The sequence below is a fragment of the Scomber japonicus genome, chromosome 7 (genome assembly GCF_027409825.1).
Source record: "Scomber japonicus isolate fScoJap1 chromosome 7, fScoJap1.pri, whole genome shotgun sequence".
NCBI classification, from domain to species: Eukaryota; Metazoa; Chordata; class Actinopteri; order Scombriformes; family Scombridae; genus Scomber; species Scomber japonicus.
Genome location: NC_070584.1, coordinates 28,417,526 through 28,489,614, shown reverse-complemented (window position 1 = coordinate 28,489,614; position 72,089 = coordinate 28,417,526). Strand labels below are relative to the sequence as shown.

The 72,089-nt window shown below is 38.2% G+C and overlaps 3 protein-coding genes across 4 annotated transcripts in view; 2 read left to right on the top strand and 1 right to left on the bottom strand.

The window, feature by feature from the left end:
* Positions 1-5,197, top strand: part of ttc14 (tetratricopeptide repeat domain 14) — an 11,451-nt gene extending 6,254 nt beyond the window's left edge. For both annotated transcript variants that reach the window (XM_053322102.1, XM_053322101.1), the window contains exons 10-12: positions 700-817; positions 3,189-3,295; positions 3,420-5,197. In XM_053322102.1, coding sequence (XP_053178077.1) covers positions 700-817; positions 3,189-3,295; positions 3,420-4,416 — 1,222 coding nt within the window. In that variant the 3' untranslated portion in view covers positions 4,417-5,197. The remainder of the gene's footprint in view (positions 1-699; positions 818-3,188; positions 3,296-3,419) is intronic.
* Positions 5,198-26,042: 20,845 nt separating this feature from the next.
* Positions 26,043-42,892, top strand: fxr1 (FMR1 autosomal homolog 1). Its single transcript, XM_053321815.1, has 19 exons — positions 26,043-26,093; positions 29,582-29,634; positions 30,339-30,432; positions 30,565-30,636; positions 30,868-31,016; positions 31,815-31,908; positions 32,151-32,267; positions 32,803-32,973; positions 33,323-33,401; positions 33,577-33,686; positions 33,832-33,927; positions 35,111-35,242; positions 35,445-35,688; positions 35,859-35,952; positions 36,151-36,272; positions 36,395-36,604; positions 36,890-36,967; positions 37,778-37,860; positions 40,868-42,892. Exons 1-19 carry the CDS (start codon positions 26,043-26,045, stop codon positions 41,048-41,050), a joined length of 2,232 nt encoding a protein of 743 aa, XP_053177790.1. The 3' UTR covers positions 41,051-42,892.
* Positions 42,893-42,942: 50 nt separating this feature from the next.
* Positions 42,943-47,062, bottom strand: dnajc19 (DnaJ (Hsp40) homolog, subfamily C, member 19). The gene is made up of 6 exons (XM_053321816.1): positions 46,947-47,062; positions 45,100-45,151; positions 44,900-44,973; positions 44,290-44,369; positions 43,649-43,719; positions 42,943-43,384 (listed from the first exon to the last, which is right to left on the bottom strand). Exons 1-6 carry the CDS (start codon positions 46,947-46,949, stop codon positions 43,314-43,316), a joined length of 351 nt encoding a protein of 116 aa, XP_053177791.1. The 5' UTR covers positions 46,950-47,062; the 3' UTR covers positions 42,943-43,313.
* Positions 47,063-72,089: the final 25,027 nt, after the last annotated feature.

Genomic DNA, 72,089 nt, shown 5'->3' with positions numbered 1-72,089 from the left:
TTTCCAGCAAGTTGCTTCACTTCTCATCACTGAAAATATCTATATATGAGCCTATCATTGCAGCGATGAGTTTTCTATCATTCAACAGCAGAAACCGTTCCCTTTTTCCCCTAAAGTAGATTTTTTAACATGATTAAATTTGTGTACCTTTTTCACAATTTTAGCACAGTTGGTCTTTATTTCAAGTGTGGTAGACCTCATCTGCTATAAAAGCAGCATGATTTTGTCATGGTGAGATTCACCTCACTGCTTTTTATCATATCTTGTTTTTGGTGCCTAAAAATTGTTTCCTTGTTGAAAAAAATGAGTGAGACAGCTTGGCAGACATTAAAAGCATCATATTAAAGAATGAATTAGAAACCAAACCAGTTCAACAGTTCAGCATTTTTAAAAGTCTGAGCTTCAACCTGAGCTCCGTTCCTGTCAGTACGTCTCCTTTTAAACTGCTCATACTCGGGTCTTGTGAATGCTGGGGCTCGGTCAACATAGCCACAGAATTGACTTGAGGGAAGAATGACAGAAATGTTTTGTTGGAACAAATATGTGAACAATAACTGGACTGTTTTTTTTAACATGACAGAAAGGATGTCAGTGTAGATGGGAATGGTATTGTCATTTATCAATTATGTATTTACTCAAAGATCTATTGTATTGTGTGTGTGTGTGTGTGTGTGTGTGTGTGTGTGTGTGTGTGTTTAGGCTTGAGGAGCAGGAGAAACTAGTAACAGCGGAGGGATTGTACAGGAGAGCTCTGTCTCTCGATGACTCAAACCCTGAGGCACAGGAAGCCCTACACAAGATCACAGAAACAATACAGGTGAGTGGGCCACAACACAAACACAATAGGGGTTAGGGAAAGTTGGCAGGTAAGTTCTGTGTGTGCTTTAGGCTTAACAATTAAAATATTAAAACACATGCCAACAATGGGCGTATCAAGGCTTTGTTAAGCCTTAAATGTGATGTTGTTTATTACTGCAGAAAATCAATAAAACAGGTGAAGCAAATTAAGTAACGCCACTGTGGTTTTTTGGCTGATTCTGCCACACAGATTCTCAGACCACAACTTGTACTAAGTGGGAGACTGTTGCCAAAACTGTTGCAATGTCCCCTTATTTGTTTGTGTCTGACACAGAAGTTTAAAATAAGGCTTAATGCATCTGCATTGTGTCTGTTTCTTACTTAAAGACAAGAAGTGTTGCAGAAATCATTAAAACTATAATCAGTATTTTTATATTAACAATGGATCACTACGATGGATGACGACTTGTATCTGAAAGAGGTCGCCCGTAGTGATGAATCCACAGAGAATGATCACCCAGCTCTGCAGTCTTTCAACTCAATATTTTGCCTGCAACGTTACGCAGTGCGTTACAGGTCAAACTCTTGTTTTCAGTTGGAACGCTAAAAAAAAAAAAGGCTGTATACAATCTGCACCAAACAAGAGAGAGACAACTTTAATAACTAACTGGTGAACACAGTGCAGCATTTAGCATATATGAATGTTGGCATTTTTATTCATCAGGTGAGCAGAAGCTTGACTCCAAATGTTAGGGTTGTTCACAGCTTGTCTTTACTGCCCCCAGGTGGGCAAAAAAACTATTACAGCAGGTTGAAATTGTATAAGTGAATGCAAGCCCTCATTAAGGAGACGAGTGTAGTAAGTGATAAGAAGGTATTATATTACAGGTAGTTTTTAACAAGGAAGTATTTAGAGATTTGGATCTCTTTCACAAGGAAGACCCAGCAAAAATGGCAGTTGTGTAATGTCAGTGTCACATAGCTGCACAAAAATACACATCATTCATTTACAGCAATAAAAAACAGTTACAATCCTCATTAGATATTTTAATTTGATGTTTGAATGTCTGATATGAAGGCAAAGACATAGTATAGTATGAGTGAGGATGTAATTTTATCAAGTTCAGAGCAGACTGGAGGAACATCTGAGGATTATACATCTAGATGATCTGTTCTGATAGCTGATAGAAACAGGAGGAAGCATTTCATAAGGGTGATCAGGAAGTTTTAATACATTTATATGATTACTTCTTCAGTGTGAACAAAGTGCACATACAAACTCTGTTCAGGATCAGTATGTTAGTACAAAAGTGCTTAACAGAACAATGCCAATTACAGTCAAATAAGATCACACACTTAATTTATGGGGAATAACATGGGAAATAGAATAAGTAACATTTAGATAAAATCATAAAAACACAGCAGCAAATAAATAATACAGCTTCATGATTACTTTTGAAAGGCTAAAAACTGATGATGTGTGGTTTTGGGACACAGCTAAATAATAAAGGAGTAACTTATTAATCCTTGAGAGTGTGCATGCCCACACACTCATAAGAGGAGGTTGAATCAGACAATTAAATGTAAAATCCTTTATGTAAAAGAGGTATTTAGGGGTTTTGTAGTATCTGAGACATAGGGTCATAAAGTGCTGTCCATGGTGCTGAATTATATCTGAGGGTATTTAGACAGGCAGTATCTGTTAAACACATTGACAATAGATTCTACCTTCTCTGTGTACATGCACCTGACTCTGGTTTGTAATACTGATGAAGTGTTTTGGTGTGTATGTGTGTCCGACCCTGGGACTCTGCCCTTTGACCCTCTGACTGCCACGGCCTTGTCACCTGCCTTGTGGGGGGGCGAAAAAAAAAACACTGCAAAATGACAACTGCTGGCTGTTCTTCTGGACACTTGGTGGGCGCCGTGTTCCTGATCGAAATACGGTAATGTTGCCACCCTCTCTGTGTGTCGATGCGGAACAAATGCTGTTTGTCTCTCTGCCTGCACCTCTGTTCATCCATCTGCCTCTATGCCGACTACCTCGCTCTTGGATGACACTACTTTTTATATGGTAAAAATCATAACTCTACGTGTGTTTTTTCCATCATTGTGTCATGTGTTAATACTTGTGGTTTATGTTTGTGACGTTTTTCTGTTTGTTCCTTTTTTAAATTATTCCTTCTCAAATTTTGGGCTTTCCTATACTTCTCCAATACTCCAAACTTTTCGTACTCTGATATGAATGGACGAATGAATGACTGAATGCTGTTTTTTGGGGATCTCTGCTGCATGTTTTGGGTCATGGTGTATATGTGTTTGAATATATATCTGTGGATTTTGGGCTGCCATTGTCATGCCTTGCGTTGCCTCGTCCGGCGACTGTAAAGAAATCGATTCGCCTGCGAGAAGAAGCGCTGGCTAAGGAACAGGAGAAAGCAAAGAGCGGTCCGACAAGCGCTGAGAAATTGCGTAAGATCTTAAAAGACGAGAAGAGGTGAGTTAACTCTGATCTTAGAAACGTATGGCAGGTAAATATTCTGGCATGTAGGCATCTCATCATTTAAAATATGATCAGCTGTTTGATCAGAATAAGATCCGTGGACATGTCTTTTCTTCAGGATGAAGAAAAAAAGGAAGAGATCAGCTTCTTCCGCTTCATCGTCCTCCTCTGCGTCTGGAAACTCCTCTTTATCATCTTCCTCCTCTCGGAGGAGGTCCAAAAAGAAAAAAAAGAAGCGGAGGAGGTCTGAGCGGGAAAGCAAGCGCCATCGGAGGGTCTCCTCAAGGGACAGCCGGAGGAGTGAGGAGGGTAAGAAGGAGAGAGAGGAGGAGGAGTTGGAGTGGTATCCTGCACCTCCCAACACCTCTGCCACCTTTCTCAACCAGAAAGGAGGCCCTGATTTTGGAGAGAGGGATGAGGAGAAGGTAGAGGAGAAAGATGTAGAGAGAAGGATATCCAAGCTTTACTCGTTGTCAGCAGCATCAGAGGATGAAGAGTCTGACTCTTCACGCAGGGAAAGGAAGAAAGGGGAAAGGGAGGAGAGCAGGGGGAGGAGAAGGAAAAACACATTGAGTAGAAGCCCCGAAAAAGAGGAGAGGAGGAGCGGGAGTAGAGAGAGGAGGGATAAGAGCAAAGAGAGAGGGAAAGAGGATAATAGGAGAAATAGTGACTCCAAGAGGAGAAGCAGCTTCGACGAGAATAGGAAGCGAAAAGTATCCTGCTCGTCGGCCGAGTCAGAGTATTCCCGGAAATCTAATTTCAAATCTGAATATTCGGGGAACTCCGGTTCTGCTTCCAAACACTTGGAGAGCAGGAGAAGAAGTGACTCCTCCCAGAGAGGCTCCTTCAACGGCGGTAGGTATGAGAACAAAGGGCGGGAAGAAGTTTGGGAGGTAGAAGAGGTGAAAACAGAGAAGGAAAGCAGAAAGGGGAGAGCAGAGGAGGAGAGCAGGAGTAGCAGCAGGTCAGAAGGAGGAAACAATAAAAGACTGGAGCGCGGTGTGACGTCAGCATCGGCGGAGAGGCCGAAAAAAGAGCTTCCTGCTAACCTGTTGGATATTTTTAACCAGATTGCCAAGTTTGAGAAGGAGAAAGGAGTCGGGCCAAAAAAATAACTCCAAACCTTTTTGTTCATCACAGTTGCAGAGAGACGGTTATTTTCATTTGCAAAGTCCCAAAAGCGCCCGATACAATAAACTGATGTTTGCAGAAAATAAAGGAGAAGTTTTATGGATGGAAATTGGCAAAATTGATGTCGGTACCATGAATTCACTCCTGATAAAGCTGATTTAATGGTTAAATGTGTTGCTGATTCAATGTCTCAGTTACCTTCAATGTTGGACGGTAAAAAAAAATAGTACTTTTACTTCGATGTCTGTGCTAATTACGTCATAGTAGCTGGTCAAAATGTATTAAAAATGTTCATCTGAATGGGTTGAAATTATAAGTTCAGCTAAGAAAATACAGCTGTGATAACATTAGTATTTTAAATGGTGATTATTAGCATATTGTAAGAGTCTGCTAGTCATATCTTATAGAAGAAATGACTTCAATATTACATTTGAAGATGAAACCCCATAGTTTACATTTTGAGTCAGTATTATTACATCATCTGTGATAATCTCCCCATTTCGTTGGTCATTATTTGTACATTTTGACAAGTTATTACATTCGGCACTTCTGACACCACATGAGTTGCTAAAGTCTTTAAGATAACTGTGTTTTGTCTTTATCTTCAGTTTCTGTGAAGAAGATACTGCCTTATGTCTACTGCCTTGTGCCATTTTGAGCTTTTCTTTCTCTGGATTGTTAAACCTCTTCTCAAACCTGACCGACTGTTAGTACGTCTGTACTTCTTCCAGCTTTACAAAATACAGTTGTTTCAGTTGTATTGCAGCACATTTTGCTCCTTTAGTAAAATGACCTCTGAGTCAATAAAGAATTTACAGTGTCACAACTACATGTCAGTCTTTTAATTCATTGTGGTTTGAATTCAGTGCTTGCAGATATTTGAATCAAATTATGGATATTAAGCTTTTCTCTATATGGATAATGGCACATCAGTATTTCCGAATTAATGTAACAAATGCATCATCCCTTACAGAGGTGTACTGTTTATGCCACAGAAAATATGAATCTGAAATCTTACAAGTAACAAAGATGAGCATTATGTTACAGGCAAGATGACAGTTTGAGCTCAGAAAAATACACATGCTCTTATTCAATTTTCATTATTGAGAACTAATAACAATAAAACATTTTTTAGACATTTACTTATGATATACTCTGAACATTGTTTAATTTGGTTAGATGTCCTCAGTTTATCACAATTTTCTTTCAACATGTAAATATAAAATACATCATACACTTTTTTCTTTTAAATGACCTTAAATTATGAACTCCTTTCAGAGCCTTGTACATCCAAATTGTTTGCTTTTCATGAGCAACAGATGTGTTTTATGTAACACATAAAGGACATATTAAGTATTTTTCTCACCTCATGAAATAATATTAATGAAAATGGTCAGATTTGGAGATTTATTGTTTTCACTGGACAGAAACATAATGTTAACGTTGGTCTTATACACTTTCCTGCAGCAAAGTTGTTCTTATTAGTGATCATAAGTACAGAATTAAAGATTAGATTCCACTAATAGACTTAAGATAGACCTCTAAATTTATCTGTTGCAAAAAAGCTTTACTAACTTAACAATAGAACCTCTTAAACCTGAATTCTTGGTCTAATTATGACTTTTTTTTCCAAGCTTAAAAAACATCCCTAACAAAGCAACCACATCACACCCCACTGCTCCCTCCAGTCCAGCAGAAAGTAGCTTGTTGCCTTTGTTAAGATTTAACAGTTTCAAGGACAAGCAAAGAGTGTAACCAAACAAAAATAGAGCTGAGATGAAGTGGCTTCTTAAATGTGGCAGAGCGTGTTACTGCTGACCTGTTAGTAAGACTCAGAAGAGTTTCTTTTGATAAACGACTGATAATGTCCTCACTAATGAATATTTCCAACAACACCCCCCCCCCCCCCCCAAATGCCCTGTTCAGCATCAAAGGTCATATGAATAATTTTTTGTTGGGAGTCAAATTTTAAGATTATAGTTGCAAGGAGATAACATATGTGAAGACACAGCCTGTGATCTTGTTAATACAACAGAGCAGGAAACTTCAAAACCTGGTGCTGGAAATATTCAGCGATGAGGCTCTTTCAAGTGACTTGCAGAGGATCAGCCACACACTTTCCAGAAAGAAATATCCCCTGTATTTTGTACAGGTATGCTATCCCTTCTGGCTCAGTAATATGTGAGGAAGAGGATTCATTTTCCAGCAGGATATTGATCCTAAACATGCATGGAAGCTACTGTATGTCATCCTGTTTGATGTCCAAGGAAGAGTGAGCACTGTTGGCCCATGTGGATTTCCTCCCACATTCACCAGACCTGTACTTCACTGAAGATCTTTGGAAACAGTTCAGAAGTGAAATGCATAAAAAGCAACATCAGAAGTCACTGATCAGGGATACTATTAAAGGTTCTGTTCACCCAAATCATGAAAGAAACCTTGTTATGTTCTCTGTTACTTCTGGTGGTATCGGGTTTGGAAATAATCGTGATTTGTGTCTCCAATGCTCACAGTATCTGAAAGATGGTTTTTGGAGAGACACATCACTGCTGAACTTCAAACATTTTTTTGATGCTCGGAGCAACACAAATCAAAAATGTGTTCACCTCTGTTGTATTGAAATGGACAGTATAGAGTAGTCCTAGAAAGCAAATATGTTTGTGTGGCCTGACACCACATGAGGTAAGTGAGAAAACTGAACTTGAAATGTAATTGTTGACCTTAGAAACAGTTGGTTAAGCTCTCGGCTATATTACACAGTACTCATGAGCAGATGAAGGTTGCTCAGTTGTCATAAATCTGTAGATAGTGAAACTTTCCGTTTTCATACTCCATTATGCATTTTTAGGATAGTGAACCTTTGGAGTGGGAAGCTGTAATGAACACAAACTGCATTTTTTGTTGTTGCTTAAACCAGCTGTAATCAATATTTACGCATTTAACATTGTACGAGATGGAAATGTGTAATATGAGAACAATTGTGTTTGGTGAAAAAGCTCATTGTAAACTACCTGCTCAGCACCAAACTGCAAATGGACACATTTAGCAAGTATTGCTGGTGTATATAGTGGATTATTTAGCAGTTTAAGAGCCCGATATTTCTCTCAGGAGGTGCAAAAGACCAAAAACAGAAGTAAAAGAGAGTGAATAATGGACTCATATTTGCCAGGGGGCCAGAAACTGAACTCCAAATTAATCAAACTGTTACTAACAAAGTGTGTCAATGTTCTGGTTTCAACTTTTCCGCTGGCTCCAAGAGGCTACAAAATGAGTCAATTTAGGTTTAATAGTAAACATGAAGTGTCTTCAGTGGAATTTTGGACCCAGCTGTATGTTTCCATTACATTTTAACCCATCATCTTATTCCATATATCTTCAAACTACTTGCCCAAAAGTACGATGGCTTTTACAAATCTTGTTGTCTCTCATCCCTCAACTTAACAAATTAAACCCAAAGTGGCCTTATGGCTTATTGGTGCTTTAAGCTACTTGGTGTCACATATTTGATTTAATAACTGGACACACACACACACACACACACTCCAGTGGCTGTGCGACCAGCCGTGCGTCGCCCCGTGCAAAAGTAGCTTACTTTAGGCTTAGCTGCCAACCTCTCGCTCTCCTCCATCATTACTACTTCCATCATCAGTGATGCAGCAGAGAGGCTACGTGTCCCAGTCTATCTTGTTAGGGCAGATTAGCCACTAATATACAGGCAGCAGAGAAGCCTCCTCATCTAATACTGTACACACAGACTCCTGATCCTGTCCTTTCTGTCTCAGATGCCTGACATCTTAATCTTTATAAATACTGACTACAGGAGATCCTGGAGTCGTCCAGCTGAGTGTTCACTCTGTGGGTCATCATTAGTCCTATAAAGAGGGACTGGAGGAGTTTTTGGGTTCCCCCAGCAAGACGCATCACTGAGCACATGGATTATTCTGCCGCTATTATGTCCAAAAAAAATGACTGGTTTATGGATTGTAGTGTGATTTCTCTCTGCGCTTTCAGTTATAGCTGTCAAATACTGGATAGAAGGAAAATAGAGAACACTAAAAACGGATGACAGCACAATGAAAACTTGTCATCTCATAATGGTAATAATATAAGTAATGGATATTGTACATCCACATTTTCTCAGCCATGAATTTTATTGACTACTTTCAAAAACCACTACATCAAAAGTTGCTGACAATAAGAACCAAGAGCTTCATATTTAATCCTTAAATTAACTAATTGAAACTCTTTATGAAGACAGCAAAATCGCTATTTCAGCTTTGGTAATCAAAACACAAACCTTAGTTTTCACTCTCCCTCTGCAGCAGAGAGCACAAAATCACATTTCCACAAATTCTCATATCTCAGAGAAGTTGCCCCCCCCCCCTCCTCCCCTTTCACACATATGTAGCAGTGGCTCCAATTTAGTTAATTTGAACATAGAAGAATTAATAAAGTTGGACACTAGGCCTTTTTAAGTTTGATCTCAACCATTTAGTTTCACAGTTTTCATTATTGCCTTCACAGAACCTAGAAAGAATATTGTTAATACACTGTGATCATGCTGTGGTTGATATTCAGAAATGTGTGATTTATCATGACACAAAACAAACTGGATGCTCTATTCAGAGGCCTCTTAAACTAGTTGTAATTGTCATATATATCACAGCCGGGTTTAGATAATACATTTCTATGGTCCTATATTTATACTGTACGTGTCCCTGAGCAAAGCACTGATCCCCATCTACTTCTGGACAATCAGCTTGATCTTCTCTGTGGCTGAACACTTCCACATGTTCCTCATATTTCTGGTTTGGATGAAATCAGAAATTTGTCACCACTCCAGAGGCGTCAGATCTGCAGTTCCTCAGATGTCCACTGGAGGGCAGTGGAACACTGTGTCTGTGGACAGCAGCTGTAGTTTTACAGGAAGGAGAACCTTACACTGGTTTTACATCCATCCATACTGCTGCAGCTTTATGCCTTTGTTTGAATTGTATTTTATTTCAGATAAACATACATGTAAATTAAGATACATTTATGAATTAGCCTGAAACAGGACAAACATCAGTGTTTAACTAGTTTTAATAGAAATGTATCTGGGTGCAGCCGGAAATTTGGGGTCCCATAAACATATTTCACTCTGGACCCTGAATCAGTAAATGTCTTTAATACCTGATAGTGTATGTCCACACATACCTGTCTGAAACCAGCTCTCTAAATAATGACTAATTATTATTATTATTGTTTTTTAATGACCCTGGATTCAACACCCCTCCTCGTAAGTTTTCTTGGTTAGCCTTTCGGTGCACACCAAACTGTAAGATTGGGGTAAGTGGTGCTTTTTGTTTTGTTATTATTATTATTATATTATTATTATTATGTTTTTATCTTATCTTATTGGCAAAACAGAAGAGTAAAGCACGATCATAATCCAGTTATACATTTTATGAGGCGCAATACAAACTTACATAACTAAAGTAAAATATAACTATGAAATAAATAGGTTTAATAAGAAATAGCACAACAAGTAAATATAAAGAATGAGTCAAGAATGAATATTTAGAACATAAGGTTTATATTTAAAACAACAACATATATTTATTGGAATTGTGTATGATTTTGATTTTTCAGAATCAAATGGTGAAAATACAGAAAACAGAAGAGTGACAGTGTTGAATTTGAAATTTTGGGTTAAGCAGAGTGAATTCAAATGGTCCAACTTTAAGGTCAGAGTGGTGAATGTGTTTTTATATATATCATAATAATTCATTTCCAGGATAAGTCATCTGTACACGGCCCTTTACAGAAAGAAAAAAATCCTCTCTAAACTCTCTACTCTACTGGAGCAACTATTTTAGTTTTTAATGGTATTTTTCTTTTTCTTTTATGAATGAAGTCATAGTCGTCTGTTTACCACTCTGTCAGATAATGTATTCACAACCAGGGACACTCATAAACATGTATGCATGCTTTATTTCAGGCACCTCATCACTGTCCTTTTCTGCAGACCTGAAGGACTTTATTTCTCAGGGAGGTTAAGTCCTGACCCTGCGCTGTTGCAATAAGCTGAGAGTGAAAAAGTGGTGGAGAAAGAAAAGAAAGAACGACAGAGGGAGAGAGGGCAGAGTGACTGCTGGAGGGAAAAGAATAAAAAGACCTTTAGTCCTTGAAGGTGTGGGTCTCTCTGCTAGTTCGGGAGGTCAGCAGCAGCAGCTGTCCTGCTTGACCGACTCTGATGAAGCTGCAGATTCTTGCCTTCATGAATCATCCCACTCCATTCTCCTCCACCTCCTCCTCCTCCTCCTCAGCTCCCACCTGGACTCCTTTTCACAAAGAGAGGGGATTCCTCCTCTTAGGCCTCTTTCTTCAGCACTGAGGCAATCAGACTGTTGAACACGCAAAGGGAGATGAGACATTTTAAATTAGTGTTAGGAGAGGGGGAGAGTGAGAGAAGGGGAAAATGACATTTTTCATTTTCTACAATAAAAGGTACTACATTGAATTCTCGGAGCATGACAATACAGAGGAGTAAGTAATGGAATAGGAGCAGACGTGGTGTCTGTGTGTTAGTGGATAATGAGGAATTTAAAGATGTACGCTTCTCTGCTGCCATTCAATCAGACTCTCACCCTGTCGCTGTCACTGGCCCTCGTCTCAGCGCTGTCACAATACTGCAGAGTCTCAAACTTCTTCTACGGGGAGACGCTATTTTAAAATAATTTCTGTAGTCATCCAAAAGTCGCCCCTGAGGAGTTTTGAGGGGCATCAACTCATCAAGCAAATGGGACCGTGTTACTATCCTGCTGACCTTCTGGATCAAAGTGTTTGTCCAGATAGTTTTACAGCATGTGCTCAGGGCTGGATTACCACACTGGCCAGTGGCCTTGGGCCCCTTACCATCAAGGGCCCCCGAAGGCCAGATTACATTATGTGTCATTTGTGGTAATTTGTTTTAAAGGGGCACTTCAGCGATTTAGTATGGCACTTCCATTAAATTAGAGGACTTGCAAGATACGACATTGAGGGGATTGTATAATGTACTTTTTGAGGTCTATATTCTGGGGCTCTACTTGAATATCATTGCACTAGAGGTTTAACTCTTTATTTATCTTATACTGGTTCTTTATGCAGCTCCTCAGTTCAGCCTCTGAGGACTAACAGCAGTTTAAGCATTTCACCTGTTTTTCTCATTCTCGAGTCAAAATGGAAACTTCTCAAATATGTCCGTACATGTTCGAATCCAATCCTAAATATACAATCGGACAAAGTGGACAATCAGTGGAACGGCTTTAGCAACAACCTTTAGCAATAAAGACCATCCAACAGACAGCTGTTTGTGGGCATGTGTGAACAAATTGATTCAGTTTGATGAGTAAGTAAAGGCAACACAGCAAATGGATAGTTCAGGCTGGTTGACCTCTGGCTTTTGACTTGCGGAAAACTGTCCAATCAATGTTCCTTTAAATATACCATAGATCAAGCCCACAAAACACTGGATTCTACATTTCCAACTCCGTTCCCCCAGTTTTTAGCTCTTTCTGTTAAAAATTTGAAGTCTCAAGGCCCAAGCCGATATATGCCTGATGAGATCATCAAGGTTATTTTTTTCACACTTCAGAAAGCTCGCTCCTGTTTTCACAGCCTGAGAAGCACTCATGTAAACTGAACTTGACTTGTAAATGCCCCTGTAATTGATTTAAAAAATATATACACCACTAAAGCACAATGTTACCAACTCAGATGATGTCTTCATCAATCCAGTGTCAAGGTAGGGCTCAGTAGATGCCCACAGTGACTTTTTGGATCCTTTAGTGTTAATCCAACAACAAAACAAGCAATATTGTATACAACTTCAATTATGACACATAATGTTGTCACAAAGTTTTGAATAGACACTAGAAAAGCAACTGGGACACTAGTTTAGGGTTGAATAGCATCCAGTATTGAATGTACTTATTGAATAAGACAACCATAACTCATCAAATCAGTTGCAAAATATTAAGAAACTAAATACCTTGACATCCCAAGACCTTTTTTTAATATTACTCTTATTGTATTTATATAAATGGTCACTATTGCTTCAGTCTTCTTTTTTTTAACATGGCTCTTTACTCGTCACACAAAAAAGAAATATGATAGAAGATTCAATAAATTCACAGCTTAAGATAAAGTTATGTGTTAGATAGATACTGTAGATATCTGACTAACACAAAATATAAGGAGAAAAGTCTTCCATGAGCTGCTGCTGCACCTTCTCATAACAAATATTAAACATAACTTGCCTGCCAACAACCTTTTAAGACGTATGCACACATTAAAACACACACGTGAAAGGAGAGTAAACATAAAGGTTACTCATTATGTTCATATCTTCCAATAATTTGTTGTTGTACCGGACAACAACTAGTTGGACAAATCATTCCCTGCTGTACTCAACAGCTGGACTCCACATACTAATATACACATCTGCATTAACTCATTATGTGCATGTCGAGTTTTACAACTAAATTACCTTCTTTGACCATCTTCACTTGATCAGAAACAATCAAATATCTGAATTAAACTCTACTTCGCTATCATTTCATTACCTGTGATTTGACTGTTTGTTGGTATTTTCCTTTAAATCCACTTTATTTAAGATTCTTATTTCTCTTTCCTGTTGAGTACCACATACGTGTAGTTTGCTTTTTCCTATACTGCAATACTCTTGAACACTTCAGTCTTTATATGAGTTTTGTGCCATTTCCAAGAGGACCAATATGCTGTATAATAACACCCCCAACATGTGACAACACCCATTTATAGATATTGTGACTTCATCCACCATCCTTTTTCCAAGTCTTAAAACCATCAATTTGGTTCTTAGATGGTTAAAAACTGAAAAGATGTTATTTTCACTATTTTGGACTATAGCTTTTATGCAGTAAATCCTGATCCTAATATACCAGAGTACATACATTATATATATATATATATATATATATATATATATATATATATATATATATGCATGTAGATTCATTCTTAAACTATACGCTGCGGGCATGAAAATGGTGAAGCATGTCAACACAATGATACGTCTTCACAGTTGTTGTCCGGTCGTCACGCTCTATAATAATAACAATCATAGTATTTGTAAACTATAGTGTATCATTTAGAAACATTATGTAGTGACATCATCACAATGCGCTGTAGTAATTTCAACGGGCATAAAGAAAAGCTGTCAAGCCCATTTCCACAAGACAGAAATATTCTTTACTGTTACAACTATAAACACTGTTTTGACATAATTGCTGCCCTGAGAGTGCATGAAGTGGAGAGTGAACCTCATTTATTAGAGTCTTAACATCCCCAAGAGGCCGTTTTCTCTCCCAGCGAGCAGTCATTAGAAAGAACACACACAGCAAGAAGCCCCGAGACAAAATGCAAACAAGTGAGGGAGCCACATTGTTCTGTGTATCCTCTTGAGTTATTCCTTACAGCCTAATGGCATAATGTCTTTTATTTATTTCATGTAATTTCACAAGAGGCACTCAGTTTATTTTGAATGAACTGCACTGGACTGTTTTTTTCTTCTTCTTTTTTTTTATAATCTAAAATGCACAAAGCGTAAAACATTGTTTTTGCCTCAGAGTTTTGACACCACCATTGTCAGTGTGTGAACCTGCTCTTCTGTCTTTCCCCTTGCAGCTCAGGCAGTTTTTAATTTCATACAATGTCAGGATGTCACCTTCGAGTGTTCAATTCAGTTCCAATTTAGATTTTTTTTTTCAGCTAATGAGTTTCAGTTTGGATGTTGTTGGGGGGTTTTTTTCTCTTTTTTTTTCTCCACTCATTATTGAATCAGAGCGGTGAAGAGGCTGGAGTTTGGGTTGGAGAGAGGCTGTACAGCCAGCCATCAGAACATCCTTCAGCTTGTGTGGATAAAAAGGATGAATGTTCTGGAAGTGTTCAAGGCCAAAAAGAGAAATGAGAGGAATCTGTTGATTTGCTAATGGAGCAGAGGTGGCAGAGAATATACAGTACCTTTTGTGCAAAAACACTCCTGCTCTGACCTCTTTTTAAATCCTTTTTACACTGGCCTACCTTGTCTTTCGCCTTTCCCAATTTTGCCCCCCCTCCCCCCCCCCTTTCATCACCTCCCCATTTTTTATTTATTTTTTGAATCCATGCATAGATAAATATTCTAGTCAACACTTATGAATGATATTTTCCAAGCCTTCAGCATTGAATTGTTACATCCTCAGCTACTCTGAAGATGCAGGGACAAGCACATTGTACATCCAAAGAAAATTTCCTTCCAACAACAATATTACACTCGGATACAAAACAAGCATGCACGCTCAAGTGTAAAAATGTACGCTGAGACACACACACACATGCATACCCCCATCCGGTACACAAGCGCTCATATTAACATACACACACGTGCACGCACATAGACACTCACAGAGATGTTCTCACAAAGCTTGCAAATTCCATTACACTATAAAAGTCCCACCAAAAAAAGGATTTGGGTTAATTTAGTAAACACAGTGTCAGAGCTGCCACAAGAGCTGAGAGGAGGTGAGGTGTGTGTGCAGGGGCATACATGTACTTCAATGTGTGTGTGTGTGTGTGTTTGCATGTGTGTGTGTGTGTGAGAAAGAAACGCTGACTGTGTGAAGCAGCAGAGTCCTGGCTGCAGAAGCAGCAGCAGCAGCAGTCTAAACCCAGCCACTCTCTCCAGAGATAGCGCTTCTTTCTCATTTGCTCTGGCCCTATTTTAATAATAGCTGTGCATAAGTAATTTCTAAAAGGCCAGGCAGGCACATGGGCGCGGGTGGGGGGAAATTAAACTCATTTTATCTGTGAGCAGGTGGATTCCTATTTATCATTAACATGCATAGAATTTGCACAATGTTATTTCTTGCTGCTGCTACTGATGGAACGTCATCCAAATAATGTCAGAGGAGGGTCTGCCTTTTTCTTTTTTTCTTCTTCTTCTTCTTTTTTTTTTTTTTGCTTATGCTGGAGTGAAATTCATAGATAAAAGTACTAGGGGTTTTTTTTCTCGCAATTTTCTGCAAACGGAAACTAATTCTGGGAAGCTTCTTATTACAGTGCAGGCTCATTTGGTTTGCATTAAAAGGGGACAGGAGCGACATTAGGATTTCTGCCAGATTTCCAGGAGATGCTCCAGCATTCGCTCTTATATCATTAGTAACGCCCCTTCCCCCCCTTCTACTTACAGAAGCCCTTTTCCTCTTTTAACTGGCATTAAACAATCTCTACTCATTATTGGCCCAATAATAAAACTGGAATATATTTGACTTCCTGATTTAGATCATATCAAAATATTGGAATGTAAATGTGTAATTTTGAACGCATGATATTGAGGAAATAATTGCTGGATCTTCTCTGTGTTATTTTCAGCATAATTCAAACACAGGATTATTTGTCCTTTTTTTTAAATTAGGACTATGGTTCTTAATTTGTTTTGGATTTTAAATCTAGTTTTATTACAGCATATTTGAAACTGTGTCTAGTTGATCCAATTCTGGCCCCAAAACCTCTTGTCTTAATGTTGCTATCATTTAAAAAAGTATTTATATAGTTTACTACTATCTCATATATTTACTAAGGCTGAATCTAATAATTGTATTTATTATCAGTTTATCGGCTGATTATTTTCTCCATTAAATGATCTGTCTTAATCTTGGTCTATAAAATGTCTTGTTTTATCTGACAAACAGATAAAACGCCACTTATATTTTGTTTATAATGATATAGAACATCAAAAAGTAGTAAATCTGTCATTTGAGAAGACAGAACCAGATATTTTAGCTTAAGAAATGAATTAAATGATTTTATTAATTGTTAATTAATTGACTAATTGCTACAGCTCTAATATTTACCATCAGGTTTTCTTGATCTTGTGTGTATTTAGTATCTAATTGCATGTATCTGATTTAATATCTTCATAAGTTGAAGTGCATTACGGGTATAAACACTATTATCATGAATAATAACAGGAAAACTCAAAAACCCAAGCAGCATCTTAAGCTTAAGATCAAACCACATCTATCTGAGCCACACTTTTATTCTGCCCCTTCCATATCTCTCCCTGTCACCTCTGCATCCACATAGCATGTTGTTGTCATGTCGAGGAACAACATCACTTTGCAGTGGTGGGGGATCATGGGAGATGCGTTTGCAGGCGGGATTAGACTCGCTGTGACCAGTCACTCACACCAGTGTTTACAGCGATGAGGAGCGAGATGATGATGTGTGTCTCTGTCTCCTTTTCTCTCCCCTGACAAATATCAGCATGGCAGCTCATGGCAGCCCACAGCTCCTGACAGCCAGCCAAGCAGCCAAGCAGGCAGGCAGTCAGCCATTGTTTTGTAATGTGTTTCACTCTGCCAGCGCTGATCCTTGCTAAGGTACTTACCACGCCATTGTTGTCTAAGTATGCTATTTTCTGGCTGGGCACCTCCACTATAGAATAGGGTGCTTTTTTCCTTTCTTTTTTTTTTTTTTTCAAAAGCGAGGTTTGTTACAGTCACCGTCATGCTAATCCTGCTGTGTGATATGTATATGTGTCAACACACAGAAAGAGAGAGAGGGAGAGAGAGAGAGAGAGAGAGAGAGAGAGAGGAGTCTTAACCCAACAGAGAAATGGCGTGAATGGCAGAAAGACAGATAGACAGACAAGTCCCATTCACTCCTCACTGTCCTCCATGACACCAAATTACTGTTTATCAAAATAAGACGAGCAAGTATAATAAGGATACTTTAAGAGGGTATCGTCTAATGCGTCTTGAATATGTACAGGCCTTATGGTGTTCCCAAAGAGACATTCACCCAGCAGTCAGATTAACACAGCAGGTCAGAGGAGGACGTCTAGCTGCTGCACCAGTGATTGTTTATTAATTTATATACAGCCAAAATAATGATCCTGAGGTGAAGTGACACTCTTTTGTGATGTAATATGAAGGGCATATTTAAGATAAGGCAAACATTTAAATTGGTGAATACCACTGATCGGTCATTATAAGGTTATAACCTTGAACATTGCTCAAACCCAAAGAACTTCATTTTAAATTCTAAGCAAGGTCCAAAAGTTTTCAAAAAATACCACTTTGGCCAAATTTGAATGTCTGAAATGATGCACAAAGACATCTGGAATATCATCTGGGATAAGAAGAGAAATAGCGAAATTGTGTTTTTGAAATACTGAGGTATAAATCACCAACTCAACCCCACCCCACCCACAAAATGTCTTCAATAAATGTATCATCTGTACCTGGTGGTCCAAATGTTGTTTCAAAGCTTTCTCTACATGGCCAGGATGTCATTTTGGTAGTGTATTTTTAGACTTAAATTAGCCACAAGTAAGAATATTGACTTCAAATATGAGAATCAGACATAAAAAAAAGACTCATTGAGTATAGTCTGTGTTTAATTGTAAGATGAAAACTCCTCAGGTATACAAATTTCCATAGACAGGCTACTATTGAGTGTCCTCAATAGTAGCCTTTTTGGTTGTTTTTGTTAATGCAGTATTTCGCTCTGTTTTGTAATGTATCACTACACAATCTCCATTTAATTAATCATCACGCTAAGATCTTTTATTTTCACATTTCTGGTTAAGTGTGCACATTTCACTTGCTCATCTCGACAGTGGAACAGAAAATCTGTGGGAGCATTAATAAGCCTAATATAGAAACATATTTGAACCCTGGTCCTCCACTAAGTAGATTATAAACATTTATTATAGCATGTTATCATAATATCCTGCACAGCATATTGCAAAACTTCTGTGGGCCAGTTTTTTTTCTCCCAGTGCAGTGGAAGATCATAGTTAATTCAGCAGCGTTATGGTAATGTAGAGGTCCCTATCGGTCCCAGCATCACACATACTAACAAGCTTAGGATAAGCCCAGCCTGGAATGGTATGAGGTTTGAATTTCTGGAACCAGTGCGGTCTCTGCAGCCAAATCTCACTTCAGCAGAAACCAGTGGGGTGATTCCTCTGCTTAAAAAATTAGTGCTAGTGCATATATATTTTTTTGCAAGGAAAGGAGGTTTGGTACCTTGCGAAGAAGAAAAAAATGCACTGTATGTAGAAAAAAATGTATTTTAAGGATGGCAAAAATCGTCTTGAGAGGGCTAATCAGCTGGCAAGTCTGAAAAGCCTGTAATGTGCATTAAGAGATTTATACACAGCGCAGAGGTAAAGCCTCACAACATTGTTGACTCATTTAAAGATGCCAACATCTCAACTTTGTGCACTGTTAACAAATGCACACATGTTAAGTTGGTGTACTCTGCACTTCTCCTGTCTCTGTAAATCGCAGTGTATCTGCCATAAGCATGTTATGCCCCAGGGCTCATCAGCACCATGTGATCCCAGGCAGGGCTGCCACTGTGAGACAACATGCTAAATCCTGTTTGTGAGACTTGGCTGCTCTCAGCTCTTAGACTAATCTAACCACCCTCAACCTCGAGCACGGGAGAAGTGTGTCTGTCGATCCGAGAGGAGAGGAAGAAAGAGGAGAGTAGAGGAGAGGGGAGAGGAGAGGAGCTGGGGAGTTAGGCCACGTATAGCACACTCAGAATTTCGCTATCAGGTTAAGAGAACGGGACAGTTTGCAAATCAAAGGTGCACACTTTTCTGTATCTGACAGACAAAAAGAAATATGATGAAATATTTGTGCTGGCATGCAGCTGTTTAACGTGACGCCAATTGCAGCTGTGAGCCGCATTTCAACTTAGAAACTTCCATGGAGCTGCAGAGATTTAACATATTTACAAGAGTTTTCAGTGTTGGTGTGTTAGTGTAGTTTGGTGTCTTGCAGTAAATGCACAAAATAAGCAACAAGCTGAAAAATAGTGTTTTCACATTAACCGTGCATGAAAAGAAAAAATACTGACAGTGAAGAACATTAATGGTGGCTGAGACGCTAAATGCATAAGAACAGTGAGACTGCTTTCAACACCTATAATTCAGATCACCAAAGTGTCTCACTAGATCCTTTCAGTGCCTTTTCTCCCTCACTTTCATTATGTTTTCGCACCAACACAGAAGAGATGCTCCAGAGGGAGAAAGTCCCGCAGTTAAAACGTAGTGAAGTCCAGACGTATTGTATAAATGTGAGTGTCATCCAGGTTAAAATAATGGTACTGTGGTGGATATAGAAATGTTCTATTCTCTTGTGTCCTGCTCTTGTTAACATAACACACCTGACATGACTCATTGCTCTAAGGCCTGGTTTTGACTTGTTGGTATTCGAATATGTATCAGGTGTCTCCAAAACATGCAGTAAGTGGGATATTGTAATTCTTTTGGAGGTGATACAAGAAGTATTGAGAAAAACTGTGAAACTTACAGAGAATTAAGTACCTGAAATGGTTTTCCTTTAATTTTCTGATTGAATATACTTAAGTCTCGAGTCTGAGCTGACACAACAGAAAAGTCTACATCCATACAAAGCAAAATGTTAATTGTGATTGCACATTATTGCATTTATATCTGCCACAAAGTGTTTTTTTTTATTCAAGACACTAAGATACTTTAGTCACCTTTAAGGTACATGTTTATGATAGGACATACAGTCTCTTTAGGATTACATCTCATAACTTTTAGACAAAGACGGTGATCAAAAACAGTCAGTATTTGTCTCACTTTTTTATTCTCCTGCAACTGTCTCTCTCTCTTTTCCTCTGTCTGCCTGTCTGCCTGCCTGCCTGCCTGCCTGTCTGTCTGCCTTTTCTTTCTCTCTGATAATTCAGAACATCACAGATTTGGCACTTGTAGCAGGTCTCACAGAAAAATGAATTAATGCAAACTCCAAGTGCTATCAAAATTATACATTTGGAGCGTGCACAAATACAGAGAAAGAGAGAGAGAGAGAGAAAGAGAGAGATGTGAGGACGTTCTGGTCTCATTAAGAGAGCAGGCAGAGTGGAATTAGTCTGAATATAATGACAGGCCACACTATCTCATGTAAAAACAGCCCTGTTTTCCTCTCTCATTCATTGGCACTAGTAATTAGTTTTGGCCCTAAAACTGTCACCCTTTACTCGAGAAAAGGCAGATGTGATTTGAGGTGCAATTTAATCTTGCTTTAATGAAGAACTAATGGACGCATTGCAAATTACTCCCCCCCCCCACACCCCCCCACACTCACACACCCCTCTCCTCTACCCCCCCCCCCCCCCCCCAACTCCCTGTGTGATTGAACAGGGGCTTGGGAAAAAAAATCTATTTCCTGCTTTTGAAAAGATCAAGAGTATCTTTGATAATGGTGAGAGCGTCACCGGCAGCTTCATTGCATCGAGCCAACAAGCTCTTTTACCCGAATAACAATTCAGTGGAGAGGAGGCCACAATTAGTGACAAAGCAGAGAGAGCGCTGCGGGGCCTGGGCAAGCAGAAAGCCTCTCGGTGCTCCAGGCTCCTTGTTAGAAACAGGCCCTGGAGGTGTCACACCGGAACAATAAGGCCTGATAAATTACCCCACGAAAAAAAAAAAAGATGTACTACTAATTTTCAATTACACCTATAATGCATTCCCGATAGGAGAGAGAAATTGGACATGTGTGGGAGAGAACAAACAGTCATAGGCTCAATACACCTACTGTATGATATCCAGAATGTATTAGCAATAAATTACATGGTGTTTAATATAGCAGCTCGCTGGTGATTTTGTTCCACAGAGACAGCGAAGGAGAAAGAGAGAGTGAGACAGAGAGGGGGAATGAATATTGGTGCCAAATAATGTCTCACCATTACATTTGATTTTTGTCAGAGGATAATGATGGCCAAAAAGACAAAATTACATTCTTATCTAATTTAGCCTAATTTCAAAAATGGTGTTGTTGTTTGGACAAAGAACATTTGCGCTGTGCTTTTTGAGCACAGAGAGAAAAAGAGGAGTGTGTGTGGTGGAGATGCCCGTCTGCACCTCTCTAAACCACTTAAAGGACACTGTGTTTCAAACTGGCATCGCTAACGGATGATGTTGTACAGAATATATCAATGCCAAATAATAGTCCTTGAAACGGGTGAAAGGGGATGTGAGAACTGAGGAGGGTCAGACATGTGGAACATGTGTATCTGTCTTCCTGTGTGTGTCTGTGTGTGTGTATTCGACTACAGCAGAAGCAAGGCAGAAAGCCTAATGGGAGTGGGCTTAACTCTTGCACACAGCCTCGCTACATATCTGATTACTGGGACCAGTAATTTTCTTTCCTTAAATAAGGAAGAAATTGGATAGGATGAATGAAATTTGGCTGTCATATTGCAATGATGGTGCAGCAGGGAGATTATGTGTTTCACATAATCGTTCATCATTTCCCAACCAGTGTTCGGGCTTAGCATAATGGAATTGGTAAACTGGTTTAAATCAGAACGTGAGGACAGACTATCAGGCAGACTGTGAGGGTCTGTGGTAATGTCTTCAGACCAAGCAGAATATTTTCACCACAGAGCTGCACACACACAACAACACACACACACACACACACACACACACACACACATACAATATGAAACACTGCAGGAACATGCTGTCTTCATGTCTGCCTCTTCACAGTGTCAGAATACATCAAACGGTAGCTCAAAACACGCTTAAAGTTTATTTACACATGTATTTTTTGCTGTGTAATAATTCAACTTAAAGCCGTTGTTCAGCAGGTTTCCTCAAGATGTTTTTTTAAGCTTTTCACATGCATTGATTTAATACTGAACTGTATACTAGTGTAATTTGTCATTGCATTTAATAGTACAATGCAATCACTATGTGTTTTTCTTAAATAACAACGACTGGGATGTAACCGGTGTAGTAAATCAGACGAGATAATAAAACAACAAAACCTGAAAGTTTAACATGTTATTTCACTTCAGACATAACTCACAACATTTTTTTAAGTCTACCTGATTACATGTTCTGTAGCCTCACTTTAAGTAAGTGAATTTTTCATAATTTTTGTGTGATAGACATAATTATATTGCATTATGTGCTAAAACAATATAAATATTTTTAAAATAACTCAATATTGAATATTTACCAGTAAGCTACTTTGCATCGCTGTTTATTTGTAATTTTCTTTAATTTGTTCTTTATATTGAATTGTATTTGCACAATTGGAAGTTTCCCTTGTCCATAAACCTCTCAATGGGGTCACTGTGGAAGTAATTATTAAGTAAATACATAAGTCTAACTGATAAGTCTGATTGATTGATCGATTGATTGATTGATGTCATACATCTGTTGAGCTGTTAAACAACACCAATAGTGTAGTGACTAAACCCCCTTAAAGACTTTTTCATCATTTCAGGCATATTCACACGCATCAGTGAAAAGAGTATGACTTGTGTGTGTTTGTGTTTTCCAATGTATAAGAATTGAAAATAAAGAGTTATTTACTGCTGAAACCTTTCAAAGAACCAGATAGCATCAATTATTAAGCATGTGAAATCTTGTTGTTTCCTCCCAGTCATCCGACTATTTAAAAAGCAGTCTAATGAATCTGTGAGTGACTGCACTTTTAATCGATTACCTTTTCCTCCAGATTCATTCATTTTAAAACACATTCAGCATGTAGTTGTAAGTGATAGATTTGATTTTAGACCATTTAGAAGTTAGAGTGACTTTTCCAAACCTTAACCTGACCTGACCTAACTCAATTCATAACACTAAACAAACCCAAAATTGCTCATAATATTATTTCTAAGTAATTACAACAGCACTGACACTGTCAACGTGTTATTTTCAGCTCTGATATTCCCTGTGGAGGTTTGTTTTAACCTGGAGCCCTGCAGTGCAGTCTCATGGTGGTGCTAAATCAGAGTAAATGTATCTACTGAGCAGGAGGAACAATCCCCAAGAGGATAACTGTTGGCCACTAGGTGTCACAGTGGCTGTTTGTAAAATATGAGCCAGTGCCTGCTCTGTGTTTAACTACTGCTACTTCTATACACACTCAAACAGCAAGACCCAGACTTATGAATGTAAACAATATACAAGGCTAAAAAGAAATATCAGTCTCCATATGAGCTGTTGTGTCAGCCTAAGAAAATTAATTCAAAAGATCAACACATGAGGGGATCATTTTTGTTGTTTAACCTTCTCGACTTTGTTTTTGGAAGCATATATGAGCTTCACTGACAGATAAATAAATGTGTGAATGAATGAAGGGATTCTGATATTAACATCACCTGTCCACTGTATGTAAAGGTGTATTTCATTCAAGAAGTTTTGGTCTAAAAATAATCTGACATTTTGGCAAGTTTAAGCCTAAAATGGCTGCTTTGAATCTTAGAGCTTTCACATAATATCCATTCATTTCCTCTGTGCAGGATGGGGGATGATTTGTTAGAAGACTTTATATGGTTGATGATTTTCTATATTTTTGTCATGTGCAGAACCAAACCAACAATGAATTGATTCATTTGCAAGTGTTGTGTGTTTGTATCCAAAGTCTAATATATCATATACCTCTGTTGCTGCGCTGGGTGATACGTTCCTTCACCTAAAAGAGTTTAGGCATGTCTATTTCTTTAGAAAAGGCCCCAAATATTAACAACAGCGATCACATTCTGAGTCTCCAGAGAGCAGTTCTTTGTAAAGCAGACACCAATGCACATGTGTGGGGATGTGGCTCCGTTTACAGAGCTTCGCTAACTTGTTGTGCTACACAACAACCTCTTGACTTTGTGCCACATTGAACATTTTTTCAAAAGACTTTAGTGCAAAAGCTCATTGATTTCAGTAGTTTTTGGACAACAACAGAGGATTATGGCAGAGAGGAATGTGATATATCAGGCTTTGGATACACACACAATACTTGTACAGTAAGTAGGATGAGTTCATTGTTGTTTTCTCTCTGTATATGACATTTGGCAATAAGAAAAATATGGAAATTCTTCAACCAAATCCTTTAAAGTTAATAAAGACATTAATTAATGAGATGATTACAATAAATCTGACCTCTGACATTAGGAATATGCTCGTGTTGATGGCTAAAAATATGTCCTATCACTGTGAAAAAAAAATCTTATTGCACATTTTATATTAGTCCAGATCTACAGTACAACAGTGGCATAAGAACAGTAAGACCAAAATAAAGTAGTATTTTACTGAGGCATCAATCCACAAGCTGCTTCAGTTAGCTTCAGAGCTTACAAGTATCTCAAACTGTACTGCAGGGATAGAAAAATGGTGGTAATTTGGTGTTTTGATGAACCACAGTGTCAGAATCTCTCATGTTATGGATAATTGTTGCCCAGTTGGGTTGACATCTGGTGGCTACGATGTCCATGCTGGTTTTTTCACTGTTTTCATGCTCATCAGTCCATTCAGTGATCACTGTGGACAAAGCTGCCATCATTCTGAAAGACTGCACTCTCATCAGGACTAAACTGCTTCTCCGTAGGTCCAATGTCATCCCTCAGTATGACTTTGAATTGACTTGCATTTACAGTGGCAGAAATTGGAGGAATTCACCGGACTAAATCCACACCTGTGAAATACAGCAGAGCAGCCAGAATCTTTCGCTGAAATGAGGCGAGGTCTCCAGATGAGACTTTTCTTTATCTTCTTGAGATGAGCACAGCATGAAGCATAGTTTTTCAAAACAGGTGCAAAAGGAAATGTACACACTGGAAACAGACCCACCTCGCAGAGTCTGTATATGAAGATTGAAATAATGTCCTCACACTTTTGGTAGATATTAGTGCACTCATGTATTTATCAGGGAATATGATATATAATCATTAGTGTAGTCATGCATTGTCATGGTGCTGCATAGAGAACATCTGAGCCCAAATACTAGCTCCATGTAAAGGGGCAGCAAGGAGGTCCGACCCTCCCAGCAGAACATACAGTAGCAGCATCCCAGCATCACAGTGAAAAGTGAAGCAATGTTTCTTTTGAAGAAAACAGAAAAGGATTTATTTTTTGGCATTTAATTGAAAATAATAACACATTAAGGTATGCTTTACTACTGCTGAGGATTTGTGATCTATTTTTTTGGCATTTGGCCTTTATTTGAGAGCCATTATTGCGAGACATGTATAAAATATATTTGAATATTTTTACTTGTAAATATTTGAGTATTTTTACAGGTGTATAAATTAATATTTCAGTATTTTTATATGTATGTGAATATTTCAGTATTTTACATGTATGTGAATATTTCAGTATTTTTACATGTGAATATTTGAGTATTTTTTACATGTCTATAGCCTATGTGAATATTTCAGCATTTTGCATATCTATAAGTGAATATTTGAGTAGTTTACATGTAGATATGTGAATTTTGAGTGTTTTTACATGTATATAAGTGAATATGTTAATATTTTACATATCTATAAGTGAATATTTTAGTATTCTACATATCTAGCTATAAGTGACTATTTGAGTATTTTTACATGTCTATAAGTGGATATTTTGTATTCTACATATCAATAAGTGGCTATTTTAGTATTTTATATATTTATAAGTGAATATTTCAGTATTTAACATGTATATAAGTGAATATTTAATGTTTACTCTGAGCTCGCTAAACCTCCTGATGCTTTAAGCAGCACCTGTCCTCCCAGCATCCTTTGCGTGTCCAATATGGAAGAACTGGTGGTGGAGGTCCGTGGCTCCAACGGGGCTTATTACAAGGTAAATAACACGCTTATCATCCAGCTTCAAGCCCCGACAGCCTGTCACAACACTCACAACAGTTTATCAGCTGAAACTAAATCGACTATGACGATATATATGTTGTTTTTAGCTGTGTTTTTAAACCCAGAAGCTGCTTCGCTGTTAGCCATGCTAGCCTCGGTTAGCTTGCTAAGCTAGCGCCGCTCTCGACGCTTCGGGCCAGCTGTCACTTATGTCACTTGTGTCACTTATATCGACTTTTATGTGTTATTCAAAGAGTGGGAGAAACTTTAGCGAGTGATAACAGCAAGATAAAACCCCAGTAAAAGGTCTTGAATGGTGTGGTTTATATGTAGGTGAAGCTAAGTTGCTAGTTGATGTCAAAATATGAGACTAAAACTCAAAGATAAGGCTGCGTAGTTTGACTGTAGCTCAACGCTTTATATAGATTTTTTAGCTTATTGGGAGGGTGTGTAGCACTGAAGCTGCTTAAATCACCTGTAATATATTGATACATGAAGTGATTTTTTTTCTTTGGCTTTTGACACCATGTAGGGTGTCGATTGTATGTGTATACATGCATATTTTTATCTTGTGCGGGCAGTGTATTATTATTTATTTTATTTTATGTATTTATTTTATTGCTTTTATTTTATTCTATTTTTGTAATTATATTCTATTTTTTAATTTTATTTTTGTAATTATATTCTATTTTATTATTTTATTCTATTTTTTTAAAATTTAATTTATTCTTTTTTAAAATTGTTTTAATTGCTTTTATCTGTCTTTTGTGTGCTTTATCTTTTTATTGTGCTTTTATTGTGTTATCTATTTATTGTGTTTTATCTTTGTTGTGCAGCACCTTGTGTTTGTTCAAATCGTGCTACATATATAAAGTGGATTGGATTGATTATGTGAAGGAAGCACTGTGTGTCTAGTTGTGGTTGTGATGCCTGTCTCTGGCTATTATTTGACACTTCATCATGTCCAAGCTATTTTCTGTATGTGTGAGCCAGCTGTTCCTTGTCAATCACGACCAGCTGACAGGAGAGAAGAGGAGGAGGAGGAGAGGAGGAGGAGGAGGAGGAGGTGGTGTTAGGAGGAAGGGAGGGTCACTGATACCGTAAACCCTGCTATTTCTAGATCTGCTGCTGCCTTAAAGTCTCCTTTCCTCTCATCCTTACTCTCTCTATACTTCCCTCATCTCCTTTACTCTGCTCTGTGCGAACCGCTCCTTTTTCTTTCTTTTTTTTACCTTATCCTTTACTCTTTCATCCCTGATTGTTTTGTTTCAGTATCCATCCTGTTCTCCATGACTCACTTTGTCCACCAACACAACATAACAGCTTGCCAATTGGCCAGACTTAATCTCTTGGGCTAGGATTGGTGATTCAGTTGTTTCTATTAACAGCGCAAACACAACTGGGAAGCTTTACACCAAATTTTTTAAAGTAAGCGCATGAGTTATGGGGTTCAGAGTACTTAGAAAAACAGTTAAAGTAGGGTTAAGTCTGTCTTTAAAACAATAGGAGCTCAAAAAGACAGTAAATGTGTCAGATATCCACTTAATATGACTACCAAAGCCTCATATAAGCTTCAAATAAACTTTTAAAAGTATTTTTTGCACATACAGGGAACTTTCAATTTAAAAAAGACTGTAATTGTAGTAGATATCCACTTATTTGACAACCAAAGCCTCATATAAGCTTCAATTAAACTTTTTAGAGTTTTTGCACGAAATTACACATTATGTAGATTTTTTTGCCCCAATCACAAAACATAGATAGAGCCCCACTGATCGATCGATATCGACCTATCACACATACAAGGTCCCTGCTGATCCTTAAAAAAGTATTGAAAATGTCTTAAATTTAGCTTTTGATATATAAGGTCTAAAACAAGTATTAAATTGTCTTAAATAATAGGAGTTAAGGCTTTTAATTTGATATGAGTGTAATTATATTTGTTCAAGTCATTTATTGTTATTATCATTATTTTCTGATTATTTTACATAAACCAGCCTATCAACTTATTAATTAAAGTATAAAATAATCAGTACATAATGAAACTAATCATTAGTTGCAGTCCTGGCTTCAAAATGAGCCTTTATTTCAACCCACAGCAGCTGTAAAATCCGGCTTTTGCATTATTATGTCTCAGCAATTGTATTATTTTTTCCTTAAAGAAGTTTTAAAAAGATTTTTAAAAATGTGCAGATACCCTGCAGATGTATTGGTATTGGCAAATATGTCGTCAGATATGTGTTTATATTAGTTTATATATGTATTTTCTGTATGTTTGATCCTTTTTGTAAATTATAGTTTAATATATGCAAACAGTAAGGGGAAATTTGTACCTTTGCATATACAAAAATGTATATCAGCTGCACAACTTTTTTTAAAAAAGGTTTTTTTATACTGTGGGTATACTGTCTTTTTACACCTCAAATGTAAAAATGGGTCAAATTTGACTCTGAACAGTATGTAAGGTTTAAATGTTTTGTCTGAACCTCAGTCCAAAATCCAAATTATATTCACTTTACTATCATGTTTGTTACATAAAACCTTCAAATCCTCACAGTTGAGAAGCTGCAAATCCTTAAAAAATTACGAAAAATTATTATTTGATTATTAATATAGTTGCCATAATAGTTTGAATAACTAATTAAGTGGTATTTAGCCATGCGTTACATTTGGTTTCTTTGCCCCAGCTTTAAGAGATCCAAATATTTTTATGACTTGTTATTTCCCTGCCTAAATAATAAGGAAGTGAATTACATTTTGTTAATGGTACTTAAAACATGACGTCATAACTTCGTACTAATGTCTGTTTCCTGTAACAACATCTCGGTGGTAACAACAGGACTTACTGTCAATGGTCTTAATTGTTTTTCCACATTTGCCGTGACCGCTAATAGTCATGATTATGTCATGACAAACAATTAAATGTGCAATTCACATTACTTTAGAGCTACAGTGATGAGTCTATTAGTCACTTGACATAAAATTAATTGCCAACTATTTTAATAATTGATTCATTTGTGGATATTTTCCGGTTTCTTTCATCCTTTCTGTGATAGGATACTGAATAACTTTGAGTTGCGGGCTGTTGGTTGGGTCAAGGACATTTGAGGACATCGTCTCGGGCTTTGGGAAACATTAATCAACATTTTTCACTATTTTCTGACATTTAATAGATTAAATGATAATGAAATAAATGAAAATAACCAGAGGATGAGTCACAAAAATGCACTTACGTTGCCTCCCTGTGCTGCTTTACTAAAACCTGTTAATTAAACATTAAACGTGCTCGCTATGGACAACTCCCAATGATTTTGTATCCATCACACAGTTCACAACTTTCTTGAAAAGTGAATATTAACTATCTCTTTATATCTTTTGTAGTGTACAGTAGGTGAAACTGAAGTTGCGGCACCTTACGTGAGTTGGCTCTGATGTATCTGGCTCGTCTCTCACCCCTGTTTGTCTTTGTGTTTTGTCTTGCAGGGCTTTATCAAAGACATCCACGATGACTCTCTCACCATTGCCTTTGAGAACAAGTGAGTTTTTCTGTCCACCTGTCTTCCAGTAGGGTTGTGTCGGTTTTCTGGTTTTTTGCTGGTCCGGTCTGGTGAAAGAGCTTAAAACAGTTTGATTTTATGTGAACTGACTGAACCGGTACTTGTCATTATGAGTGTCTCAAATTGAGACTCTGACACTGATGGGGCTGGCTGCTGCTGTCCACCTAATTGGACACCAAAGACGAACTGGTGGGCATAGACTTACCTGGGCTAACAGCCACCGAAAAACCTGGATAAACCCCGACAGGCTGCTTCCAGCCTCCAGCAGCCTGAGAGCAGCTTGTGTTAAAAAGAAAACCTGCTGATAAAAAAGGGACGCAACACATAATTTCACTATCTTACATAGCCGATAGCAGCTAGTTTGCATGAAAAACAACTGAAACATAACATGGCTGTGTGTGTGTGTAGCCACAGTGTTTCCATTTTAACAGCTGTTGTGATAAATAAAAACACAATGTGTCACTCAGTTGTACTGACTCGAGCAGCTACACTTTTATTCATGTGCTCTCGTTATGTTCCACTTGGGAGTTCCTGTCCGGTATTTGGCTTAATATAAAACCGAACATTTTTACATCAGCGCAACCCTATCCTTCCAGCTTCTTAAATAAAACATGTCTGGTTCAAATTTTAAAACAAATATTGGACTATCATGTTTAAATGTTAAATTATCATCTTATTTTCAGTTGGCAGCCAGAACGCCAGGTGCCCTTCAGTGATGTCAGGATGCCACCACCCGCGGACGCTAAGAAAGAGATTGGAGAGGGCGAGGAGGTGGAGGTGAGGAGGACACACACATCTGTCTTTTCTATTTCTAATTTTTATTTATTTATTTAAAACATATATATATTTACTTGATCCCTCTTCTCTGTTAGTTTCTTAATTTTTCTCTCGGTCTTACTCTCCTGTCAGATCCTCTCCAGAGCCAATGACCAGGAGCCTTGTGGTTGGTGGTTGGCTAAAGTCCGCATGATGAAAGGAGATGTAAGTATTGCTCCTTATACTACACGTCATGTTTACAAGAACAGATTTATTAACCACCTCATTACAGAGAGATTGCAATTTTTTGCTAATACAGCTGCATTTGTTTTATTCTATTAAGTGCTAGTAAATATCTCCTTTTGCCTTGTAATCATAATAATGCAATAAAATACATTAATTTCAGTATCTGTAGGCTATTTTTATTTATTCACTGAACCTGTGTGTCTTTTTCAGTTCTATGTGATTGAGTACGCAGCCTGCGACGCCACCTACAACGAGATAGTCACCTTTGAGCGTCTGCGTCCGGTCAACCCCAACAAGGCAATCACCAAGAACTCCTTTCACAAGTGCAGTGTCCCTATTCCTCAGGATCTACAAGAAGCGTATGTACAGCAGCTTTACAGTAATATCATTATAGGTAGAAAAATGTTAAATTCATGTTTGTCCTTTTCACAATTATGGATAACATGCATATGGGTCAGGGACAAATAAGGCTTGGCAAGATAAGCAATTCAAACATTTCTTTTGTTTGTTTAAAATCTACATTTTGTATTTTTGTTGGTTTTATTTGTCATTTGAAACCAAAATTATGACTGAAATGCTCCTGAAAATGTCAAATGGTGTAACCACAAAGGGAATGATAAATATTAAATCCTTTATCCACCTACAGTGTATTTAAGTGTCCTTATACAAATAATTGCTTCATTTAAAAGTTTTTTTTAAATGGTTCCTGATCTCCATGATTCTCCAGATAAAATTTAATATTTAGAATAATTATATTCCATTATCTTTATTTAATATAAAACGTTATAATCAAAGATTATGTCAAAATAGTTAATGGTGTTTTTGATTAAGTTTTAAGTAAGTTTAATTATTTGGTACATAAAGTTTTTATGGTAACATCACTTAGAAATTTTTGCAATAATCCTTTAATATATTCTCTCAAAATGGATTAAAAGCAGAAATGTTATGCTTGGTTATTCATACATTTAAATTTGACTAAACCACATTGACACAAAAAATGTAATCAACCCATATTCAGATATTGTATTGTAAAAATAAGATATTGTTTTTACTTTGGGAGCTTTCCAATTCTCCAGCTTCAATCCCGTGTGATGCAAAGCAGCTCTTCACATTAAAAGTTGGCTGTTTTAAATTACTAAACTCTTTGTATATTTCAGGTGCCAGAGTGAGAACGCTCATAAGGATTTTAAGAAAGCCGTTGGAGCCTGTCGCATCTCATACTGCCCTGAGGCCAGCGAGCTTGTGATTGTGGTAACTGATTTTCTCTGTTGATGCTTAATGACTGTAATAATGTGGTGACATTTGTACATTTATAATTGTACATATTGTGCATGATGTATAACAGATCAGTCCTGCTTAGTATGTTTGTGTGGTGGATGACTAAGCTGTTCCTCTCTTTCTAATAGTCATCAACAAGGACACTGCAAATCATTATTTTGTTGTTTTTGTGTTTGTGTTTGTGTGTGTGTGTGTGTGTGTGTGTGTGTGTGTAGTCCACCAACGAGACGACGGTGAAGCGTGTGTCTTTGCTGAGTGACATGCACCTGCGCAGCCTCAGGACCAAGCTGTTGCTAATGTCACGCAACCAAGAGGCCACAAAACACCTGGAGGTCAGTTTGTAACACAAACCAGGAGATCATATGTTAGCGTCAGTTAGTTACCATGGTAACATGAAGAGGTGGATAGAGGTCATACCAATTAGGAGCCACTACTGACTTTCAATTAGTGCTAGAGGAAATTCCAGTCACTTTTGCAAGTGAGTGGGATGAAAAATTATTATATTATTATTAGTAGTAGTATTAGTATCAGTAGTAGTATTATATCATATTTAATAGGGACAGATTCAATATACATAAGATGAAACAACTGTCTGATTCAAGTGTCACAGTGTTGATAGTGAATGTTTATTTGCAACATGTGTCCCTAGAAAGGCTTTTGTGGAAGTAAAATTGTGAAAAAAAATGTGAAAAAACTAAAAGTCGTATAATGAATACATTACATCACAGGATAAAAAGAAGATACGTAAAGTAAAACATGGTGCACAGTACTACTAATAATAAAATACACATAAAACTAGACATGAGTTCTGAATTCAAAGACCGAATGGACCTCTTTAAATATAACTCTGTTGTTGTGTTTGTGCAGAGCTCCAGACAGCTGGTGTCATCCTTCCAGGAGGAGTTTATGGTGAGAACAGATCTGATGGGCCTGGCCATCGGCAGCCACGGCAGCAACATCCAGCAAGCACGGAAAGTTCCAGGTGTCACTGCCATCGAGCTGGATGAGGAGACCGGCACTTTCAGGATTTATGGAGAGGTAGGGTGGTGTGTGAGTGTTGAGTGAAAGCATTAAAGAGTGTGATTCACCAGGAAAGGGTATGAACACATGCTGATGAGACTAAAAATGTCGAGTGGAATTTTGTGGATATATTTGATCTAACATTTATACTTAAGTATGTAGAAGTGTTTATGAGAGACTGTGTACACATTGCAGTCTTGTAGATTTTACTATGGTTGTGTTTTTTAGTAGATTTTACCAATATTTTATTAAGATTAAGTTACTGTATTTTCAAGCTGTGTCAAGAACTTACAGATGCTTACTCTGGACCATGCAAGTGTGTTAGTTAAATAGGTGATTAATAAAGTTGCTTCATGTCGTGTTTCAGACAGCAGAAGCTGTAAAGAAAGCCAGAAACTTCCTGGAGTTTATTGAGGATTCTGTCCAGGTGCCAAGAAACCATGTCGGTATGTAGACTACGAACAAATATCCTGTGTAACTGGGAAACTGACCCTGAGATTCTATTTTTGGCAGTTATGCTCAAACACCTTGCAAGACAGTCGAATACCATCATCATCAACGACTGCTGTGTTTCATCGTTATCAGTCACCTTCTCATCTTTTCACTGCTCTGTGTCTCTAGGCAAAGTGATTGGTAAAAACGGTAAGGTCATTCAGGAGATTGTGGACAAGTCTGGCGTGGTGAGGGTCAGGATAGAAGGAGACAATGACAACAAGCAGCCCCGACAAGAAGTAAGCCTGCTACAGCAACATGTACTGACAAGTGTCACCTGTTGTGTTTGCATATTTTAAAAATGATCTTCTCTCTTGTCTCAAGTTTTGGTTCAGTCAGTGTTCGCCCCATACTCACTTTTGTGTTGTGTTTTGTTTTGTTTTGTCGACACAGGGAATGGTCCCTTTCACCTTTGTCGGCACTAAGGAGAGTATTGGCAATGTTCAGGTCTTGCTGGAGTACCACATCTCTTACCTCAATGTAAGGACAGCTCTGTGTGTGTGTGTGTGTGTGTGTGTGTGTGTGTTTGTGCGCTTGCATGTGTGTATGTGTTGCTTGAGAAACAGGTTTGCTTTCGCTTGATGCTCCAATTTTACAACCTGGCTGTCTTTTTAATGCACCTCCTGAGCAAACCAGCATTTCCTGCAGTCAGCAGCATGAATAGAACAATGGACTCGTGATAATTTAATGCCTAACTAACATTTACTTTGTCAACAGCATGTGAGCAGAACTTTATGATCATTGTGAGGTGTAAATAGTGACTGTGATTGTGATTTTTGTGCTGTGGAAGTGATCAGTGATGGGTAAAATGGATAAAACCAACAAGTAATTGTATATTAAACATATTTGGATACCTTGTACAAAATGCATATAGATCCATAATATTTTTATATGCAATACACATGTATTATTAAGGCCTAAAAGAAAGACAACTCTACTTGCATCATACACACTTAACTGTAACTTAACCACTTATATAGATTAGTTTTAACCTTTTTGATAAAGAACTGAAGACATACAGTATATTTATTAAGTGTGTTTATTGTTTAGGCTGTCTTAACATAACTATATTAATCATAGGACAAGAAACATTAGATTCTGCCAGGGATCGACCCGCATATCACATTGTTTAATCTCTTCATGGTAAATAATCGGAGCAGCATTGTCACAACATTAAAGGGGAAAAACTGAAACATTTTTGAGACATTTATTCCAGTGGGAGGCAAAAAAATGAGAAGATAAAACTCAGAAGACAAGCAGAGGATTGCAAGCAGTGCTGGGAGTCAAACATTGGGGTTAAAAGAGCTAAACATGCACTTTACTACCTCTGTGAAACAACTTTCCAGGGAAATCTTACACATTTCATATTATGTTTTGAGTCTACAGTAGTCATTGTAATTGTCATGCAAGGCAATTCCACATAATTTATTAACACATTGGTCCAGTTTCTCAGACAGAGATTAAGACTAGTTTTAGACCCTGTAGTAATCCCTGTCTGGATAATTGGCCCATTATGTTCACAGATATTACGTGGCTGTTTTGCAGTGTGTATTTTTTGCCGTGTATACATGCGCTGTGTATGTACGTGTGTGTCCTGTGCTGTTTGCATGTTCTGTGCTGCGTTGGTGCTTTTGTGTGTGTCCATTTTGAACCGTGTGTGTAGGACATGGTGGAGCTTCTTGCCGAGAGCCAGCAGCTAGAGGAAGAGCTGAAGCAGATTGTGGATTATACACAGGGAAGCAGCCTAGCAAGATTGAGAATAAGCAGCACGAGGGACACAGGATGTGATGTAGATGTGTGTATGATGATGAGTATGCATGTGAATCCAGTGATGACCCTCTCAAGAAAGTTTCTCAGAGATTTGCTTAATTTTTTTCTGAAACACAGATGAATCAAACCACATTAAATTTTTATTTTCAGTTTCTTGCCTTTTCTGTTGCTATATTGTCTCATTCTATGTGTCTTGTATCTCAAATTGCTTTTTCTCCTCTCTCCAGGAGGTTGAACAGCTGCGCCTGGAGCGGATGCAGATTGATGAGCAGTTACGTCAGATCACCCAGGGCCACCGACCGGCCGACAGGGAGAGAGGAGACAGAGGAGACAGAGGAGACAGAGGGGACAGAGGAGGAGGCTATAATGCTGATGGCAGTGCAAATGCCTCCTCGTCCAATGTACATGGCAGCCGCTCATACAACGGACGAGGCCGCGGGCGCAGAGGCCACAGCTACAGCACTGGATATGGTAGACACCTCCAGATACTGTAAAACCAAATCTTCTGCTAGATATCTTTATCATCCAATGATTTGCCGAAGTGAATATTTGTCCCACTTCTAGCAGAAGCTATATTAATTTAGCCCTTGTCCTCAATTTTATTATAACCTTTCTGTAACTGCCTCTCTGTCCTCTTATAGGCACCAACTCGGAGCAGTCCAATGCCTCTGAGACTGACTCTGAGCGCAAGGATGAGCTCAGTGACTGGTCCCTGGCTGCAGAGGACCAGGACAGGTGAACTGTACTTTACAATCAAACCTAAAAATGTACAAAAAAATGCTTAATTATTGCATTTTTCAGTGGAAGTGTAATGTGATTTTGGTGCTAAATATTCTGTACAATATGTTCAAATTGCTTTCATTTTCAAGCAATGAGTGTATGGGTGTGAGATTTTGGGTGAATGCTTTGACTGACTGGCTGATTGACTTACAGAGAGAGGGAGAGAGGCCAACGTCCACAAAGAGATGGTCGTAGGAGGCCAGGACCGGGCAGAGGCCGAGGAGGCCCTGGAGGACGGGGAAGAGGAGGAAGAGGAGGATACAACAACAGCTCTGGTAAAATTTACTATTAGAGGATACACATATTATACAAATGTTTTTGAATTGCTTGCCTACCCTTATTTGTCACTGACCCAATAGTTTTTAATTGAAACTTACATCTAAGTATAACTCATCAGCAGGGCCTCGGGATAATGATGATAACAACGCTTATGGAGTCTTGGAGACAAACACTGAGACGGACCAGACGGCCGATACAGATGCCAGTGAGTCAACCTTGCCCGCCAACCGGCGCCGGAGATCTCGGCGACGCAGAACAGACGAGGACGCCACACTGATGGATGGCATGAGCGAGTCGGACAACGCCTCAGTGAGCGAAAATGGGATAGGTACGTATGTCACACGATCTGATTCAGGATAGATCATTTCACAAGACGTGTTCACGTACACAAACTCAAACAGCTTAATATCGCAGTAAGAAAGTCTGTACTGTATTGTTAAAGGGATAAGTGTTTAGCTGTCTGGGCTGTACAGAGTGTGCAGCAGTGCATCTTTTTGCCAGTTATAAATTGTAAAAATGTAAAAGCCAGTGGAGACCAAAGGCAAGGTCCCTGCTTTAAATGCCACCTTAAGCCCCAAATCCCTCTCTTTGTGATGATCCAACATCCCCATAGATGACTCTGAAGCTCAGCCTCAGCGTCGTAACCGTAGTCGACGTCGCCGCATCCGCCTGCCTGAAGAGAGGCAGCCAGGTAACCATGGCAACTGCTAGTGTTGTCCCCTCCAACCCCTTTCTCACCTGGTCACTGCTCCTAATGGCTTTAGCTTTAAAGGTTGTGCACCAGGCGTGGTGTTTGTGTGTGTACCACAACAACATACTAAAAAAAAAACAACCCTGAAAACATTTAGATCTATTTAATTACATGTGATTTAGTGTTTTAGTGTTGCTTGTTTTGTTTCTTGAATGTGGCCCGCACTGTGTGGCTGTGTAAATGGAGCGCATCCGTCTTTCTTTTGTCGTGTTTTATTTCAGAGGCGCATCACTCATTCACTAATAGCTCGGCTACAACTTTGTTGTTTTGTGTTGTCGGGCTGCCATTTACACTACAGTGGCAGTCCTTGTTTGTGTGGTGTGTATTACTAAGCCTGACTAACTTATATTTCTGTGATGTTGTGTTTGTTCTTATTGGACTCTTAAGGATTTGTAAACCAGAATATACTAGTGAAAAAAAAAATCAGTAAGGCCGAAAAGCTGTAGTTGGTTGAATGGAGTGGATCTGCTTTAACTTTTTGAAAACTGACATGCCTGCTTTTCAGAGTGATTCGATTTGCCAGGTTTTGTCCACATTATTACTTCCATCACTGTCTTATTTTCATTGCTAAGCCACACCAATGAGTCGATGTGCTCTCAGAAAAGAGATCTGAACAGCGCGACTGACTTTGCAGATCAAGTTCTGAACAAGACAAACTGTCATTCAGCGTTTCAGCTTCTTTTCCCCCATTTTAAAGGAAAGCAGACGCTGTCATGACCAGTGGTTTTCTCTAATGTCTTGTCCGTACAGTGACAGTGGCTGACTACATATCCCGGGCTGAATCTCAGAGCAGGCAGATGACAGCCCAGGACCCCAAGAAAAACAAAGATGTGGTTAGTATTTAAATGTTGCGTTTATGTGTCAGACCACAATTAAGATGTTTATATGAATTCACAAACAGCGGTGTCCAAAGGTCTGAGATCATTACACTGCAATCGTTTCAAATGTAGTACAATTATTATTGTAATTTCAAATTAAAATATCGGCTTAACAGTTTGAGTGAAAAGTTGAATGCACACAAACTTGAGAATATTTGTTATGCCCCCCCCCCCCCCCCCCTTTTCCTTTTCATGACATCATGCGGTCAAGTTAGCATGGACTCCCAAGTTGTCCCAAGTTCATTTGGTCCAAAGAGCTTCTTGTGATATTACAGACCGTTAGGCTTTCTCAGTCGTCAAGCCCCCCATAAATGTTCAGTGGGGTTGAGGAGGTCAGGTGACTGTGGAGGAAAGTCTATGACACTCAGGACTTGTGTGGTGTTGTTTGGTCTTTGGTGTAGTTGTTGCAAAGCGTTGAGGTGTGTGAGGGTTCATCATCCTGCTGCAGTATGAATCCGTCTCCACAAGGATGCAAATCGGAGGGTGCAGCATGTCTCTGAAGAATGTGAGTGGTACTTCTCCCAGGTTAGGGTATGGTCACTTTGGTGCAGGTGTCCAACTCTAGACTTGGGGCGGCTGTGACTCAGGAGGAAGAGAGGGTCCTCCATTAATCAGAAGATCATGTCGAAGTGTCCTTGGGCAGATAGATACTGGAGATACTGAACCCCAGATTGCCTGCAAGTGTGTGTGAATGGTTAGTTTCTCCTGTTGGGGAGGTTCCGACCTTGCATGGTGGCCTCTGCCATCAGCGTATGAATGTGTGTGTGAATGAGTGAATGTGGCATGTAGCTTTGAGTAGTTGGAAGAATAGAAAGGTGCTATATAAATGCAGCCCATTTACCATATACTTCAATCATCATCATGTTTCAGTACCAGTTTGATACACTGTGGTATCATTCTCTCACCTGGTTGTCTCCTTACATACACGCTTCTGTTACTGTCAGAAATCTCCATCTTGGATTCATCACTTAATAGGACGTTTTCTCAGGTCATCCACTGTGAAATGCTGCTATATATTTTTCATCCCACCCAGGTGTTTGGCTTTGTTTCCTCTCCTTAGAAGAAGTTTAGAAACTGCTACTCATCCTCAGAGACCCACTACACGATAGCTTTCTTTTGACAGTGCTTGATTGGAGTCTTGGGTTCTTCATTCAGCAAATTCTGTATCTGTGATTAAATTGCTTCTCTATCTCTCAGGGGAACTTCAATTGAAGTATTGAACTTCAGATTTTGTGGTCACTTTTGGTCTGCCGGATCGTGCTTTGGATACAACTGATCCAGTTTCTGCAAAGTGTTTTTAGAGGTCCATGCACTGCCCCCTTAGAAACCTTAAGTCTAGCCATGATTTGATGCTGAGAAAGCCCCTCTTTGTTTAAAATATCAATTTGACTTCTGACATTTAAAATCTTATACCATGTTTCCCACTTTCACAATGCTATTTAACTAACGATGATCTGCTGGAAACTTAAGGCACAGCCATATTTATAACAGGTGAACACTGAGGGTAAGTCAAGTTATTTGAACAAGCCTCTGATGAGATCAAATCCACCTGAGTGTCATCTGACCACATGCTTCAATGGAAGGGATACAACTCATGGAAATCTGACTTTTGGTACAAAGGAGTTTAGTTGGTCAATGCCACAAATTTGCTTAAACCTGCAGTGCAGAACATTTTACATGTAAATGACAATTCAAATCAATCAGCCCTTGCCAGGTAAAGCTCTGTGTTTCACGTCATATTGGACATTTTAATTTAATTTTAAATTGGTTTTAGTTTGGTTTGAAATAAGGACACTTGCCAGGTGAACACATACAGCGCATGTTCAGGACAAATGTGATCAGACCGAATGGATTCAATTCTGATTGTGAAACAAGTCATTTCACTGGATCATTGGGATTGTGTGATGCTCAAAACTATTTATCCACCTTTTTACAGCCACAATATTAACAACAGAGTAGCTACTTTTTGTTTTTGTAGTTACTCTCACTACAAGAAAAGGGTGACAATAGTCCTAGAGGACTCGTACACCTAGAATTATTGCATGATCTTAAATATTCCCTAATTTTATGTCATACCTTTACTTTCCAAATATCATCAGATTGAGAGACGCTCCAAACAACATATCCACCATTTTGCTGCTCTAGCAGTAGCGACTGAGTAGATGATGTTTTTGTAGTTACCCTCACTGCCAGGAAGGAGAGACAAAAGTCCCACACTCTGATTTTGAGTTTGATTGCTAACCTAGAAATATTGCAGAATCTTCTTTCTTCTTGATTTCATATGTCATAACTGTTGCGCAAGCATGGGCCTTGAGTTCACAGTGAAGGCATCTTGACAGAGAGACATACTGTTTCTCTCCTTGAGTTAGTGAAGGCAACTGTCTGTGATGTTTTGGGGAAAGCGGGAGTCATTTTGGCGCACCAGGGTCGGAGGACATGACTGTCTGACTCCCTTAAACCTCCGATGCATAACTGTGTTTCCTTGTTTGTTGAATAACAAACCAGTAGGCTAATTCCATTATTATAGATGCATTGACCATTTATGGGCATAGAGTATTCATGGTACTACCTGTGAAGGCTTAAAGACTATCCATGGAGGACAGTTTCCTCAGAATCGTGGTGGCATCATGCATCAGACGGGTGTGTTGATAATACTTTGATTCTCCTCAGTCGAGCTTCAATAAACATTTTCAGTGCAACACATCCTGGGCTCCTTGGCACTTTCTCCACTGATGACAAACAGATTCTCCATGACAATAACCTCCTTGTGTTTTTGAATGTTTCTGAATCCTCAAACTTTATGTGAAATTAATTCACAACATTTCGATGTGGTCTCAGACTTTTGGACCCCACTTTATATTAAAGTTTTTTTTCCCTTGTCTACTTACTGGGGAATTAGTTTGAATATATTCCCTGTGTATAATTTTCTCCCCTCTGCTGTTTGTCCCACCTCTCTGTTCAGGGTCAGGTGGATGCCATTGCTGAGCACAGCCCGCAGTCTATCCCAACAACCACCAACGGCTCTAACAGCAACAACGCTGCAGACAGTGAGGACAGCAACGCTCCAAGGTCTCCTGAGAGGCCCGCCACAGTCTCCTACACGGAGGACTCTAACCCGCAACCCGTTGTTAACGGACTCTCCTAGTAGCCCCCAGCAAAAGGAAATGGTTTCAAATATTTCAACTTCTCTGGCTGCGCTTGATTGAACCCCCGTTGTCTCTTGAGCAGCCTCAAAAGTGAATCTTAACATTTAAATACAACAAGCACTGTCCTTTTTTACTTTAGGAATATTTGAAACCTGTTCCACTCTGCAAATTTTAGAGGTCTGTACCTTAACCTCCCCTTTACACGTGTTCTGTCCAACTATACATGTTGTTACTGTTTTTTTTTTTTGGTTTGTCGTTTTTTTTTTTTTAACAATAGTTCTTCCTGTATGAGCTTGCCAAAGATAGTCAAACACACACAGACTTACAGTCATCTCTATGTAACTGTACTATTCAGTCCACTCTTCATTGAGAGCTCACTCAGGGAGAGGAAGGACTGAATGCAGTATTTATAAAAATGTAGACAGGGATTTCACTCAAACCCATACTGTGGTATGAATGCAGCAGATCTTTTTTATTGGTAAAAAAACAACAAAAAAAATATCATAGCAGGGTTTAAAAAAAAAAAAAAAACAGAAAAAAATGTCTGTCTTTTACCAGGTGGACACGGATAAGAAGCTTCCACTTTTTTTCAGGATGTTTTGTGCATCTGAAGTAGTTTGTACCTTAATTGTTCTGCATGAACAGTACCACAGTGCAGATAGGTTTGTTGGAAACCCAAGTATGTTTGACATACATGTGATCAGCTGTTGTGCCTTGAGAGTAGTTTCAACATGTTGTTGCCTGGCTCTGCACACTATCTGAAATCTTTTCACTTATTTCTGTGTTTCTTAGTTGCCCTCGCCTGCCACAGTTGAACCAGATGAACTGTCTTTTTTGTGCTAATTGTTTCCTCATGGCGCTGTAAGCAGGCGGAGGCAAACACTGAAAGACCCTAAAAGGATTTCAGAGGCATATCTTTTTAAAATCAGGTGTGTCTGTTCTTAATGTTTGTGGGGAAAATGAGTCCAGTTTATCCTTTATATATCTGTTGAGGAGTTTGACGTTAGCTGCTTTCTGTTTTTCAATATGCAACCACTTCGGTCATAGAAGAAATGTTATTACGGCGTGTCTGGAAAAGAAACAATAGGAAAGTTGTTTTCTTTGCACTGAAACATAACCTTTTTCTGTTAATTGTAGTTGGGTCTGGAAACTGGCCTGTTACTGTGTAGTGCTGGACAGATGTAGCCATCAGTGCTGGGTTTCCTGGAAACATCTCACAGCGAACCACTGGGGCAGTTTTTGATCAAATGTAACGAGATGGATGATGCGAAGGTTGTTTCCTCCCGGACATCCATTTAAATCAAGAGATTGAAAGAGCATGTTTTTATGTGTTGATCATAAAGATTAACAACACCCTTCACATGCCTACTCTTGCAGCCTGTTTGACCAATAAGAAGCAGCAGGTAAAGACTATCCTGTGGTGTTGATGTTTCTAGAAAACCAAGCCCAGGTGACAATGATGTCATTTTCATGGTTCTTCCACAGACCGGCTGGCTGGAAACTGGTCATGACTGTTCCACTAAGGAAGGAGATTTATTTGGTTTATTTATTTTTAAAAAATGTACAGTATTTAAAAAAAACAAACAAACAAAAGAAACTTCTTTCTTGACACTAAAACATGCGATGCCTGTCGTTTTCTTCTGAGACAAATGACAATTTGGACTACTGACAGTTGTGACATCCCAAGTATTTTTGTTGGGTCGACTACAGTATGGTTTTTTTTTTGGTGTTTTTTCTTTTTTTTTTTTTAAAGGATCGTTCTGGTTGGTTGATGTGCAATATGTTTTGTATGCAGGTAGTTCTTAAATAAACTTGATCTTCCATGTAGATCTAAAACTCAACAGTGTGTGGCTCTTTTAAAGGACAAATGACATCAATCCACTGCAAAAAATGGTGCTCTGTTGCTGTTTTATTCTTCACAGTAAATGGAAAACAATCCCCAATATTGATTCTTAGTGAGCATGTCACATACATTTACAGAATTCTTACATTTATCAAGCTGGGAAAAAAAAAAGATCAGGACACTTTTCAACCCATAAGGCTGCTATTTAAAGTTGGTACTGAGTAGAAAACCACCTTTAGAAAGTACTCCATTTAATTACAATATGACATGATAATGAGGCAGAGGTCCATGCACAGTTAGTACAGTGTGATTTATTTGAGAACAAACAGAAAACTTCTCTGATGTTCGCTCAAGTAAGTCAGTGCAACAGCTTGAATAAAAGCTTTAAGTGTGAAATCACCGTGATTCATCAACATCTTCTATTTCTTTGCCTGGCCTTCTATCAGATCTTTTGCTTCATTTATCTTCGCTGCTATGTAGGGAGATCCACCTGTGAGATTATACACACGAGAACACGGGTTCAATTTCATTCAATTTACATAAACAAACTACAAATCTCAGTCTTTGCAATGACTTCAACGCTTCACTACTCTCTCACTCCCTGAAAACACACAGCTCTAACCTCACAATACTTTACAAAGAACACTGGAGTTAAAGCAGCAAGGTGTGTCTAACCAGGAAGGTAACGTTAATGCCAAAGTAGGAGTACAATGCAAACTTTATTATTATAATTTAAAGCTGTAAGAACACTTACCTCTATCTGGATGGTTTAGGATCATCAGTTTCCTGTGGGCTTCTCTGATCTTATTCCTATTGGCTGTGGGACTGGAGGAAGGAGCAATAATACATGAGTGAGTTATTATTGTAACTAGCAGCAGCCCTGTTCTTCTGCTATAGTGGATTTACAAGAGTTTATGTCACTCTGGAGCAGGGTTATTATAGTTTTTATTTACTTTCTCAGATGGATTTTTTTTATTATTTCAGTTTAGTTTTAGTTAGTTTAAGAAGTGATTAAGTAGTTTTTATTTTGAGCAATTGACTAGTTTTTATTTAGTTTTAATCTCAGTTTTAGTTTTTCCAGGTATTAAAAGGAGGAAAGCCTTGATTTTTAGAAGCCCGAGAAAGATGATCGAATACATGACACCAAATATGGTTTACCAAGTCATTGTTTATTAAAAGGTACCATATTGTGCAATTGTGCCATATTATTATTGTATTCTTTAACATTTTACGATGCTCATTAATTATCATCTGGAGCTAAATCAAAAGCAGAACTTTAAATAGTCTGCTACAACTACTTCATTTCAGTTTTAGTTTTCATTAACTATAATAACCCTGCTCTGAAGGTGCAGTAGGCTCATAAAGACACACACTGGAGGGAGATACTCAACATACCTGATACCTAAAATCAGGGAAGCTTCTCTCTTGGTCATCTTTGCTTCAAATCCACCTCTATAGTAACCACTTCCAAAACCCTGCAACAACAAACACAGTTCATCACAAAGGCTCTGCTAACACCAGTACACCTTAGATGTAGGGAGGAATATATCAGGATAATGTGAGGTGGCCGGTGGCCGGTGAATTACTGAAGACAACCGTAAAGACAAGCTGCTTCAGTCCCTAGTAGGTTTGCAAAGGGGCGGAAAATATCCAATACATTTCCGGAAACTTATGGGAATTTCTGGGAATTAACTGGAAATTTCTGGAAAAATATCAACTGTATGCAAACATAAATATAAACATTTCATTTTGTCATAAGCAGACAAGCATGCAGTAAGTAATGTGCTATGTGCATGTGATTGAGGAATACTACAAGATGATGAACTACATTGACGTTCCTTGTTATAGGCTAACATGCAATTTTGTAAATGTCCAGTTTATTCCAGTTAATTCCCATCAAAAGTTTCCAACTATGAAAATTACTGGAATTTTGCAATCCCTAATCTAACAAATTGGAGATTAGGATGTTTGAAAAAATTAAAAACAGATAGACGAGACTTCGTACCGTCGTTGGGAAGCTCTGAAGGGCTTGTTTCACCTGAGGCTCCATCTGCTTGAAGGCCTGGACGGCATAGCGACCTGAGGTGACAAAGAGGAGAAGAAGAAACATGCAGTGATAAATCCACATTCATTTAGGTGATAGAAATATTTGCCTATAATTGTCTATTTCCTTCTTTAAATTGGCTTTTACAGAAGTTTGCTTACCAGCAAATCCAGCCGCAGCCAGAGCCAGTCCCATTGCCACCATGGAGCTGGCCTAAAGAGACAGAGACAGGATGTAAAGACCAGGAAAAAATCACCAATAACTGGATTTCTAGCTGCCTGCCACTTGACCCCCAGATCTGATTCTAGCTCATATTGTGTATACTGTGTCTTTGTCTGTCCTGCACTGTTTAGATGTATATAGAGTTTATTTCTTTAATTGCCGACTACACATTATATACACTCACTGGCCTCTTTAGTAGGTACACCTGTGCAATCTCACATTCAATCCAATACAACAGCTCTGCTATAAATTCTACTTTTATAAAGTTTATACATTTAAATTTTTTCCTGATATTGCCAAGAAGGTGATAATTCTACTTTATGTTTATTATTGAGGTCTTAGTGGGTGATGGAATTATATGGAATGATGTTCCTAATATTTTGTCCACTCCATTAACATACTTGGAGGGGGGCAAAATATTAGGAACATCAGTCAGTATGATGCAGCCACCATCACTTAGTATGACCTCAGTAATAAACAAAATGTAGAAATTAGATGTGCACAGGTGTACTTAATGAAGTGGCCGGCGAGTGTATTTCCTGTTAATATACAGACACACGCACAAGGACATCGTGTCCACTATACAGATTCAATGAAAAAAAAAAATGGTGCTCTCTAAAAGTAAAAAGTATCTGGGAACACATTTCTACAACTTTACAATAAAAGCATCCATCAAACTTCAGTCCTCAAGCAAACTCGCATCTTTTGTTGCAAGTTCAACACAGTGAGAAAAGACAGTCAGTACAGCATAGATCACAAAGGTCACTTGATGAGATCTCTTACTGTTAAACTATTTGTTTTTATGTAAAGTAAATTGAGTTGCACCTGGCTGGGTATGAAATGCACTATAAAGCTGCCTGGCCTTGCCTTGCCTTGACTTGATTAAAACTTTTTTAAAGGTGTATTACAGCCCAGGGACTGAAAGTCTCAAAGCACACACAGCTGTGCTCTGCAAACAGGTATCAAAACCATGGCGTGAAATAGTACACCTCAACTCTACCATGAAAACTAGTCTGTCACTGCAGAGTTGTGGTTTTTGTAACACAAAGCAGACACAAGATTCTGCTGTTTAAAGTCCCTGTTGAGCAGAAAACCACTATAGGTGAAATAAGCAAGCACTTCGTCTTTATACTTCTATTTGAACACAGTTGTTTTTTTTATATCATGCATTCATTGTCCATCCTCACTATACAGAGTATTTGTACATAACTGTCACTCTCTTTATTACACTGTAATGCTTGTGTTAGTTGTTTAATGTTTATTGCTTTCTCTGTCCACATGTGCGCTACATTGCATTTCTTATACTTTGCTACTAAAACTGACCCTGTTAGTGTTGCTGCATTGTAAACAAATGCACACACACACACAACACTGCGTAAACTAAATCATGCTGCAAAATATAAAGCTTATGCACACGAGTCACGTTGATTTCAAATCCCCCTTACTGCTGATTTTCTTTTTCTGTCCACATGTGCACCACAATTTATTATATAGTGTTGCTACAATGTAAACAAATGCACACAAACACCACTGCATACTCTAAAGCACGCTACAAACATATAAAGCTTATTCACACCAGTCATGTTGATTTGTGCTAATAAAAGTCACACATTAGCTGCACTTTGGTCCTGTCCCCTGTCTGTCTCAGTCATACACATTTTACAAGCAGAGCTAAAGCTAGCTTAGCCATTTAGCCCTTCACGTTATCACAGTTTACACCCGTGTTTTGAGTGTGAAACCTTGTTAACACAACTCTTATAGTCAGCAAGCAACAAGCCAGACCTACCATGTTTCTGGGTATTGCTCCGTTATTGTTAAAGATCAGGATAAAATAACTTTTGACCTCTCATGCTTTCACCGCTCTGACGTGCGTTTGTTTGTGTCGGAAATGGTGGAGAAGTGTCGTAAAGCTTTGACCCACATGTTGGGAACCTCTCGCGTCAAACTGTCAAACTGATGAAAACAAGTAAGAAAAAGACGACAATATCAGCTTTTTAATCCAATTGTTTTTTTGGGCAAATTACATATAAATAAAATTAAATGGATCAATAGAAAACCAAACTTTACCTAATTTCTCATTTACATGAACGTTAAGAGGTCAATTGCCTTCTTTCAAGTGTTAATGCATGTGTCTCTATGTTGTTATTGATTGATTGATTGATTAAATACATTGACCTGTTTTACTACTCTTTGATCAAGTCCACAACTCCCAGTACACTATAAAAAATGATTATTATTATTATTATTTTTTTTTTTAAAGTTGAGCTAACCCAAAATGTCACGTTTACTAATAAGTAGTGCAAAGTAGTCCACTGACAGTTTTAACTTTGGATAGGGGATTGGGCATCTGCTGAGGTAACTAAGGCACAGGTAGATGTTTGTTCACAAGACTTTGGATTAGTGATGTCATGTCACATTACCAAACAACATCCTGACAGCTTGGGCTGTGCAGTACTCTGTCAAGATCAGTCAGTTTTACTAAAGATTAATAATTGTTTAGGAATTAGATAAGCTTTAGCCAGTCAACTCAACCAAGTTTATGTATACTTTTGAAAGTTTATGAAATCTGAAATGTACATATATATGTGTGTGTTTATGTGTGGTCCGTGTAAATATTTTGGTCTTTTGATTTTCTTTTCAGGAACAAGTATTGAAAAATAAAAAATGAGTTATCAGATGTTAATGTCTGTGTCAGAGGAAAGTAGTTTAACACTAACCAACAGATATGTATCTATCTAAGAGAACGGCTGCAGGTGGCGCCAAATCATGAACACACAAAACAAAACAAAATAAAACAAAGCATGCTTCCTAACCCAACAGACCATTGACTCACTACAGCTGAACAAACAACTGTGATAAACAAAATAAAAGCTTTCCTGGATGTACTAATCTTACCTGTTGAAATAAAACATACTCCGACTAAACAGTCATATTACCGTGTGGTGACAACATATTGAATTTATGAAAATAACAAAGTAAACTTACTACCCTGATCATGAAACCTCTAAATTAGTACATCTGACAAATTAACATAATCTTATACACACTGACAGGGAGTGAACACAGGTGGAGGTCCGGGATTCCCCTCAGAGTAAAAGCTGCAGTTGCACTTTTAGAGTATTTGAGAGGTTTGATGTATTGCTGTGCGGATACAAAAGTATTTTATCAGTTTGTCTTATATAACTTTAAATATCTGTGCCACATATGTATTTCTATGTCTCACAATAACAACCAAACCGTCCAGATATCAGAGGTCAGAGGAGGATCACTTCCTAACTGTTTGACTTGACTGGCAGATATTGCTTTGATTGATTTTGATAACAACCACCATCTGTTTTTGCACCCTGTTATCATCATCATCATCTTCGCCACATACTTTTAACACCTTCAACGTTGTGAAAACCCTCCAAAAAAACAATAGACCGGGGTCACCATGTTGCCTCTGGAATGAGTTGGCTTATTCGCCTGAAACAGTACTGACAACAGAGCTACTATGTTTGTGTGTGGTGCAGTGGTGGTGTCTGCCAGATAGCTTCTTGTAAACTTGAATTATACTTGTCACTTGAATTACTTGAATAGACAATACAAATACTGACTGACATATATTGGTTGTTGCCAGTAGTTGTCTCATGTCCACCTTGCTAAAAGTATTGTAGTCCAATAGAACAGTCCTGTAGTAAATTCTCACTTCATGAAGGTTATGATCAGTTTTTCATATACATTGAGGCATTAAATCAACTGTGTGGTCATTTTGGAGGATGTTTGGAGCTGTGTTGTTCTTCTCACTGACGTTGCACTTGGGTTCAAATTGGAAAGGCTGAACGGAAGACATGTTTATCTTGCTGTGAGGGAAACAGACTGGGACCAAAGATCGCTGTGACCATTTGACATCACTACCCAGAATGCATTGTGACAATAGTGACTTACACACGCACACACACACAAGCATTCAATAAAAGTAAATCCATGGGTTTCTACTGACCCTTTTTATGTGGTATACTTTTTAATCTTAATAAGTAGCGCATTCAGTTAAAAAGAAATTGTATAAAGTAATTTTGATTGTGCATTTAATAAAAAAACCCAACAACAACAAAAACCTTTAGGGGAAAAAAATGAGCACTGTGCCAAAAAAGTGCAATTCCTTTATTGTTAAATATTGCAGAAATAAACAAGTACAATCTGGTACAAAAACGGTTCTGGTCTCTATTGCTAATTGTTCGGTTCATGCCAACTGTACTGGGAGTTCATGTTTATAAAGGCTAACTCAATAATAGCTCGATTAACTGGCCCCTTTAAATAGTTTTAAGGGGCGTGGCTAATTTCCGTGACAGGTGGGTGCCGCCGTCACAGGTAGGTCTTCATGGTCCAGCCTGCAAACATGGCGCCGTAACCCTAAATTTATACACTAGTTTAACATGTTTTCAGTTCATGACAGTTAATTGTAACATTTCGGTAGTCCAAAAAAAGCCATGTTCAGCCCCAGGGTTTGTCAACTTTCCCCAGGTAAGTGCATTTTGTTTGCACCGTGCTAACCAAGCTAGGGCTCAGGAGGTAGAGCAGGTCATTTACTAGCCTAATTGTAATGAAGAATGGTTCGATTCCCGCCAGAAAACAATTTCTGAGATGAAACTCATACATTTGGCAGAAAGAATGGGGATATTCTCTGACATTATAAAGTCCGGTCTTACCCTTCAAAGTTATGAGAAATAAATCGTACTTTCTCTGATATTGTATGTTTTTCTCTCTCTCTGAAACAGGCTCAGTTTCAATGTCTTTTCAAAGTCCAGACACTTAAGATGATATGGTGATTCTGGACTAAGATAATAAGAGTAACTATTTTTTTTGCACTGAGCTATCATTTCTTAACAGGTGGCTTAGAGAGTCAATTTATATTTCTTTTGCTTGAGTATTTACACAGTGAAGATTTGGTGGTTTTTATTTTGAAGGAGTAGAACGGAAGTGACACTATGTGGATACACGGCCAATTAAGTGTGATCAGAAAGGTGAAGATTCATAAATATGTGGCTTTTTCAAGCAGCGGAGCCCACAAATAGTCATAAAAATCAAGTGACAGCCAACCTTTGGGGAAAAAGTATCTTCTTATTGCTAAACCCAAATGAAAAAGTTCAATTTGATCAGTTCTTCCACGGCAGGCATAATGCACGACAAGCGACATCTCTCTGTAGCATAGTTATGTGACTGCTTTTTTCGCCTTTTCTTCTTGTAAATTTGCAACGTTATAGTGTCAGAATATCCCACTTTTTCCTCTAAATGTGCACTTTAAAATATCAGAGAATATCCGAGTTTTTTCCTGTAAATGTATGACTTAAATTTCTGAAAATAGTACCCCCTCTTAACCCCTACCATTTTACATAAATGGCCGTAATACACAGTCATTGAAATCCTCTGCCTCAGGTTGGCTAAGAACAAAACCAAATACAGAAATGACAGCAAGTAATAAAACTAAAATAAAAATACATAAATAGTAATAATAACAATACAGAAAAACAGAGCTGTCTTAAATGAATTCAAACATGCACATAAGCAATACACAGTAACACGCTACTTACACACTGATGCTCAGTATTAATCTAATGATGTTATATAAAATATCAGTCAGAGGGACCAAACCACTACTTAATCAAGCTGTCTATTCTAATGTACTTTTACTTAAGTGGAATTTATCATGCAGGACTTTCAGCCTACCTGTAATGAAGTATTTGTACATTGCTGTATTGGTACTTTTACTTACAGCAAGTAAAGCATATGAGTACTTCTTCCACCACTGCTGTTGTGTAATGCTTTTGATTTTTTTCTTCTTTTAGTCCACAAGAACAAGAGAGGAGCTACAGGGAATGCACTATGAAAGGTTGAAAGGGCTCTGGAGGTGAGTGTTTGGCTGATTTAGGGGATTGTAATAATTTGTCTAACACTCTATCTGTCTCTATGTTTTACCACTGAAACAGTAAATTCATAAAAATGAAATTTTTGAAATATGACACTTTGTTGATCACATAGACAAGTGCAGGCACACAACTTTTTTTACATTTAAAGGCGTGTCTGATGTTTTCACAGTAGCTTTTAATTTCCTTTGGCTCTGAATGATGTCATTGTTATTGATAATGTTGTTTGTATCGGTCCATGAGGTTTGCCCAGTATATTGTAACTAATTCTTGGAAAACTGTTATACTGTCAGCTTATGTGACCTTGTTCCCAGACTTACTAAGTTACTCTGCACGTTGGTGGGTTAAACTTAGTGTCCATTCAAATCTGGAACATGGACTGATACAATAAGTAATGTCCAGGTTTTACTGAGCAAAGCTATTCAAATAACACCTAAAACCTGTTTGGAACATACTTTCCATTGTTTAAATGGATCATCAACATTTTTAGATTTGATCATTTTATACCATTTTAAACAAAGCTGACTGATACTAGTCACCATTATTATCATCTTCTACACACTGAGCTCCAGGTAAATGTGGTGAAATTGTCACCAGCAAGGTTTAGCTTCATGCAATGTGTTAGTCCTGTTGATACAGCACTATATAGTGATGACAGCTCTAATGCGTGGGGCCTCTGTGGCACAGGAGGTGGAGCGGGTCGACCACTAATCACAGGGTTGGCGGCCTGATTCTCAGTTCTTTTCTCACCACATGTCAAAGTGTCCTTGGCGAAGAAACTGATCCCAAAATTGCTCCCAATGGTCAGGCCAGCAACTTGAATTGCAGTTTGCTTCCTTTGGTGTTTGTGCAATTGGATAAAAGAGTGGCAAATTGTAAAGCACTTTAGATGAAAGAATGATATGAATGCAGCCATTTACTGTTTTAACACAATTATTTGATGGAGGCAGCACACAGCACCCAAATGTATACTGTATATATACATATACTTTAGGTCCTTGAAAGTTGACAAAAAGCCATATTGCTTATGTGATTCAGTATGGATGTAACTGCACTGGAAACACTGATATCATTTTCTTTTTAATGCTAAATATAAAGCTGAAAATGAGACTGATCATCTTGATATGAGACTAATTGTCTTTAATATGGAATTACAGTGCTGGAAGACATGGCAGTTCTATCTTTAGGCACTCTTGGGCATGAAATCAATCAATCCTACGCATATGGATATCTTAGATATTTGTTGTCGAAATTATGCTTCATGCATTATTCCAGCCTGGTCAATACGTATGGGCTCACAGATTAATGAAAGCCTTTAATTTGGCCCCATGTCTGATAGTGTTAGGTGGGCTAAAGTGTTTTTACTGACCAAGTTAATTTATAAGCTAGTTTTTAGGACTCGCTAGGAAAGCTGCACAAAGCATCACAAACATGAGGCAGGTAACACATGCCAAGAGTTACACCAGTACAGTAAGTGAGAACTGAGCTTGGTTCACAACTCTGTAAGAATTAAATAAATAAGATTTTGGGTCAAATTTGGTTTGACAAGCAGAAGTTTTGTCATTTTAGGCTACATATGTTATAATTGTTGCTTCAACAGCATTTGAATGGATTTCAACTTTAAGTATGTTTATAAGGGACACATTAAAATACTATCATTGAGATTCTGTTTAAACAGTATGTGATCTAGATATTTAGAAGAGCTTCACTCTTTAATGAAAATGTGTAGACATCTTTTAGCCTGTCAGTCACCAGATCAGTGCTTGATGGGAATGTGTGAACACTTAAAAAGTTACTTAAGTTTTTACTGTTTTTGGACATTTAAAGACTATATTCAGTAGTCGTAACATTGATGATTACCCTAGCTTACAGGGTGGGATTAAAACCGACTGTACTGAAGATAATCGGAGAGAACAAACTCTGAAAGTTGTTGAAGTTGTGGTTTGCATCTTGACATTTTGCTGTACTTTGAGGACAAAACCGTTCCACTTTAGCATCTTCTACCTAATTTTACAGTACAGTAAAGAAGTCGTTTCTTGTCTTTTAAAACAATGGTATTAGATGCATTTACATAGTTTTGTTACTAAAGGTGATTTTCATTATCCTAATCAAACATGTAGCCAAAACAGAAGTGAGAAATTATTATATAGTGATACGAAACAGTGAAAAACAGCAAATCAGCACATTTGAGAGTTTCATATTTTTGTTTGATAGGTTATGATCACGGATGTTATTTATCTGTATTGGTGACTGTACTTTGACCGTCACGCGTAAAGTACAGCACACACAGAGGGAGGCCATTTTTTGTGTTTGCTGATGAAACAGTGTGTTGGATACAGCAATGTGTAACACACACCAGCAGGTCTGTAGATAAAACAATAGCTGTATGTATATCCGCTGGCATTCAGCTAACAGGCAGCTCAGCCACAGGGAGTGCTGCATATGGAGGCACCCTGGCTCGGAGTGGCGGCTAGTTTTATAAGACTGAAGATGCTGCGAACATCTGCAGGCTGTCTGTAGGGAGCAATTTCAACACTGAACGTGCCCTGCTGCATCTCTCTCCTACCATTGGACGGAAACATGACAGCAGCCAACACAATGGCACAGTAAAGGGCCTAATTATTGCCCCTATCATTTGCATAATTACAATGTTTTTCCGAGGCAGGGGCAGTATAGAAATTGTAAATTGTAGTGGACCTGCTGTCTCTCCTTAGTGGAAGTCACATTTAAATGGAGAGAGTCTGTTCTGCTAGCCAGGCAGCTAGGCTCAGGCAAGAGGTCCCAATCAGCCAGCCTCACACACTGCTCATTCAATAGGATTTAAAAAGCCAACTGTGTGGAGAAATGAGAGTTTTGCCCCCCAAATCATATGGAATTACAGTGCTGGTTGCATATGAGGGGAGCCAGTGGCAGGCACAAAAGCCCACAGGAAGCAGCTATTTCTGTGTGTTTTATTAACCCAACCAAGCAATTTAATTCTTTTGTTCAGGGGAGTTCTACTTCATTGATTAACAAAAGCAGGGATATAATTTTTTCAGCCCCTTTTGAAAAGCCTGAAATGTCAAGCCTTTTAAAGGAGATTATTCTGCCTGTGTGCGATGAATAGAGCCCAGAGTAACCTTTTGTCTACAATTAAATATTCCAGCATAAATATAAAAGAAAATCAGAGATGGGGAAGATTGAGTCAGGAGAGATTGGAGAGGTAGATCCTCTGCCCGATAGTGGCAACAGCCTGGCTCTAATTAGATATGCCAGGCGGGCTGCGAGCAGTCACTCTCCACAGCACGCCGAGAGAGGAGGCAGCCTGAGAGAGGAGGACAGAGGAAACCTATCTGCTCATCTGTCTGTCCAGCGCCTTCCTCTGGGCTTCCACAAGGTATTTCAGGAGACTTTGTTTTGTTTTGTTTTCTGCCGTTATTTGTTTTCCCCGACATTTTTTTTTTTTTTTTGCCGCCAGAGAGGGAGAGTCTAAAAGGCAATGCCTTCTGGGAACTGCATAAACAGAGACGGATGAATATAAAAAGAAAGAAGAAAAAAAAAAAAGTTGTGAGATTGTTTATGATGCTGAGGAGTGATTAGGAATGACAATAAGTTACTTTAGGGACCGAGAGGGTTTTTATTCCACTCGTGAGGTAGACTTGGAGGCTGCCTGCAGGTGATGAAGGGGGATGATATTAAGTTTTGATCCATGCAGAGCTGCATTTGATTGTGTTTTGTGAGTTGCAGGTAGACTTTGTATTTGTATTGTGCACCGAGGAGGCTGAAATGTAACGTTGGAGCGAGGCGACCTGCATGCTTTTGATATGAAAAGTGAGCTCTGGACTTCTGTCTTCAATACCTCTGGAAGCATTTATCTGATGATAAGTTTTGGCTATTAGTGGATAAGTTGTTGAGAGTCAAGCTGTTGAGAGTCAAGCTGTCGACAGTCGTGTTTGCACAGATTATGAAACACTTTGACTTCGATTCTTCTTTAACGTAGAGCAAATAAATGAAGGAAGTAGTGTAATAAAACCCTTGAACTCCGTCCTGCTGCTCTAATTTGAATGAAATGAGAGCTACTTTGTGTCAGTCAGGTTTTGATGGACGGTGCTGTGACCTCTCATCAGGGGATTATTTTCCTGACCAATCATTTTGGAGCGAATTCATGAGAACGACTTGTTTCTGCCAATAGGCGACGTGCTCCTGTTGGCTTTTTGACTCATGCTCATACTTTCTTTACCACCTTTTGACATGTTGAGGGAATGATTCTCAGTCTGGAGTCTGTTTATACAGCCTATTTTCTATTAATCATATCATTAAGTAAGTCATATTTTCATCAGTTTACACCACATGTTTTCTGGATTCTTAAGATGCTGACTGATCTGGTTACATTAGTGTAGCAGTGAGGTGTGTTACCTTGTCATACAAACAATTAGAGCCTGACCGATATATTGGTCAGCTGATATTATCGGCTGATATCACAGATATATTGATATCTGTGAATATGTTGTTCGATATGTGGCTATTTTTTTCCAGCTTTTGTTCCATAGCATAGTTTCAGTGCACTGATGTCATTTTATACAATAAAGTTTATTGTTAAACTGTAAAATATCACACCATCATTACATATCTTATGTGATTACTACATTTGAGGTACCACTGCAAAAAATTTGATAAAAGTTTGTTTGTATTCTGTACATGTAATTTTATCGACCAATATATCACTATAAGAATTATTTCACTCCCTAATATTCATATAGACCCCAAAAATCCAGTATCGCTCAGGCCCAGCAAACTATATAAATGCTTAAGTGTTGCTTTCAAGGAACTTTTATCCATTTACTGATTTTCTTGTGATGCATTGGACAGGCACAATTAAAGATCTCAGTGTTAATATTTGAGAGGGATGTTTGTAGAAACACACAAACGTGACGGGTGGAGTGTCTGTGAAAGAATCATGAACTAATATAGATCATAATTGTTTAGCATTACTTAGGGACTGAGCCTGGAGGCAAGGACCCTATTGTTTTTCTGATATTGTAACTGAAGGTGAAAGATTAAAAGCAGCTATGTTGTTGTAACATCACCTTGCACTCTAATTATCTGCACATAACAGACAATGTGAATTAACAATATTTAAAATTCTTTCTGAAGTCATTATTTTGTCAGTTTTTAACAGCCTTAAACGTGCTGGCATCAGTGACATGTTGGGATCACAATTTATATTTGACCTTTGCTGGAGTCAAAAACAGTAGATCAACATTAGAAATCTACTTGATGATAAACCAAAACAGTTTTTTTCTGTTTACACCGTATATATGATGTTGTACAGTGTCAGAAATTGTATTTATCCATGTTTTTGAGTCTGTTTAAATCTGATTGCCTCCTGATACTAAGTTTAAGTTCAACCCTTGGTGTCGACAGTGAATGATCATGATCAGTGCAGCTTTTTCTTCACGTCTTCACATTTGTCGGATTCCTTTATTTAAAGGCAGTGTACAGGTGTATCATCATATCTGGAGTTCATGAAGTACTACTAGTTATATGACTGATGAACCTGCAGTAGGAGGCGTGGTATCCAAGGCTTGTCCAATGGAAGCAACAGGCACTCAGAACAAGTCAAATTCCTGCAGTTTACTCAGTTTCTCTCATCTCTCCTTTACTTTGGACAACGATGTTTTCTTAAGTCTGGTTTTAAAGTTACTTTCAGTTCCACTTACCTGCAGAGCAATATGGATAAACTCGAGGAATTCTTGGTGGATGTGTGAAATTGAGTGGAGTATAGTGGCTATTAGAGCTACAATGATTAGTGGATTAATTGATTGTTGATTGATAAAAAATGAATCCCCAGCTATTTTCATAATCAATTAACCGTTTTGAGTCTAGAAAACTTACCTTCATTATCAGGTTCCAGCATCTCAAATGTGAATAATTTCTTGTTTCTTGTGTCCTGTGTTATAGTAAACTGGATTTCTGGTTGATGCAAACTAAAACATCTTGTGGCATATTGGACTTTGAGAACTGCTTATCTTCTGTTGTTCACCATTTTCTTACATTTGATGCACCAAACAACTAATAGTAGATTAATCAATAATGAAAGTAATTGTTAGTTGCAGCCTTGTGGTAATATCATGGCATGGATGAAACAATTGTAATCTGGTGGATGGGAGATATGTATCAATTTGGATTACAATAAAGATGATTAATTATTTTTTATCAGTTAAAGAAAGATATTTTTTCCATTACCCTGGGATTGAATTTCATGATATCAGCCTTGAGCAACCATTTAAAACAATAGGCCTACTTATTGTGTACAATCACAGTGAACTTTTATATTTGAGACATATTGTTAAAAGTATTACTGTACAATGAACTCATAGTAATACAACTTGAGGGTTTTTCTTTCTTTCAGTAAAACCTTCACACATTACACATTACTTATTCTAAGGTTGTTATTTAATCAAAACCTCTCTTCAGGAATTATCTGTTGATTTTATTGGATTTATCCTAAACTTAAAACCTTGTCTTTAAAATATTACTCACTTACAGTACTCAGTAAATGTTGAAAGGAAACAGAGCCTGCAGTACTTTCTAGTTCTGCTGGTTTTTGATCTTAAACCATTGATAAACACAGGAAGTCTCTCAGATAGATGAGATGTTTCAGGCTGGTGTGTGTGGTGACTTATTGGGAATTTCTGAGGAAATCAAGATGCTTTCTGAAGAAGCGTGCCAAAACCTGCATTATGAGATGAAGCTGTTCTCCTTGATTTGAAACAAAACTTTAACAGCAGCCCTCATCCATACATCATCCACTTTTGAGGGTTTCAAGCAAATTCCAATACAAGTGTCCATATTCTTAAATCATACAATGTGTTTATTGATATTTTGAGCAGGTCCCATTTTGGACATACCCCTCTCTTAAAGTCCAGATGGAACAGCATTTCAAGACTATCTAACTAAGTATTAACCTTCATAACTTCCATATTGTGATGTATTTCCAAATGAAACAGGATAGATACAGTAGACGGGTCATTGAGAGGAATTGAATCTTAAACTTGAAAAGTGGGTGAATCATAATGAAGCTTAGGTCTGTGCTGCTAAAAGTTGAAGATTGATGGGTGGATGTCATGATATTATTGGCTGAAATTGGTTGGTTGTTTAAGCTTATACTGTATTTTGTTCTACAGGAAGAAAACATGATTGGATATTGATATAAGAATACAAAGAAACAGATTTTTTTTGTGTCTTTTCTTGGTAAATCTTGTTAAATAGATGCGCAGTATGACTGATGATGTGATCTTAAAGGGTTAAAAAGGCATTATTCATTTCATCCTGACTTTAACAGTAAGTTTATGTGGTCAAGATGTTCACTAAGGGGCATCTTAGACACAGTCCCTGGTTTCTAGACAGGGATCTTTATTACATGTCATCCCTCCATCATCTCACCATGTTTTCTGTTAACTTAAGCTTTTAATAACCTTATAACTTTAACACGAACTCTATCCAGACACTTTCAAACAAAGGTTAAAATGCCCCTAAAATGATGTAGTGGATTTGAATCAGTCAGTGTTTAGACTTGAAATCAATGTTCCTTCAAATGGACTTCAGTGATATTTTAAACCTAAGTTCTTGGTTTACCATTTAATCCATTGAAATATAATGCTGTTTGATGCTTTAACCCCAAGTTTGTCATACTCAAACCACTCGACTTCAGCTACCATAGTAACAGTTTAACCTAAACCCAGCTTTGACCCAGACTATCTTCAGTAACCCTGCTCTCAGCCTCTACTTCATCTTAACTCTTAACTCTGTAGCAAAGTGTAAATCCTGAATTATAAGCTCACAACAAAAGCATCAAAATGTCACTCACCTCTGTGGGATTTCCTCATCTCTTACTGTGCACTGGTCCTCATAAGTATAGCACCATGACAGCGTGTGCATGCACAATAACAGCACTAACACACTCACATAAATCTAATGTCACCTCTATTCCAGCAGCCCGTGCCGTCCCAGGAGGCTTTATCAGAGCTCTGGAGGGCTGATTGGAGGAGACGGCAGTAATGACTGCAGGTCGCGGGGTCGCAACCCTGTTATGATAACTAAACTCTGAGGTCAAATGCCTAAACGGTAGTCTGCTCTGTCTGCTGATGATGACCGATAACAGCAGATGAATAATGCTTTGTTATTTGAAGTGTTTTAAATCAAAATCTGTTCATAAGTGGAATTTAGTTTTCATACAAACTAATCCTGACCTGTAAAACAACTCATGTGAATGTTAGATTAGTTCTTTTTGGGCTTTTTCCCGTAACATTTCATTTTCTTTCAGTTTCATTTTTTACTTCAGTTGTAGCAATATTTTTGTGAGAGGTAACCTTTTTTAATCTTTACCAAAAATACAAATATAGTTACACTTTGTGATAATAACCTTCATACTCCTACAAAGGAGTAGTACTGAAGTGCATTTATAGACTTACATATCATTCAAAACACTTCACAGAACTGAAAGATCTCATATTTGAGGTTCAGGTTCATACATGCATACTGAACCTGGCAGGACTGTAGTTACTATTGACAACACTGATGTAAGCTCATGTCCTTTTGTTAAATATTTCTTCTGGGATTTTTGGGTTTTAGTTGGCAAACACACGTTTGCTGGCTAAAAAATACATAATTGAACTATTTGATACTTGAGTAATATTATTTTTTATAGTTATTCTCTTTGGGCGAATATTAACATTTGTTGACATAAAAAGCTTTGCCTAAATGAAGTAGTCTGAAGCTTGAAGGTTTTTTTGATTTAAACATAAAATATCACATCAAAAAGTAAACAAAAAAATCAGGCCAAGTACTTGATACCAACTTTCAATGCTTAGCTATTTAAAAAACAAAAGAAAATCATCATTTGATCATGAAATCAAAAATTTCATGATCAAAATGTACAAAATGTAACAAAACCTACCTTTTTATAAAAGATTCAGTATTTCTCCACCAGAATTGTATTTATGGCAGTGTAGAAACAGACTTTCATGCTAGGAAGTATAATATGAATAAAAAACATAAAAATGAACACAATAAACCAAACATGAAAGGTCTAAATGATAAAAAGAAATGCTTTTATGTGTAGTACTGTTTTTTGTAGGCGAACGTTGATGTACATTGGTGAGGACTTGTGGGATGGTTGTGGGGATTGTTTTTGTGGTTTGTCGTGGCTGTGACAATAACTTGTACATTTATGACTCTATTATTTATACGTTTTGTTGCTGCTTTATGTTGTAGCTTCCACTTGGAAAATAAAAATAACAAAATTGGTCACAAAAAAGGAAATAGAGGAAGAGATGCATTTGGAGAGAGTTGGACTCCTGTAGATGGTCAGAAGCTACTGAGAAGGAGACCAAAGCAGAAGCAATATTGGCCATTTCAGCATTTGTGTGACCTGTACAGAGTGACATACAGTATGAGGAAATGATGTTTTCAAACAGAGATACAGACAGAATGTGTTGGAAAACGGTTTATTCTTGGCGTCACAGTATGTTTTTACATTCCCTCTAACAGACTGACAGGTTGGAGGCAGGCAGGCTGTTAGGTAGTCTTACATATATAGTATAGGCAGACTGACTTCTACAGACAGTCAAAGCACATGTATAAATCTGGCATAATGCTGATTTTTTACTTTTCCCAAAGAGGACTGCTAGCTTGGCAGAAAGGAAACAAGAATTATTCAATCAAACAGCTCTCCTTCCATATCCAGATTTGACTCCAGCCGCATAAAGCTGGTCGCATAATCCTTTTATCAAACCCTCCGATGGAATACTCTTATTGGAAATACCCAGAGAGTGAGAGAGAGAAATAATATTAAGGTCATTTCTATCTCTAGTTTATTTTCTCCTTTAAAAAAAAAAAAAATCTTCCCCCCTGCTTTCCCGTTTTTTTTATTTTTTATCTTGAGACAATAATTACTTCAGGTTTGCGGATGGAGACCTAACTGCTGATTTATGGATGTTCTCTGACCACTGAGGGAATCTCTGCCCTCATCAGTAATAACAGAATCAAATTGTCCTTATTTAAAAAAAAAAAAAAAAGCATCTGTGGAAAAGTGTGTTGGCACTGCTCTGTGGTGATCCTCTCGGTCAGGCAGGTTGGAGGGGAAATGTAGCGTGATGATGGCCGGTTCTACTAATATCTCTAAAAGCGGTAGATATGGAAGCTGTGAGAGAGCTGCTGTTCTGTCCTGTCAGCGTTTTACAGCTTTATATCTCTGCTCTCCAGTGTGTGTCTGAGTGAGTGAGTGAGTGAGTGTGTGGGGGGGGGTTTTAAATTGATGTGTGCAGCCCTTGAGTTTGATATATATATTAAAACAATATCGGTCCAATAAGAATTGCTCGGCTGGCACATAGGTCAAAAAACGTTTATAGTTTAGTCCCACTTGGCCCGTAGACTTTACATTGTGATGATGTCACAGATTTTAAAAATCTTTTTCTCAGCTTGAGGAAAGTTTTACCATTAAAAAAAACCCTCCATTGATTAAAAAAAATCACAATAGTAAGAATCATAATTGACTTTGTTTGCAGTCTGAAGTGTCCTGTCTATACTTTTACAGATGTCTTTTTTACAGTAGTGGTCTAGAGGGAAATGCTTTTTGGGCCACAGGGGGATTTTTTGCTACAATACTGAGAAATTGGCCAATGGGCTGAGCAGCAGCACTCTATCAAGCTCTTATATTACTTCCATGTGGACATCTGTGAATGTAGTAACAGAAAGAGGCCCTTCCTGGAGATTTTAATGGCTAATTTACTTTTTGTCAACATTGGCACATTTACAGTCAACTTTAGATCAATTTTGGGGGTAAACACATGCAGCAGGAGTATGAATAATCTGGACCAATCATTCATTTATAACCAATGAGCTGTTTATTCTTCTATGCAGTTCAGTTCACAAGTAACAGTGTGGTTCCATCCTTTTATGTGTTTGTTGAAGTTTTTTGGAGGCTGCACATGAATTCTTTATTGGGCTTGGTTACCATTCCCTCTTTAGAGAGTATTAAAGAGACACTCCATAGATTTTACATATCAATTCCAGTTCATGAGGAGTTATGTCTAGCCTGTGAAAATAGTTGAATCATTTCTTAAGAGCAAGTGCCTCATAAAAAAAAAATCAAAGGTCAAGGAAACTTTATTAATACCTGAAGGTAGATTTGGTTATAGTTCCAGGAGAGGGCATCTCAACATACAAATAGATACATACATACAAACTTTAGTGATGGCAGACAGTTAAAACCCCATGAAAACAGACATAGGCAGGTGCTCACAAGGCTGATCAGGATTAGAGAAATAAAACAAGATAAAAAAAGACCACTACAAGGATCACTAAAATTAAAGTCAGGTCCAATTTCCAATAAATAAGGTATACCTTTTAAAATACCCTGATGATGGCATCCAGGTTATCTCAGGGTTAGAGAGAAATCATTTATAATAAATCCTTATCTACTGGGGGTGTGGTGAATGAAAGATTGGGCGGATCTACCAAACTGTGTAATAAAAGACATTATCAAGTTGCACTATGGACAGTGTAGGATTTTTGAGTTTGCCCTAAACTAAAGACAGCATTTTTTTTTACCCTTTTTTTTAGTCCACCAGTTTTATGGAGCTGCAACATTAATCATCATTGAAGTATCTCTTTAATAGGTCAAGTTAAGTCACCATTATGCTTTATATAACATAAAAACCTGAAAAATAATGGCGCTTCTTTCTGTGTTTGGCTTCCAATGACACATTCAAGTCCTAGCTGTCTTCTTGAAGAGCCATTTCATACTGACAGTGACTTCAAAATTAGGGACAATCATGAATACTGTTAACCCAAGTATGAGCACACAATAAAATATGTTCTACAGAATACATCTTACAGCATCAGTCCTGATTTTTTCACGTGTAAGACTTTAATACAGCTCTGATAAACTGAACCGATAGCTTGTGTCAGACAGGTGTAACATCTTAAGATCTTATTTCACTCTTAGCAATGCATGTAACTTGCTGGCATTATCACAGATATTCAGGTCTGAGCTGTGGAACAATCTGGCATCTGTGATTCACTTTTACTGTAAGGCAAGGCAAGTTTATTTGTATAGCACAATTCATATGCTGGGTAATAAAGCTGGAAACACATTAGTAAAAAAATGTACATAAAACCAGAAAGAAAAAAACAAAACTGGAGTACAATAAAAAGGAGAAACTGACAGTGATTGAAATTCTCTCTTTTGAAAGAGCAATGGACCTATCTGATAGCTACCGTTTCATCGCACTGATGGAATGACACAGCCTACGACCTGAACTCCAACGTCTGGTCTGTGGATCCAGGAATTATTTGACTCCTCTCCATTAGTGTCTCTGACCAGAGTGGCAGTTTCAGGTCTCAGAGCACCTCTTCTGCCAGGTGGACTGTAATTGTGTGTGTGTGTGTGTGTGTGTGTGTGTTTGTGTGTGTGTGTGTGTGTGTGTGATTATTCTTGTAATGGGATAACAAGTCATAGTTCACTCTCTATACAAGCTACCCTGCTGCATCTCTGTGTGTGTGTATGTGTGTGAGTATGTATGTGTTTAGAGAGACAGCCAGAAAGCTGTGTGTGTGTGTGTGTGTGTGTGTGTGTGTGTGTGTGTGTGTGTGTGTGTGTGTGTGTGTGTGTGTGTGTGTGTGTGTGTGTGTGTGTGTGTGTGTGTGTGTGTGTGTGTGTGTGTGTGTGTGTGTGTGTGTGTGTGTGTGTGTGTGTGTGTGTGTCTACAGACCTATAATTATCCTCCTGAGGAAAACAAGTGCAGAGTGAGTGGTCCATTGTGGAAACAGGATTATAGCCTGTGAGAGAACAGAATGGTCTACGCTTTGTGTTGGCTAATGTTTTCAAGTTCAGTCTGAGCCGTTTGATTTTGAGCTGTATGTATTCTTGTGTTTGTGTGTGTGTGTGTGTGTTATCAAATCTAGTGGTCCGATTAATTCCCTTTATGTCCATTTTGCTGAATAAGTGACTTTGTTGCCTTGGAATGTGGCTTAGTGTCGGCCAGGGGGCAGGTGGTTGTTAATACGACAACACACACACACACACACACACACACACACACACACACACACACACACACACACACACACAAGCAAGCAAACACACTTTCTTTCATAATCATACACCTCATTTAGTTTGTTTTGATCAAGGTGTGCGACCCAGAGAGATAGTGCGAGGCGGAGAAACAAGGAGAGCGAAAGAAAGAAAGAGAAAAGGAAGGCAGGCAGGCTTTTTTTTTTCTTTTTTTCTCAGAGTTTCCCGTGTCAGTTGTGTAAGAAAGCCGCCAAACCAATAATTTTGTCAAGTTCTTTTTTTAGCGGAGCGGCTGAAGCATCTTTGGATTGCCACATGTATAAAGGCAGCCCATATAAAGCCATTCACAGCACTGAATGAACACGCCATCTGTGGGGCTTTCTTATTTCCTCTTCTCTTTTCTTCCCCTCCTTTTTCAAGCCTTGTAATCAAATTTGAGCAAAATCAAATGGCGGGAGGATAGAGGGAGAGCAGTGGGGGGGGAGGGAGGGTTCAATGAAAGTACCTTTTGTTGGTCTGAAACGAGCAAGTAATTTACAAAATGCCCTCCCTTTGTGCAGGGGGCTAAGGGAAGAAAGAAATCAGTAGCTTTTAGAAGCTAGGCCTTGTGCTGCGACAGGCAAGATAATGAAAGCCGTCTTGTGTTTGTGGGCTAGAGAGCATCTCAAAGGCAGACTGGGCCCTGGCTCAGGGTTAGCTCGGCTGCTGAAAAAAAAAAAAACACAACACTCTCCTCTGTATGTGCGTGTATGTGTGTGTGTTTGGCAAAGAGCGGCAAAACAGGACGGCAGTGCCCGGCTACTCTTGGCAGAGACACTCCGAGGAACAGACAGAGTTGTGGATGCCGAGGAGAGAAGAGGGATGAAAGAATGGTTTCACTGGGGCCGAGAGCTGCTGATCTCTCCTTACCTGTTGTGCCGTTGCAGGTGTGTCCGGCCGGCCTCGCTGTCAGAGGTGCGGCACCTCCGTGGGAGTCCGGAGGAAAAGATGAAGAGGCAGGGATCATTGTGTTGGAAGGATTACGAAGGGAGGCAGGAAGAGGATTTCAAGCTGAGTGTTTTCATCCTCTCGCTCTTCTGCTCGTACGTCTCGGAGGAAAGCACCTGATTGCTGAAGGATGCTCAGCGTTTACCTGCCTGCACTGGATCTGCTGGATTATCAAAAACCTACCTGCGTGACACCTGGGCAGGCTGCTGTGGTGGATTATTACAGGTCAGACCATTTGGAATAAAAGTAAACTCACTTGTTGAATCAGAATAAGTAGAGTAACTTAAAATATGATAAACAGACACTTGATGCCACCTTGAAGCCAGCACCTCATTTTACTCACTCATTAGCTCACCTGAGATTTCGTCAGAGCAACGACAGTTTGTTACATGCAGAGTGAAGCTATGTTAGGTCCAGTTAATGTTACTGTAAATTAGTGGCAGTCGCTCTTTTGGAGTTGTAATGATTCAAATGAGCCCTGACAACATGTCATTAAAGTTTATTTAGATTACCGCTGTGTCTGTGTCTGGCCTGCAGACGAGCTCCTGGTTCACACTGGATAGACTGTTACCTGAAGCCTCTTCCTGCAGCACAGACACTGGTGAGTCATGACAGTCTTTATTACAGATATATATATATTGTTTATCTCTCCTTTTTTCTATTATAGAGACTCTTTCAGTCTGCTTTTATCAGTATCTCTTTCACACTATCTGTTGCTGAATCTCACTTGTTTCTCTGTGTATCTCTTATATAACTCTCCTCTTCACTTACTGCATGTCGCATATGCAATCTGAAATGTCAGCATTAAATTAAGGTATTCACCTGAAGGTTTGTCTCGTTACCTGAAATCATGAATGAAATGAATACAATTTGAAATGCTTTATACTTAATGTGTTAATAGTTTTGATGCTTCTTTTACTTGGTAGTGTAAAACCTTTTCCTGTACTGCATGAAAAGCTCTTCATACCTGTTTTTCTTTTTCATTTTCACTGCTTTATAGTTTTCTCTTTTTAATTCAGATTCAGAGATTTTTTAGTGCAACAGGAGCACTTCTCTGTTATGGAGTCTGTCTTTCTTGGCTACAAAGCTGGATGAGGGGAAATCATTTTCATCACAGTTAAACAGCCAAAAGGCGATAAACATGTCAGCATCAAATTTATGCAATCTTGGCAAATGATGTCACGTGTCACATGTGGTGATACAACAGGGTGAGAGTCTGAATACTCAAATGTCACATGTATCAGTATTTCTGCAGCACTTGTAAGGTATCGGTCAGAGTTGCATAATGCATAAAGCTTGGTTTGCGGTCATATTTTTGTATGGATCTGATTCATGATGAAAAAGGTGTTATGGCTTTTTGTGACATTTGTGGTTGTAATGAAACAGAATATAATTACAGTTCAGTTTTTTACCTCCTGTGTCGACAATTCAGAACTGTATGGACGTTTTTGGAGTTATTAAGTCAATCGTGGGAGAGTGTGAGGTGCTGTTGTCGGTAAAATGAAGTTATCAGCAAGATCAAGGAAACGAACATTGATTTTTACCTTCTAACTTTATAAATGTCGCTTTGGATTTGAGTCTACATGACCATACAAATTTGATATGGCAATACATTAATACTTGGTCCTTTTTATGCTATTTAGTAACATATTTTTTAGTATCAAAGAGTGTGAAATGTAGACAATGTGTCACCACTTTAACACATTTCATTAAAGCTAAAGTGTTATGGGTGCCACATTTTTTAAAACTTTTTTTAACTTAATGCAGCCATGTAGGTAAAGCAGGTTTCAGAGATGTAATTAAACTAAAACTATCTCTACTGAACATCACATACCTATTATATCTAAAACTGAGGGTTGCATTCTTTTTTATGACAAAACTATATTGCTAATGATGATCCTGCCTCAATACTTGATTTCGTCTATGACACATGTCAAACTGAGTTGGAAGTAAGAGCATCAATAACTTCATTTATCAACTGGGTTGCCTACTGACAGCAATGGAAATAGTCACTTGAGCCTGTAGCGATTTTGTTTCTAACATTAGGTGTAATATGTACATCTCTATTCAATGTAGGGCTTGCAGATGGTAATCAGAACCGTGTTTATCTCTGTAAAATAATTATAGATGCCGTTATAGTGTTTTATAATTTGTTCCATTTTAGCTGTGCTGCATGTCCATCGTGGGAATATCTAACCAGGTACTGGATGGATTACCACAACATTTTGTTCACATGTTGAAGATGCTAAGCATCGCTAGCAGGTCAATGTTTTCACTCTTTAGGGGAAATATTTCAGCATCTACTTGATGTATTGTCACCAAATTTTATACATACCTTTGTGGTTCCCAGACAACGATGAGCCCCTGACCGGTCCTGTCGTTTGATTCATCACTAAATACCTGCTAAACTAATGATACTCCCATCAGGCCATGTACTTTGTGTTCAGTGCTCCTTGGTAAATGGTGGCATGCTAAGGAGCCCAATTAAAAGGTTAAAAGGGATACCTGCTAATCATGCTACTATTTTCATTGTGAGGATGTTAACATGCTCATGTTAGCGTTCAGCTCAAAGCACTGCTGGATTTAAGTACAGCCTCACAGAGGTAGTCTTAGTATTGCTTAAAAGCCTTTTTCCAGCACACAGTAATTGTGAATTCTCAAGAATAACTTATTTTACCATCAGATGTTGATCCATTCAGTCTGATAACATGTGGAAAGTGTATTAGAGAATTAAATTAGTTTATCCCCATTCAAGTGAGCTGAGAGCCAACCCAAATGTATCCAGCTTGTGCACATGCTTTATGGTCCCAACAATCAGGAAGCGTGATCCAGGAATTTTTTGGCTTCATGCGCCACTGAGCGACTTTCATAGGAATGAACTGGGCGCCATCTTTAAATCCGGTATCCAGTTCTTCTTAATGCATCCATTGTCAACTTACAGTGACTTATCTCACTTACAGCATGGCTACTTATCAGAGCAATGAATGTGACAGCTGTGTTTAAAAGTAGTTTATGCTGTGGCAATGTAACATCCTTTTGTCTGATTGACAGGCAGGTGTCCGTTAATTAATTAATTAATTCAACCCTTATTTATACAGTTTGGTTCAATAAGAGCAGAATCACTCTTTTGCATGAGCATTATGTTTACAAAAGACAAAAAAAGTGTTGCAAGGCAAAAGCAAACATTACAACAGCCATTAATATGTAAAATGAAAGGAAGAGATAGTGATGTAATGGTAACAGGAGAAGAGCAGAGTAGCAGCAGGTACAGGTGTATTCAAAAAGAAATCAATTGTTCCAGTTTCAGATTTTGTCATCTGAATCATGTCATTTGGGAATAAAACAAAGCACTCCTGAGATGTAGTTAAAGCAGCAAATGTATCTGTACTGCAAAAGGGATGAAGATATATTGGCTGTTTGTCCTTAAAGTGCGTCTTTATATATAAATATAATATAAAGCACATCAGGTAGTCATAGCAACAATAGCTCTGCTTGATGCTGCTTTAGCTTGCACTGAAATGGGCATTAAGACTTGATATGAGGATATTGTGAATGTAATGGCCTACCTTGTTTTCTGTTGGTAAGTGTCCATGTTGTAAGAGTGAGAAATATACTCTGAGGTGTCCTGATGTATAGTGGAAAATAAAGAACTCGGTAGAGGAAACTCAAAAACTCCACATGTTGTGATGTTCGCTTCTCCCTAAATATTGCATATAAGCATACCTCACTTGCATGTTTGTGGTCAGTTTAACTCATAGTTGTGTTAGTTTCAGCAGCAAGTTATCTGTAAATGCACTGTTGCTATAGTAACCTGCAGTAATACATCTTAACAGTCAGAAAATGGCTTACCAGAATTAAGTTTAAGTGTGATTTTTCAGCCATATCTGTGCTATAAAAACTATAGGAATATAATTGTATGTCATGTTAGATATTCCCTTTTATACGGTACATCTTTATCCACTCCATGCTGGGAAAGCTGATCTCTTATTACCTGGGTTTACTCAGTCACATTATCAGCAAAGTTTCACACACACTTTCCCTCCTCCTCAGTGTTTTCATTCAGGCAACAATAAACAAGCGAGCCACATTCAAATGAGCTGATTTCTCTGTTGGCATATTGAAATGTCAGAATTTGCACTGGAACAAACGCGGCGGTTCAAATTCAATCGGAGCAGATTGTGTAATGAGCTATCTCGGTGTTGCCACACACTAACAGGCGGGGTCCCAGTCTGTCTGGAGGGTTACAGTCACTTAGTCACACGGCATGCATCGCTGCTTTGATTGTCACCAACAAACTGCTCAACCCCCTCGCTCCCCAGCTCAGGTGTGTGAGTGAGTGAGAGAGAGAGAGGGAGAGGGAGAGAGAGAGAGAGAGAGGGAAACAGACAGGCATACACTTCTTTAAATCACATACAGTCACATGCCAAGCCTTGCAGTATTTCAACCCTATTTACTTGGTGCATTTTAACAATAATTCTTACAACTCTATTGATGAGTTAGAAACTAATGTGTTGCATGCGTAGAAAAAGTTTGAATGTCAAGTTTTATTTGTTTATTTAAGCTTTTTAGTTTTGCATAATGTCTTTTTTTAATTCATCCTTTGAATTCATTCAACTTTCAAAATGAGAATTGGATGCTCATATCTTGAACTAACACGACCATATCCTAATAAAAACAACACATCGTGCTCTATTTCATGTTTTCTACTACTTAAAAATAACTTCTCACATACTGCTCTTGCATTTAAGACTTTTTATTTTACTTTTAGAAATGTATGCCATTTGTCTGTGTAATAGTTCTGTGAAAGAAATATTAGTTTAATGAACTGTTCAAAAATTATTGAGCCATGTTATTTATGGTGTCATGCACTTAAGTGTCCAGCTCACATGGACTTAAAAGGCTCTGAATTATATGTGATAATTTAGTGCATTTATTTGTCTTACTTGACAGCAAAGTGAATATCGTTGTGTTTTCTGACTGTTGGTTTGACACAATAAGACATTTAAAGACCACAACATTTGACTCTTGGAAACTATAACGGCATTTTTCACTATTTTGTGATATTTTATGGTTACATGTTTTCATTTAGTTAGTTGTAGTCCTGTAATAATTAGGTTTGAAATGGACTTGAGTCTCACTTTCACCTAAATCACATATAAATCAGAGACTTTTCTTTTCGGGGAGACTTTAAAATCTGCCTGTTTCTAAATCTCATGGTAACAGTGCAGACAGAGATTTCTTCTTAAATGATGCTTCACTTTGGGATCTACACTATAGTTGTTTTTCATGAGACTATATGATGATAATTTAGGTTCTTACCAAACGACAACAGACTATTTATCCTTACATCAGGAACTATTTGTAATAATGTATTTTTTTATTATTATTATTGTTATTTTTTCAATATATTAACCTCTTTTACTTGCCTGCATTTCATCATTTATCATTCACCTCCTGCGGTACCATCATCACTATAACAAAAAGCTCAAAAGAGCATTCATGCAGCTATTGGACCAGTAAACATCGAGCATGAATGGAGGTATCAAAATAAATATCGTCTTTATTTCCAGCTGCTCCTTGTCGTCTTTTCACCCCGCTCACTGTCACACATTATTTTGAATTTGACCGTAGCAGCAACGTCTCTATTAAATCTCATGGGTTATTAATCTCTGCTAGGTTAGCAGTGTGATGTGACCCGTACAGCTCCCCGAGGACCCTTTAATAACCACTAATGGGCTGTTAAAGTGGTGGGCGGGGCCTGTGCTGCTCAGGACTGGATGGTTGGGTCTCACCATCAATTAAAGCTCATCGAACAGGAGAGGGCTGGGGGGGCTGATTTCATCTGTAATCTGTGTGTGTGTGAGTGCACCTGCATGTGTGTGTGTGTGTGTGTGTGTGTGTGTGTGTGTATGTGTGTGCATCTGTCAGTCAGGCTCCTCTTCCACCCAGCTAGCAGTGTACAGGCAGTCATTAACAGCAGCAACCAGTCACTAAGCCCGTCATTTCCTCTGTCTGCCAGCTGACCCACTGATTTGGACAGCTTCTGTATTTAACCTATGAACTGCGATTCCCCTGCTTACTCCACAGGAAGAGAGTGTGAGTGTGTTTGTGGAGGCAGTGGAGGGAGTGGAGGGCTGCATGCATGGGCTTGTATAGTAGAAAGAGTATAATGCTTATAAGAAAGATGTTTGAATATGTGTGTGTGTGCTAATGACTGAACCATGACTGCCATGACTATATTAATGCATGCAAATTTAAAAGAAATGTTAATTTTCCACCTGGGATTGATTGATTTCTGTTGCCAAAACTGAAATATCCAAACATGAGGGAAATGGTTTCGTCTTCCTCCTTTGTTCAGTTTGTCTAGAAAACAGATATTTCTGTGGAGCGACTGCATTAAATTGAGATGGTTGAAGAAAATAAATGCTACCTTTTCTCCAAGATTGTGATAGTATTACCTGAGTAGTTTCATTGAGACATATAATAATATCAGTGGAGTTATCTGACAGCGTAAAGAAAATAACACCTGTATGCAGATCACAATATATTAACATGCAAAATGAGCTATCACAGGAAGGATCACATACTTGGACACTGAAATATTTGATGAAGTTGCTGCTGTGTGGAGCTTCTTGATCATGTGTTCAGGCTCAGTATTCATATTTCACTACAGTGTACTGAGCACTGTTGGCAATAATTTTATTCTCTCTGGATTTGGGGTGAAAAATGTTGCCTTCATTTAGATGGAACGCTACAAAAAGAAATGAAGAAGTTGGCCTTCAGCTGACCTGAATATGAGTTTATGCAGTATATGAATGATACTATCAATATGACTAATCACCCACATGGACAAAAAATACTAAGAATACTTATTTCATATAGTATATTCATTATCTCTCTCAATTTTCTTTCATTTTAAAAATCAAAATCCTACCTTTTTTGCAAATCAGTTGAGCATGGAGCACTTGTTCCCTTTAGTGAG

What these genes read in the sequence shown, in the direction of transcription:
- dnajc19 (XM_053321816.1), bottom strand. An exon ending in TTCAGAGCTTCCCAACGACG is followed by an intron (nt 44,370 to 44,899) that starts GTACGAAGTCTC and finishes TTGTTGTTGCAG; the next exon opens with GGTTTTGGAAGTGGTTACTA. An exon ending in TCCCTGATTTTAGGTATCAG is followed by an intron (nt 43,720 to 44,289) that starts GTATGTTGAGTA and finishes TCCTTCCTCCAG; the next exon opens with TCCCACAGCCAATAGGAATA.
- fxr1 (XM_053321815.1), top strand. Translation starts at nt 26,043, where the DNA reads ATGGAAGAACTGGTGGTGGAGGTCCGTGGCTCCAACGGGGCTTATTAC. An exon ending in CCAACGGGGCTTATTACAAG is followed by an intron (nt 26,094 to 29,581) that starts GTAAATAACACG and finishes TTTGTCTTGCAG; the next exon opens with GGCTTTATCAAAGACATCCA. An exon ending in AGTGAGCGAAAATGGGATAG is followed by an intron (nt 36,605 to 36,889) that starts GTACGTATGTCA and finishes ACATCCCCATAG; the next exon opens with ATGACTCTGAAGCTCAGCCT.